Below are 71,884 nucleotides of genomic sequence, written 5' to 3'. Positions count from 1 at the left end.
ATTATAAATTGCTTTTTCATTTATATTAACGTCTGTCTCCCCTTCCAGACAGTAAGCTCGTTCTGGGCAGGGAACGTGTCTGCTAATTCTATTGTACTCTCCCAAGCACTTAGTACGGTGCTCTGCACATAGTAAGTACTCAATAAATACCATTCATTGATTGTTTGATTGTATATCTGCCTTGTTATTTGAGAGATGTATAATTGAGCGACACAACTAGGACCAACCAGGAGAATAATGAATTAATATCGGATTCAGTCTCTGGTAGCTGTTTCACTTCTCTCTTTTCTACTCACGACCTCCTTGGTTGCTCAGAATGATCCTTTTCCTTTTGAACTTTTCTCTTTCATTGGATACCATAGCTTAATGAGTCTTGAATAAGATGACAAGGCTCAAACAATTACACAATTTTATTTTTTAAATCTGCAATTAGTTCATCTTTGGTCTTGTTGATGGGTCACCATTGATTTATTTCTCCTGATTTCTAATGGAACTTGAAATCCACACTCTTCTTTTTCTGTATTTCTTTGGTTGTACACTAATAATTGCAGTGATCTCAGCACACTTCTGAGAAACTCTTTGGTAGTGACTGCAGCTAAAAGTGCAGGTTGCCAAATCCTTTTTAGTTTCAACTTGTCCAGCAAGGTTTGGACTTATTATGCAGACCAGGACCCTCACAGAGCTAAAGCAAAATATGAATACAAGAAAATGAATCTCTGTAATAGAGGGGAGTGAATAATAAATGATGAAAATAAAACAAAATCTAATATAAAAGGTGTTTGTTCAGTTAACATTTGAGCCACCAGTACCTGTACATGGCACAGTTCCTTGGAACAGCTGATTCAAATCCTTTTTGGTCTTTTATAATTAATAAATAATAACAATTGCCGTGTTTGTTAAGTACTTACTATGCACCAAGCACTGTACTAAGTAGATACAAGATAAGCAGCTCCCATATGGGGCTCACAGTCTAAGTAGGAGGGATATCAGGCATTGAATCCCCATTTCTACAGATGAGGGAACTGAGGAACAGAGAAGTTGAGTGATTTGCCCAGAGTAGGCATGTGGCATAGTCAGGATTACAATACAGGTCCTCTGACTCCCAGTCATGTGCTGTTCCTCGTAGTCAAGAATTATTATGCTTCTGTTGTACTTTCCCAAGCAGTAAGTGCAGTGCACTGTATTCAGTAGGTGCTCAGTAGATGCCATAATTACATTATCCTGTTCCCTTTGCTGAGTAACCCATGGTGATAGCCAATCCCTGAGGTTTATGGCAGTATGCTCTGCCTGTGAGCCTGCAGTGTGTGTGTGTGTGTGTGTGTGTGTGTGTGTGTGTGTGTGTGTGTGTGTGTATGTATGTGTGCGTGGACTGCCTCTCATATCTCTCTGGAATGCCTCCCAGCCACTTTCCACGAATACTAACAATAATGGTATTTCTTAAGCACTTACTATGTTCCAGCCACTGGGATACATATGAGACAATGAAGTCAGATACAGTCCCTATCCCACATGAGACTCAAAATCTACATATGAGAGAGAACGGATATTGAATGCCCATTTTACAGCTGCAGACCCTGAGGTAACGAGAAGCGAAGTGATTTGTCCAAGGTCACATAACAGACAAGTGGCACAGCCGGGATTAGAACCCAGGTCCTCTGATTCCTATGTCCGTGCTCTATCCAGTAGGCCAAAATGGCAGTAGACAAGGATTGTCGAAGAGGAGGATTTAGCCCCAATACCCATCTTCTCTCTGTAGCCACAGCCTCCATGCACTTCTCCCCCAAGTCTTGTCTAGGTCCGTTTGGCCTCACTGTGACATCCGGTCCCTAAATTGCTCCCTAAGTGCTGAGACCCATTTGGAAGGGTGGGAACACAAGCCCTAAGATATCATCAGGATTCTGGAAGTAGATCTGGAGCAAAGTTACCACTGAGCAAGTTGGAAACTAGGAGATGCGTCACTCGAACACCACAGACAGGTCTGCCGGAACCCTTTCTCATCATCCTTCACTGACGCAAACAGTATCGGTTCTTCCTTTTGGTGCTAATATGCAGGAAACCTATGAGAGATTCTTGGTTTTGATGATGTTCTGCGCACACCCATGAGAGACAGAGAAGCTCCTGAGATGATCCAGGTGTCTGTCTGTCCCGAACTGACGCAGGCTCCATGAGCTCTCTTGCCTCTCTTCCTTATCTGGCCAATGGCCCACTAGTAGAACCAAGCCATCCTCTTTCAAGTGTTTGGAGCTGGCTCAAAAGTGGAGGGCAATACTTGGGAGTCTTTCCCTGCCCTAAAGACCATGAAGTCACTGGACTCAGTCACTTCACTGGAAGTCACTGAGTTTGTGCCTCCACCATCTTGTGTTCATCTCTTTTTTGCCATTCAGCTTCTGCCACTGGGAGTCCCTTCTGCTTCTCTTCCCCTGCTGGCAGCAAAGGACGGGCCCTCTGGATCTGAAGCTCCGGCCCCCACGGTATGGGCTCTTCATCGTGTGGCTCTCTGGGACTAATAATAATAATTGTGGTGTTTGCTTATTCTGTGCCCGCACTCTACTAAACACTGGGGTGGGTACAAGATAATCAGGTCAGACACAGTCCTTTGTCCCACATGGGCCTCACAATCTAAAGTGGAGGGCAAACAGGTATTCAATTCCCATTTTTCATTCCCAGAGAATTAAGTGACTCAATCCCAAATCACAGGATTGATGGAACAGAATTGGAGTCCAGGTCTCCTAACTCTCCTCTCCTTCTACAACTCAGCCCACACACTTCGCTTCTCTGGTACTAACCTTCTCACTGTGCCTCCATCTCGCCTCTCTCGCCACCGACCCCCGGCCCACATCCTACCTCTGGCCTGGAATGCCCTCCCTCCTCAAATCCACCGGACAATTATTCTCCCCTGCTTCAAAGCCTTACCGAAGACACATCTCTTCCAAGAGGCTTTCCCAGACTAAGCTGCAGTCTTCCTCATCTCCCAAGGCTTTCCCAGACTAAGCCGCAGTCTTCTTCATCTCCCGCTTCCTTCTGTGTTACTCTGACTTGCTCCCTTTGCTCTTCCCCTCTTTCCCCTCCCTCCAGCACTTATGTATAAATCTGTAATTTTATTTATTTATATTGATGTCTGTCTCCCCCCACCCCCCAGACTGTGAGCTCACTATGGGCAGGGATTGTCTCTCTTTATGGCTGTATTATACTTTCCCAAGCGCACCACTCAGTAAACACTCAGTAAAGTGGAAAGAGCTCGGGCTTTGGAGTCAGAGGTTATGGGTTCAAATCCCAGCTCCACCAATTGTCAGCTGTGTGACTTTGGGCAAGTCACTTAACTTCTCTGTGCCTCAGTTACCTCATCTGTAAAATGGGGATGAAGACTGTGAGCCCCAGTGGGACAACCTGATCACCTTGAAACCTCCCCAGAACTTAGAACAGTGCTTTGCACATAGTAAGTGCTTAATAAATGCCGTTATTATTATTATTATTATTATCATAAATACAACTGAATGAATGAACTCCCAGTCCTGTGCTCCTTCTATTAGGCCATCCTCTTGAACAAGGTGACTGGTTTGCCCTTAGTATGATCAGAAGCCATCAATCAGGCTTCAGTCCCCTGTGGGACAACTTGCCCAACTCATTCTCCTTTGTAGTTTCCAGAGGGGCTAGTGGCTTACCCATCCTGTGTTAGTGTGAACTTTCCCTATTCCATACCCCAAAACAAAACTCTGAAACCATCTCTTTGGCCTAGTCGTTGTGCTGGGAATAGAATGATTTAGATGCTACTGGAGAAAGAAAAAAAGGAAAAGAGAAAACCCCTTCGTTTCCCTGCCAAATACGCCTCGAGGACAGAGTCCCATTCAAAAATCCTTATTACGGTGCAAACTTTGCTTTGCTTTGTCCAGCTTTGCTTTCTGCTGCCATCTTGTGACCATTTTTGTGAACTACATCAATCAATCAATCAATCAATCAATCGTATTTATTGAGCGCTTACTGTGTGCAGAGCACTGTACTAAGCGCTTGGGAAGTACAAGTTGGCAACATATAGAGACGGTCCCTACCCAACAGTGGGCTCACTGTCCCCCCTCTCCATTAGACTGCTAGCTCATTATGGGGCAAGGACTGTGTCCAGCCTGATTAATTTGTACCTACCCCAGAGCTTAGAACAGTACCCGACATATTAAGCACTTAACAAATACCACAGTTATCACTGTTTCCCTCCCAGCACTTATGTACATGTTTTAAAATCGTTTGCATCCCTTACTTGTAATATTTTTAATAACATTTGCCAGCACTATACTAAGTGCTGGAGTAGGCAAGCTAATCAGTTTGGACAAAGCCCATGTCATTCATTCAATCGTATTTATTGCGCGCTTACTATGTGCAGAGCACTGTACTAAGTGCTTGGGAAGTACAAGTTGGCAACATATAGAGACAGTCCCTACCCAACAATGGGCTCACAGTCTAGAATGGGGAGACAGACAACAAAACAAAACATATTAACAAAATAAAATAAATAGAATAGTAAATATGTACAAGTAAAATAGAGTAATAAATCTGTACAAACATATTCATTCATTCATTCAATCGTATTTATTGAGCACTTACTGTGTGCAGAGCACTTTACTAAGTGCTTGGGAAGTATAGAGACGGTCCCTACCCAACAGTGGGCTCACAGTCTAGAAGGGGGACAGACAACAAAACAAAACATATTAACAAAATAAAATAAATAGAATAGTAAATATGCACAAGTAAAACAAATAGGGCAATAAATCTGCACAAACATATATACAGGTGCTGTGGGGAGGGGAAGAAGGCAGGGCTGTGGGGATGGGGAGGGGGAGAGGAAGGAAGGGGCTCAGTCTGGGAAGGCCTCCTGGAGGAGGTGAGCTCCCAGTAGGGCTTTGAAGGGAGGAAGAGAGCTAGCCTGGTGGATGTGCGGAGAGAGGGCACTCCAGGCCAGGGGGAGGACGTGGGCTGGGGGTCGATGGCGAGACAGGCGAGAATGAGGCACAGTGAGGAGGTTAGCGGCAGAGGAGCGGAGGGTGCGTGCTGGGCTGGAGAAGGAAAGAAGGGAGGTGAGGTAGGAGGGGGCGACGTGATGGACAGCCTTGAAGCTGAGAGTGAGAAGTTTTTGCCTGATGTGTAGGTTGACTGGTAGCCACTGGAGATTTTTGAGGAGGGGAGTAACATGCCCAGAATGTTTCTGCACAAAGATGATCCGGGCAGCAGTGTGAAGTATAGACTGAAGTGGGAGAGACAGGAGGATGGGAGATCACAGAGGAGGCTGATGCGGTAATCCAGTCACCAGATCCCAGACCAGTCCGTATGTCCCATATGGGACTCACAGTCTTCATCTCCATTTTACAGATGAGGTAACTGAGGCACAGAAAAGTGAAGTGACTTGCCCAAGGTCACGCAGCAGATGTGTGGCTGAGCCAGGATTAGAACCCAAGTACTCTGACTCTCAGGCACTTGCTCTCTCTACTATACCATGCTTCTTCACTAATTTCTTTTCATGTCTGAGGATGAGAAAGGAAGAGAATGATGCAAGTAAACTTGACACTGGATTTATTCCTGCTACTGAAATGGATTTGTTCACCTAGGTTCTAAGCCCTTAAGCTTCTAAAGGACCTAGGCTCCTCTCTGGCTTTGTTTTGGACTGGAGACTGTATTCACCAACCCTTTCCCAAATACTAGAAGAAGCGGGCACCCGCAGAATTCACCCTCACCCATTCCTGCTACGCTGCCTCCATTTCAGCATCACCCACTTCCTCCTGCACCATTGTCGCTGCCCTTCACCACCTTTCTTCCTCCTGTTGCATCCCATGGGGCTTACAGTCTAAGGTAAGGAGAACAGGTATCTAATCCTCATTTTACAGATGAAGAAACAGAAGCACAGGGGGGTTAATTGACTTACCCAAGGCTCACATAACAGGGAAGTGGCAGAGCTGGGATTAGAAACCAGGCCTGTAGATTCCACCAGCCCAGAAAGAGAGGGAAAAAAAGAGTGAGAGAGTGAGAATCTGTGAGTTTCAGACCCAGGTCTGCCTCACTCTTTTTTTCACTCTGTTTCACTGGGGAGTGTATTTGTGAGTGTGCATTGTGATGAATATGGAATCAATTTATTCCGAGTTGTGTTTTTGTTTAGGCAGGGAGGCAGGAGGGTGCTAGGACACAGACAGAGTTGATAGAGGCCATACTTGCAAAGCACAAAGCATCTTGTTTCCAAGTTACGGGCAGACACATCACCACTTGAATGAATCTTCTTCGGCCTGCGATCCCCATCCAGATTTTGCTGCTCGAGGTGCTAAAGCACTCAGCTGGAGGGGAAGTTTCAAGGGAGTGGAAAACCCTGGATATCTAAAACACGTCCAAACTTTGAGGGCAAGAGAGGGGTTTTTAAACACAATAGACAAATGTATTTGGTTGACAGTGAGCGATGATAGGAAAGGGGGTGAGGAACAGGAGTGCTCTGAACTGGGTATGACTGGATTATCTTGTGTCAAACCCAATACTTAGCCTAATTCCTGATGCACAGTAAAACCTCCCTCTTTCTTTCCCTCTCTCCCTCCCACTTCTGATCCCCTTTTTCCTCCCTCACTTCGTCCTCCTCATCCCCTTCTCATTGTATTTTTTGGATTAATTTTTTTCTGAAGTCATTGAACCATTAGAAAATGTCGGGTTTTGTTATTAGATTTTCATTTTTTAATATATGATGATTTGTTAGACAACCATTAGAAGAGGCTTTTCACTACCTTCGTTCAATCGTATTTCTTCCTCCACCTCTCTCTTGCTCTCATGGGGAGGCCACAGGTGACCAAAATTCCTCTTTTTCATAAGTCTCAGTTGGCAATGATAACTGTGGTATCTGTTACTGCTTACTATGTTCCAAGCACTGTACGAAGTGCTGGGATAAAGACTAGAAAATTAAGTAGTACAAAGCCCCTGTCCAACATTGGCCTCACAGTCTGAGAGGGTGAACAAATATTGAATCCCCATTTGACAAGTGAGGAAACTAAGGCCCAGGCAAGTTAAGTGACTTGACCAAGGTCACACAGCAGACATGGAGGAGCTGAATCCAGCTCCTTTGACTCCCAAAGCCTGTACTCTTTCCACTAGGCCATGCTGCTTCTCTACAAAGTCTTCCCTGATTAATTCCCAACACCCCAGTTGCATCCCTTAGTATCTGTATTTAAACCCATCTTTAGAACTGGTACATATTTAATTGTACAGTCAATTATTTACTCAGCAGTTCTATCCTGCTGCAGGTTATTCATACTACTGACTCTTACATCCTTATTCTTTCTCCGGGTCCCACTATTTGCATATATTGTACATCAGCCTGCCTTACTCCATTGGAATGTAAAACCCTCAAGGGCAGGGAATATCTGTGCTTCACTTCTAGTGAACTTGCTGAAACCCAGTACAGTGCTCAATGAATATGATAGGTTGAGAAATGGAATAAATCAATTAATGGTATTTACAGAGCGTTTACTGTCTGTAGAGCACTATACTAAGCACATGGGAGGGATAGTGTTAGTAGAGAAGTTCCCTGCAATCAGGACAAAAAAAAACATAGAAAACACATTCCTTTCAATTGTTCTTCAAACCTCCCTTACAGAAAGAGTACATTAAAAAACACTCCTACAATCCAATTAAGCCTCCTTGCCATCAAATGATCCAGTTGGGATAAGGGGCTACCAGTCAATAAATCGATCATTTAGTGAGCCTCACTAAATGCAGAGGACTGTACTAAGTACAGTATAACAGAGTGGGTAGACATGTTCCCTGCCCCCAGGAGCTTACAGTCCAAAGGAGCGTGATCAAGCAGTGGTATTTCTTGAGCTCCAACTCAGTGCAGAGCACTGTGCTAAGTACTGGAGAGAATGAGGAGACTGGATCCTTACCCTCTTTCCTAGGACAGTATCTGTCCGCCCTCCAGTCATTATGGGGAAGCAGCATGGTGTAGTGGATAGAACACGGTTCTGGGAGCCGAAGGTCATGAGTTCTAATCCTAGCTCCTCCACTTGTCTGCTGTGTGGCCTTGGGCAAGTCACTTCATTTCTCTGTGCCTCAGTTACCTCATCCATGAAATGGGGACTGAGAATGTGAGCTCCGCATGGGTCAGGGACTGTGTTCAACCCAATTTGCTGGTAACCAACGCAGCGCCTTGAACAGTGCCTGGCATGTATTAAGTACTTAACAAATACCACGATTATTACTATAGGGACCCCAGAATCTGCCCATCATGGGCAGAAGTCAGGAAATGTGAGAACCACCCAAGTCAGAGTCACAGCACCAACACATACTCCCAGCCAGGCTGAAGACTTCTTTAGCCTCAGCTTCCTCCTTCTTCCCACTAATCACTGTGGGAGTCCTCAGGGGTCAGAGGTCAGACACTGAGGAGACCTGTCAAGTTGGAGGCAGCCCTTCAAAATGTTTTAACCCTGTGGAGAGGCTGTGGCAATTTGGTTCTGAGAAGTGTGCCTGGCGTAGGAAAGTATATAAGAACCATCCCCAATCAATCAATTAATCAATCAACAGCATTTATTGAGCATTTACTGTATTCAAAACATTGTACTAAGCACTTGGGAAAGTGCCATACAACAGAGTTGGTAGATGTGATCCCTGACACAAGGAATTTATAGTCTAGAGGGGAAGACAGACATTCAAATAGATGACAAGGGGAATAAGGAGTACAAGGGTTCCGGTGATCATCAAAGTGCAATGACTGTTTAGTCATCCTCACACCTTTCTAATTCCTTTGTTATTGATTCCTGAACCTAAAGTATCCCTCACTGTCCAGGCTTAAAATTAATATTAAAAATAACAATTATCATATTTAAGCAATTACTATTTGCTAAGCACTGTACTAAGTACTGGGGCAGATACAAGATAATCAGAGCCCACATGGAGGTCACAGTCAAACTAGGAGAGAGAACAGGTACATTTTGCAGATGAAGGAACTGAGGAACAGAAAAGTTAAGCGATTTACCCAAAGCCACCCAACAGACAAGTGGGGGAGCCAGGATTAGAAACCAGGGCTTCCGCCTCCCAAGTTTGAGCTCTTTCCCCTAGGCCAAGCTGCTTCCCATAATGTAGTTCTCTTTTCCAAGTGCTGACTCCCCATCCCTAAGATTGTGAGCTCCTGGAGAACAGGGTCAGGGACTGTCTCTGAATTCACTTGCTTTGTTTTCACCCCAGGACTTAGTATCATGCAGCTCTGTAAATAAAATTACCACTACTACCTTGAATGTCCCTGTTACCCTCTCTATGAATACCCAAACTTCAAGAAAGACTCCCTGAGGGCCCTTCAGTCCTTCTATAAGGGAAACAGCATGCCCTACTAGAAAGGGAGTGGGCCTGGGAACCTGAGGACCTGGGTTCTAATTCAGACTGTCACTTGCCTTCTGTGTGACCTTGAGCAAGTCACTTCACTTCTCGGTGCCTTAGTTTCCTCTTCTGTAAAATGGGGATTCAATACCAGTTCTCCCTCCTACTTCGATTGTGAGCCCCATGTAGAATGGGGACTTTGACACAATTATCTTATATCTACCCCGGTGCTTAGTACAGTGCTTAGCACAGAGTGTTTAACAATAGTAATAATATGATAGTCTAGAACAGGAATGTAGGGAAAATAGATTCTCCTCTTGGACTCAGGACACTGTAGAGCCACTAAAAAGCAATTCTGAGTAACATTTTAGGGGAAAAGCTGTGGGATGGGGCTCTGGAAAGAAATATGAAGTAAGACTGTAAACTTCCTTGTGGGCAGGGAATGTGTCTAGCAACTCTGTTGTACTATACTGTAGTCTCCCAAGTTTTCAGTACAGTACTCTGCAAACAATAAGTGCTCAGTAAATATCATTGATTGATTGAAAGAAGACAGAGATTAGGCTCTGAACCCCAAGTGGGACAGGGACCATGCCCAACCTGATTATCTTGTACAGTGGTTGGTACAGTGCTTTGTTCACAATAACGGTTTAGCAATCGTAAAACAAATGAGAACAGAAAGTGGAAAGAGAAGCGTCAGAGTAAGGTCTAGCCCCAGAGGTAATGTGGACTTGGGAAAAGAGCATGGGAGTGGGAGTCAGAAGCCAGATCAAGCTCCACTCTGCAACTGGCTGACATGTGACCTTAGGCAAGTCATTTAACATAGCAGTAAAATGGGGATGATAGATAAGATAGATAAGAACTCTCCAAAGCACTAAGTACAGTGCTCTGCACACAGCAAATGCTCAATGATTACAATTAATAGTAAGCAATTAGTAAAGACCCTAATTAAAAGCGTGACGGTCAAATTCCCTGAAGAAATTTTGTCACTGGGTTGTTTGAAAAAGCACTGTACACTGGAACCTTGCCTCACCTGTTCTCCAAGTGAGCGTCACTTATATATGCTGACAAACTACCCTAAAATGTCAATGAACAAGTCACTTGGATTCTTAGATTTTGAGTCTTCCTCTGACTGGGCAAGAGAGGTTTTCCCTCAGAGCAGCAGGAAGGCCTCCCTCAATCCTGAATTTCAAGAAACCATCAAGCCTGTGACTCCACCAGTTTGCCAACCCTGGTAAAAGTACAATGTGGGAGGAAAAGCAACCTGCTTTCGATCAATCTCTGGGTCCTAGTCCTATGTCTAAATTTCAGCAGGACCAACTTTTTCTCTGCATTATCACTTTAGGCTCTGTGTATCAGTTGGTCTAATAGTAATAATAATAATGATAATTGTTAAGCACTTACTTTGTGCCAAGAAATGCTCTGAGCATTGCATAGATATAAGCTGATTTCATTGAACAGTCCCTGTCCCACGTGGGGCTCCCAGTTTAAGTAGAATCACTTATCACTTATCCTATCTCCCTCCTTGCTGACCTTCCAGCCTCCTGTCTCTCCCCACTCCAGTCCATAGTTCACTCTGCTGCCCAGATAATTTTTCTACAAAAACGTTCAGGACGTGTTTACCACTCTTCAAGAAACTCCAGTGGTTGCCCATCCAACTCCACATCAAACAGAAACTCCTCATCATTGACTTTGAAGCACTCAATCATCTTTCCCACTCCTCCCTCTCTTCGCTACTCTGTTATTACAACCCAGCCCACACACTTTGCTCCTCTAATGTTGACCTTCTCACCGTACCTCAACCTCTTCTATGTCACCACCGCCCGCTCACCCACATCCTGCCTCCGGCCTGGAACACCCTCCCTCCTCATATCCAACAGAAAATGACTCTCACCATCCTTCAAAGTCTTATTGAAGGCACAACTCCTCCAAGAGGCCTTCCCTGATTAAGCCCTCCTTTCCTATTCTACTCCCTTCTACCATCACCCTGACTTGCTGTCTTCATTTATTCCCCCCTCTGGCCCCACAGCGCTTATGTACATATCTGTAATGTATTTATTTACATTAATGTTCGTCTCCCCCTCTAGACTCTAAGCTTGTTGTGGGCAGGGAATATATCTTTTTTTGAGGTATCGCATTTTCCCAAGAACTTAGTACAGTGTTCTGCACACAGTAAGCACTCAATAAATACAATTGACTGACTGACTAGGAGGGAGGACAGGTATTGAATCCCCATTTTACAGATGAGGAAACTGAAGCAGAGAAATTAAGTGACTTGTCCAAGATCACACAGCTGGCAATTGGCAGAGCTGGGATTAGAACCCAGGTCTTCTGACTCCGAGGCCCTATGTTGTTTCCACTAGGCAACACTGCTCCTTGCAAGGGATGTCTTATTTGCAGATTTTTTAATGGTATTTGTTAAGCACTTGCTATGTGCCAGGCACTGTACTAAGCGCTGGGGTAGATATGAGATAATCAGTTTGGAAATAGTCCATGGTCTACAGGGGGACTCACAGTCTTAATCCCCATTTTACAGATGAAGTAACTGAGGCACAAAGATGTTCAGTGATTTGTCCAAAGTCACACAGACAAGTGACAGATACTCCATTTATTTCATTGTTATAGGCTAATTAGGGCCATTTTTCTGTTCTATTCCTAGGCTCTTGTACCTAAATTTAGTGCTGTTCAAATGTGATTCCAGGGAATGACATTTTACCCAAATTATGATTGTGTTCTGCAAATAGTCTGTATGCTTGTTGTGGGCAGGAATTGTGTCTTCCAACTCTGTTACACTGTACTCTCCCAAATGCTTAGTTCAGTGTTTTGCGTGGCTTAGTGAAAAGAGCACGGGCTTTGGAGTTAGAGGTCATGGGTTCAAATCCTGGCTCTGTCACTTGTCAGCTGTGTGACTTTGGGCAAGTCACTTCACTTCTCTAGGCCTCAGTTCCCTCATCTGTAAAATGGGGCTTAAGACTGTGAGCCCCACGTAGGACAACCTGATCACCTTGTAACCTCCCCAGCGCTTAGAACAGTGCTTTGCACATAGCAAGCGCTTAATAAATGCCATCATTAGTAAGTGCTCAGTAAATATGACTGATTGATTCCCAGGTTGACTAGCATTGCACACTGCCTATAGTCCATGCTAATAATAATAACTTTGGTACTTGTTAAGAACTTACTATGTGCTAAGCCCCAGGGTAGACACAAGGTACAAAAATTGGACAAAGTTCCTGAATTGCATGGGGCTCACCCATTTTATAGTTGAGAAAACTGGGAAATTACAAGGCTTGTTCAAGATCACACAGCAGGCAAAGGTGTCTGATTCCCAGGCCCCAGCTCTTTCCACTAAACCACCCCCATGTCACATCCTCCCTTTACCTTCCTCAATAATTGAAATAAACTTCCCTATTACCTTTAACCCTCTGCTGGAGGAAACCTCCAAGGCTTCTCTACTTCACTAATTTAGCTCTCCACAAGGCCAGCTGCCCCTTATCTTATCTTATCTCAGTTGTCTTGGTTACCTAGTCCTGGTCTATGGTTACCTCCTGTTTTTTTACAATCTTCTGTTTCCTACAAGCTGGACTTCTTTCTTTTTTTTCTAGCTCTTTCAGTTTCTTTCTTCTGTTTCTCCCTCTGTCATTTTTCTAGCTCTCTGGCCCCTTCCTCCTTCTTTGTCCCCGCCATCCCTCCACGATTCGGATCCCTATTGCAGTCAGAGTCAAATCTTTCATCTTCTCGGGCTTTCATTTCATTGGCTGGTAGGTTGCCCTACACTTTGTTACAAAGATGGGCTGGGGTAGCTTGCCTGATAGTCCATACAGTGGCCTTGTGAGGAAATAGATTTCCATCTCTGAAGCTTTTTTTAAAATGGTGTTTATTAAGCACTTACTATGTGCCAGGCACTGTTCTAAGCACTGGAACAGGTACAAGGTAATCAGGTTGGACCCGGTCCCTGGTCCACATGGGTCTCACAGTGTTAATCCACATTTTACAGATGTGGGAACTGAGGCACAGAGACGTGAAGTGATTTATCCAAGGTCACGCAGCAGACAAGTGGCAGAGCAGAAGCAGGGATTAGAACCCCGATCCTTCTGACTCTAAGACCCATGCTCTATCCACTAGGCTATGAGGCTTGTTTTTGCATAAACAAAAACAAGCTTAATGCTTGTTAATGCTTAATGATGGTATTCTAATCAGTGCTTTGTGTCAGACACTGCGCTATGCGCTGGGGTAGACACAATAAAATCACAGTCGTTGCCCAACATGAGGCTCACGGTCTAAAACGAAGGAGGACTTGTACCTAATTCCCGTTTACAGATGAGGAAACGGAAGCCCAGGGAAAATAAATGACTTGCCCAGTGTCACCTAGTAGTCACCTGGTAAAACTGGGATTAGAACCCAGGTCTCCTGGGTCTCCAGTCCATTGCTCTTTCCAGTAGGTTGGTGGTGTGACTCCATGTTCTTTGGTGAAAAGAGAGCCCAGTAGGTGGTTTGTCTGTTTACATTTATAGATGTATCCCTCCTCCCTTTCTCCCTTCTACCCCCCATTCCCAAATTTGTGTGGACTTTTATGACTTAGACTGCGAGGCTCATGTGAGCAAGGACTTATGTCCTAAATGATTAACTTCTCCCTAACCCAGGGCTTAGAACAGTATTTGACACATATTAAGTGCTTAATATATATTATTATTATCATTATTATTACTATTATTGTTGTTTAATATACCCCGTTGTTTAGCACACTGCTTAATTCACAGTCAGCACTTAACAAAAGTCAGTTATTATTCTTGTAGGTCATTATATGTGCCCCCACCTCTACAGTTTAGAAGAGAAAAAAAAACCAAAAAACTCCTGATCAGCAGTCTAAGGTTTTGAGAAGTGAACTCTCGACAAGCCGAACTACTTTATTATCTGGGATTGTCCTGAAAATCTTTTAGAAACCTCCAGGCTACCTCACCATATAGTCTAACTCAAGAGGAGACCCTGCTCTAATTCTGAGTTCCCAAATTCACACTTTGTTTAGAGAAATGGCAGAGAAGACTTTGTTCTCACCTTCCAGAAAGGATTGTAGGAGACTAGAGGTAGGATTAGATCTCTGATAATCATGTGCTCTGCTCTTAACATAGCAGGAAACCTAAGAAATTCACACCTGGTTAAGAAGGCTGTTCACGGATTCTATACAAACACCACAGCTACATTTTCAGAGAAAGAATTATGATTCTCTCAGAAATGATTCTCTACTTATCGCCCCAAGTACACCTTTGTTCCAGCTTTCTTACTCTGGCTTCTTAACAACTTCTCCAAGGAATTTAAATAATAATAATAATGGTTATTTGCTAAGTGTTTACTATGTACAAGTACTTTGATAATCAGGTTGGAAACAGTCCCTGTCCCACATGGACCTCACAGTCTAGGTAGAAGGGAGTAGAATTTAATCCACATTTTACAGATGAGGGAACTGAGGCACAGAGAAGTCAAATTACTTATCCAAGGTCAAACAGCCAAAACAAGACAGAGTGGAGATAAGATCCTCAGATACCCAGGCCTGTGCTCTTTCTACTACATCACCCTGCTTCTCATAGATTGAGCGTTCTAGTTTGTCTAACCTTTTAATCTTCTCATTTTCACTCCCCTCATTTTTATTTTATATTTGATTAAATACAAATCCTAAGTAATCAGGAGATGGGAAAGAGCCCGGGAGCCAGGAGGCCTGGATCCTAGAGCTGACTCTGTTACTGGTTTGCTGTGTGACCTCATCTCCTGGCCTCATGACTTAGCTACAGTGCTCTGCAAACAGTAAGTGCTCAATAAATTCGATGGATTTATTGACTGAGTCTCTGAGTCTCAGGTACATGAGCAAGCTACTCCTTTATGGAGTTTACTTTTCCGGGTATCCACTGGGAGGTCAAGGGAATGTGGAAAGTGCAATCCCTGCATTCAGAACTCAGAGTTATCCGCTAGTGTTGTGAAGGTGTCCTGAATAATAATACTTGTGGTATTTGCTAAGTGTTTACTCGGTAATAAGCATTGTTCTAAGCACCAGGATAGATACAAGATAACCCGGCCAGACTTAGTCTCTGTGCCACGTGGGTTTGCTAAATAGGAGGTAAAATAGGCATTTAATACCCACTTTACAAAGGAGGAAACTGAGAAACCTCCCCGTCTAGAGAGTAAGATCCTTGAAATCAGGGGACATCGACCAACTCCACTATACCGTATTCTCCCAAGCACTTAGTACAGTGCTCTGCACACAGTAATAATAATAATGATGGTATTTGTTAAGTGCTTACTATGTGCCAAGCACTGTTCTAAGCACTGGAGGGGATACAAGGTAATCAGGTTATCCCATGTGGGGCTCACAGTCTTAATCCCCATTTTACAGATGAGGTAACTGAGGCACAAAAAAGTTAAGTGACTTGCCCAAAGTCACACAGTTGACAAGTGGCAGAGTCGGGATTAGAACCCACAACCTCTGACTCCCAAGTCCACGCTCTTTGATGCTTCTCACAGTAAGCATTCAATAGATAATAATAATAATGATAATAATAATAATTATGGTATTTGTTAAGCACTTACAATGTGCCAAGCACTGTACTAATCACTGGGGTGGATATAATCAAGTCGGGTTGGACATAGTCCCTGTCCCACATGGGGCTTACAGGCTCAATCGCCATTCTACAGATGAGGTGTCTGAGGCCCAGAGAAGTAAAGTGACTTACCCAGGGTCGCAAAGCAAACAAGTGGTGGAGTTGTTTAGATTAGAACCCATGACCTTCTGAACTTCTGGCTCCCAGATCCTAGCTCTGATTGGTTGAGGCACAGAGACTTAAGTGATTTGCCCAGAGTCACCCAATCAATCAATCAATCAATCAATCAATCAATCATATTTATTGAGCACTTACTGTGTGCAGAGCACTGTAATAAGCGCTTGGGAAGTACAAGTTGGCAACATATAGAGACAGTCCCTACCCAACAGTGGGCACCCAGCAGGAAAGTGGTGGAGCAGGGTTTAGAACCCAGGTCCCATGGTCTTTCCACTAAGCCATGTAAGAAGTCTGTAAAGTGCTCTTTCAACCTCAGTTCTACAGCTTATTTTCTAGTAAGTCAGAGGTCACGGGTTCAAATCCCGGCTCCACCAATTGTCAGCTGTGTGACTTTGGGCAAGTCACTTCACTTTTCTGTGCCTCAGTTACCTTATCTGTAAAATGGGGATTAAGACTGTGAGCCCGACATGGGACAACCTGATCACCTTGTAACCTCCCCAGTGCTTAGAACAGTGCTTTGCACAGAGTAAGCGCTTAATAAATGCCATTATCATTATTACTATATTATTGTATTAGTAGTAATATTTATTGAGCAGACACACAGTGCAATGCACTGTACTAGGCATATGTGAAGGGCAAAAATAAGAAGTCACATATTCCTGCCTACAAGGAACTTCCATTCTAATGGGGGAAGCAGGCACCATGAGCTAGTGGAAAGGACATGGGTCTGGGAATTGGAAGACCTGGGTTTTCATCCCAGTTTTGCCACTTGCCTGCTGTGTGACCTTGGACAAGTCATGTGACTCCTCTGGGCCTCAGTTTTCTCATTTTTAAAACAGGGAAGAAATATCTGTTCTCCCTCTCCCTTAGACTGTGAGCCCTGTTTGGGACAAGGACCGAGTCTGATCTCCACACCTGTCTATATCTGCGTCAGTGGTTTGGCACACAGTAAGTGCTAAACAAATGCTACTCTTATCATTAACAGATAGAAAATATTTTCAACTAGAGTGGTCAAAATAAATAATTCAATAAAGATATAACCAGAGTTTCTGAGAACGGTTTATAAATCCATAAATGCTAGATGGGGTGATATGCTTTGGCGTACTGGGAAATTATTCAGGGAAGGAGATAAGAAAGTTAAGGTGAATTGGTGGATAGTTCTGAAGTCTAACCATGAGGAGTTTTTGTTTGATTCAGAAAGACACAAGGAGGCAGTGGGGTGTTTCGAAAAGAGGAGAGATGTCAGCCACAGCATGTTTCTGCAAACTGATCCCTGAAGCAGAGTGGAGTACAGATTGAAGCAGGGAAAGGCTGGACGCAGGGAGATGGAGGAGAAGGCTGTTATGATTCATTCATTCATTTATTCAATCATATTGAGAACTTACTGTGTGCTTGGAAAGTGACTTGGAAAGTACAATTTGGCAACAGAGACAATCCCTACCCAACAACGGACTCACAGCCTAGGAGAGGAGAGACAGACAATAAAACAAAACAAACAAGTAGACAGGCATCAACAGCATCAAAATAAATAGAATTATAGATATATACACATCGTTAACTGAATAAATAGAATAGTAAATATGTACATATATACACAAGTGCTGTGGGGTGGGGAGGGGGGTAGAACAGAAGGAGGGAGTTGGGGCAATGGGGAGGGAAGGAGGAGTAGAGGAAAAGGGGGGCTCAGGCTGTTACCATGGTCTACTCATGGTAAAACCGGAGTTTGGACGAGGCTGGTAGCATTTTTGATGGTGAGGACGGGGTGAATATGGGAGGAAGGGGTGAATAAGGGCCATGTTGTGCAAATGTGAGTGTTTATCATTGCTTTTGGGTTTTTGTGTTGTTTATCTCTGGGTGTTAAATCCTTCTTCATATGCCCGTTTCCAAACTCACTTATTGATTTTGAGGCCCCTGATGGCCAGAGGCTGAGGATTTTTTCTCTTTTACTACACTCTTCTCAAGTGTTTAGTACATTGCTAATTTATACAGTAAGGACTCAATAAATATTATTGAATGATGAATGAATGAATGACTACGTGGATGGTTGGATGGGTGATAGATGAATGTGGCAAATACCAGTAACCAGAGCCAATGAGATGACCCTATTGATGAAGGGCTATAAATAACCCGATCTAATTACACCTGAATGTGCTACGAGAACCAGACCTGATTATTTGATAAAAGGCCGAAAACTCTTCAGATTGGGACCTTGATTCGATTACACCTTAAATCCCAATCAGAATAGAACCTGATTACTCCATTTAGTAGAGCCAGATGCTGGAGGATATAAAAGGAAGAGAGTTAGCAGTTGAGTAATTTCCCTAGTAGATACAAGCAGTGAATCCATCACAGAGCAAAGCTAGCATCACTATTGTTCAAACTTTCTTCTTAGGTGAGTACTTTGAAAATTCGGGTGTGGGTTGGGATTGCCTGGTTGAGTTTGGGAAGCAACGTGGCCTAGTGCCTGGGAGTCACAGAATGTGGGTTCTAATCCCAGCTTCCCCATTCACCTGGGCTCTTAATTTCTTTGTGCCTCAGTTTCCTCATCTGTAAAATGGGAATTAAGTACTTATTTCTCTTTTCTTTAGACGTTAAACCCTTGTTGGGACAGGGACTGGGTCTGATTAACTTATTGTTATAATAATAATGATGGTATTTGTTAAGCGCTTACTATGTGCAAAGCACTGTTCTAAGTGCTGGGGAGGATGCAAGGTGATCAGGTTGTCCCGGGGGGCTCACAGTTTTAATCCCCATTTTACAGATGAGGTAACTGAGGCACAGAGAAGTTAAGTGACTTGCCCAAAGTCACACAGCTGACAGTTGACGGAGCCTGGATTTGAACCCATGACCTCTGACTCCAAAGCCCATGTTGTTTCCATTAAGCCACGCTGCTTCTCCGATTATGTTTGCCCCAGTGCTTGGAACAGTGCTTGGCACATAGAAAGTGATGAACAAATAGTGTTGTTAATAAAGTGGCCCAATGGTCTGTATAAATTTCAAATCAAAAAGTTGTTTTCCACAGTGATTTCACATCAATTACAGACTCTCAGTAGTGAACACAGGGAGGGGGAGTCAGTCAATTGTATTTATTGAGTGCTTACTGTATACAGAGCGCTGTACTAAGCACTTGGGAGAGTACATTATAGAAATGTAACAGACACATTCCCTGCCCAAAATGAGCTGACAAGTCTAGAGTGGCAGACAGACATTGATATAAATAAATTACAGATATGTACATAACTGATGTGGGGCTGGGAGGGGGGATGAATAAAGGGAGCAAGTCAGGGTGACACAGAAGGGAGTGGGAGAAGAGGAAAGAAGGCTTAGATAGGGATGGCCTCTTGAAGGAGAGGTGCCTTCAATAAGGCTTTGAAGCGGGGGAGAGTAATCATCTGTCACATATGAGGAGGGAGAGCAGGGAGTCTCTCCATTTTACTGGTGGGGCAACTGAGGCACAAAAGTTAGCATGATCTTCTCCAAGATCACATGGCTCATCTGTCCCTACCCTAGTCTCTGGGGGGTAAGGGAGAGCAATGTTAGCAGTGGTACTCTTAACACAGGCAGAGTGCCAGCCTGGTCTGTGCGTGCCAAGTACTTAGAGTGTTTGATCTAGTGGATAATCCAGAAGGCCATGGACTTTGAGGGCTTGTCTTCACAGCCATGCCTTAATGCTACCTGCCCTGCTTCTGTCTGAAGGAGGGTTAGCTCAAAAACATATATTTCTCCCACAAAAAACTTTATTCTGCCAACCCTCATTGCTGTGCATCCTGGATTCTCAGCCCCAACATTTGCTTGGCAGAGTAAATCGGCCCTCTAGACTGTAAGCTACTTGATGGCAGTTCTATTGGACTGTTTTCTTCCAAGCACTTAGTACAGTGCTCTGTGTGCAGTAAGTGCTCAATCAGTTAATGGTATTTATTGAGTGCTTACGGTGTGCAGAGCACCGTACTAACCACTTGGGAGAATACAACAGAATTAAGAGATGTATTCCCTACCCACAAGGAGCTTCTAGACTGTGGGCCCCCTTCTAGACTGTGGGCCCACCTTCTAGACTGTGAGCCTGCTGTTGGGTAGGGACTGTCTCTATGTGTTGCCGACTTGTACTTCCCAAGCGCTTAGTACAGTGCTCTGCACACAGTAAGCGCTCAATAAATGTGATTGATTGATTGATTGATTGATTGTAGTCTAGAGAGGGAAGACAGACATAAATAAATTAAGGATATGTACAGAAGGACTATGGGGCTGAAGATAGGGCAAATATCAATTAATTGCACTGTTTGGTCGGGAAGGACTAAGAGAAAACACACAGGACCTTTATGTCAATTGCTATTGCTGCCTTGATAGCTTGGTATTGGCCTGAAGGGAGCCGAGGAAAATCTCCTGTCTACTGTAAGCAAATACAGAGGAGAAGATGGCATCTGATCTGGAGTATCTGGAGGAACTTCTGAAGGAGTTAAATCGAGCCCAGAACATTCCCAGTGAGCACTCTCTTCCTTCATTCCAGGGCAGAGAATACTGCAGTCATTTTGTTGTGTTAATTTTTCCATACCGCACATGCACATAATACAATGCACCACACTCAGAAAGTACTTAATAAATATTGTTACTACCCACTCCTCACCACCGTCTTTGATGATTAGGAAATTCCCCTTATAGAATGTGCTGGAGAATCACAGTGTGTAAAGAGGCCACAAGCTCCAGGTTATGAGGTCAAGAAAGCAAGGGCATCCAGGGTAGATCTCGGAGGGGACAAGGTTAATAACTTCACCCCGGAAGGTTTTTCAGGGTTTTTTTGTGGGTTTTTTTTTTTTTGGTTTGTTTGTTTTGCTGGGGGGCAGGGGCACGACAGGTAGCCATAACTGACCCGTTCTGCTCTTGAAGCCAAAGTGGGACCAGAGATGGAGCTGAGAAGGAGTTAGGACTCTTGGCTACCACTGTTTCTTCCTCGTCTTCATGGAGCCCAGGTGACTGCCCATTTAACAACAGCTCAGTTTACTTGGGCAACCTGTGGGTTCTCTGGGGCCAGACTGGGTCGAAGCTCCAGGGAGGCCTCTGGCCCAAAAGCCTGCTAGGTCCCTGGCCCAGGCCCGTGACGGCAGCGGGATCCTGTCCTGGCTCTAACAGCTCAGGTGGAGGCCGGGAGCAACCCTGGGCTGGGAATCTATGTGGTCCTGCAGGCTTCGGGCTGGGCCACTGCTCTGAAGCTCGGACTACTGTCTTGTTCGCGGTATGCCCCACTGGCCTACACAGGGGGCAACCAGAGGTCTTTCAGCTCTGGGGCCTGGCCGGGGCAAGGAAAGGACAGGACAGTGAATATCTCTGTTCCTCCTCCCCTGGTCCCTTCTCTCTTTCCCTCCCTTGGCCACTCAAAGCCTCAATCCAAGTTGACACCTCTGGGCTACTTTTAAGCCCTGTCACCAGGAACATAAAAAGCCCAGACTTTAAGTCATGTGAAAAGACTGAAACACTCTTGGGAGGTAAGAGTCCCTTAAAGCAGCTTCTTTGGTTTTTCTTACCTGTGTGGAGCTCTTTCGACTGTTTGGCCAGTTGAGAGAAATTTTTCCCCCTTTCCCGGGATCGGGAAAATGAGGACTTGAGTGGCCTAGTGCATGAGACAAAGGGGATCTTTTTAAAGGATTTTTTGCAATAGACAAGCCCCAAATCTTCCTTAGGCAAGCCCACCCTCTCCACTCGAGAACCCTATCAGGATGTCTGGTTGGATCAGGCTGCTTCTGGGGAGCTTCTAGCTCCCTGCCCCACCTGCACCATCCAGGTCCAGGTAGCTTTTAGCCAGGGGAAGAGACTCTGCAGAGGACCTAGCCCACTAGCCACAGCTATCAGTCAATCACCTCTGACCCAATCAGAAGCCATCCCCCAAGGCAGTGTGACTGCCTCACCGCTCTAAACCCAGGCCTGTACAACCAAGCATCTCTGAGACTAAAATGTAATGTTTCCACAACTGCCCCTTCCTCTATATGGAAAGGAAGTATGAAGCAGTATGACCTTGGCCAAGTCACTTAACGCCTCTTTGCCTGTTTTCTGATTGCTAAAATGGGAATTAAAGACCGTGAGCCCCACATGGAACACAGATGGTTTCCAACCGATTTGCTTGCTTCTATCCCAGCATTTAGTATAGCGCCTAACAAATGTCATTAAAAAAGAAACTAGACATATTTGTGCTATTAATTTCTGCTGCCAGAGATTGTAAAACTGTATCTGTGCAGAAGTCAGCAATGTCACTAGCACCAAAGACCCCATGGTTCAGGATTAATGAACAGGTCTCCTGTGCTCTCCTTCAGCAGCGCAAACCCGGGATGAAAATGAATCTCACCAGCCTGCCCCTCTCCCGGTCTCTACTCCGCTGATCGCGGACCAGAGCAAGGAGCCCGTCCAGCCCGATCTCGGTCCCTCTTTTCACAAGCAGAACAGTTGTGAGAGAGAAGAGTCCAGGGTTGAATTGAACTCGGGGTGCCTGTTGGGGGACAGGGGTTTGTCCACAGGAAATCCCAAAAGAAAGAAGCTGTGGGTCCGTTTCAGCACAGAGCAACTCCTTGTCCTGCAGTCCTGCTTTGAGAAGGACTTGTATCCGGGTGTGGAAAGGATGGAGAAACTTGCAGACCAACTGCATATGACCTGTAAACAGGTGATGACCTTGTCCTCATTTGTTGCTTGGAATTACTTAAACTCTCTTGGGTCTCCGCAGCAGAGAGCAAAAACAGACTCCTTCTCTGTGGCTGATGGTTTAAGCTCCCTTTGGGCAGGGATCACGTCTAGCAGTGCGGCTTAGCGGAAAGAGCATGGGCCTGGGATTCAGAGGACCTGGGTTCTAATCCTGACTCTGCTACCTGTCTGCTGTGTGACCTTAGGCAAGTCACTTAACTTCTCTGGACCTCATTTACCTCATCTGTAAAATGGGGATTAAATCCTACGCCCGCCTACTTAGCCTGTGAACCCTGTGCGGGTCAGAGACTGTATCCAACCTGATTATGTTTTATCTACCCCAGTGCATAGTACAGTATGTGGCACATAGTAAGCACTTAACAAATACCATAAAGTGCTCTGCACACAGTAAGCACTCAATAAATACGATTGAATGAATGAATGAATGAAACCATTGTACTCTCCCAAGTACTTAGCACAATGTTCTGTACTCAGTAAGTGCTTAATAAATACCACTGATTGCCTAGACTTAGGCTAGCCACATATCCCTACTTAGCTGGAACAGACCCAAAACAATCTTGCAGACATCTAGAATACTTTTATACTGTCCCAGCCACCCAGTCAACATACCTGGCTCCAGCCCACTGTTGCTCTTTCTACTTAAATATTTCGACTGACTCATCAGGGCTGGACCAGACTTAGTTTACAGGTCTCAGAATGCTGTGGGGCCGGATCTGGTTCTCCTAGGATCAGAGGGAGGGGGTGGAGTGGCTAATTAACTTGCACACTGCTTTCTAATTTCCTGGATCTTCTGAGTCCCCAAGAAGAGGAAAGGCACACGACCGTGGGATGGGGCACCGATATTCTGACCCTCAGAAAAAAGATGGCCCACCTGCTTGTAGCGAGTGTTTTGAATGAATGCTATAGCTTGAACCCCTGAGGAGATATTTCATGCAAGTTCAAGTCTATAAATTGATGATGAACAGCTCTTCCAGAAGTCACCGAAGGTCTGGAAGAGGGAAGACCCCAGAAGCGGCTCACCTAACAGTTCCCTTGACAAGAAGCTGTCCCCGAGACCAGGTCCCAGTCTGAATCTCTGCCTGGTCCCAGAAGGCCATGGTGGTGACGGCCTTTAGCATATTCTTTTAGTACCCGCCGCCTGCCTCCCCTTGAAATTTGAGGTCAATGCCGATTGAGAACCAGTGCTCCCGGCCCCAGTCAAGGGTCAGAACTGACTCTGGGGTGAAAGGGCAAAGCCCCTCCTTGGTGACCCTTTCATTGGCCTGAGTCTGTCATCTCATCTAGTCTCTGTTTCTGTTCTCCAGGTGAAGACGTGGTTTAGCAATCATAGAAAGATACACAGGAAACGCTGTACTGGGTTCACTGTCAACGGAGGCTACTGTTTTTGCCAAACAAGTAAATAATCCCTGTGTCAGAGAGGCCTGTCTATTGTAATTCCATGATGGCTGGGGGTGGAGGCTCAGATCATGGTTCTGTGTCTGGAGATTTCTGTGAGTGTTGCTACTTGCAGCCATGGAATAATAATAATTGAGGTTACCCTAAACTTCAGAACTCGAAACTTAACTTGAGCTCCCCACTTTTGTGTTAGTTGACATCTGATTGCCCTGAAGCCATTATCGTGGCTTCTGTCTACTTGTTTGTAGACTGGATGGCAACGCCTACTTGGTTTGGGGATCTAGGGTACCTTGCTAGAACAGAAAATGTAGGAGGGAAGTGGAAATTAGTGCTTAGTACAGTGATCCGCGTACCAGAAGTGTGCATTAAATAGCATTGATTGATTGATTGATTGAATGACTGATTGATTGATCCTAACTGCCTCTCCTTCAGATAGAGGGATGGGATGGGACTCATCCCTGCCTCTCCCAGAAAGTACCATGGGAACCCTGCCAAAAGACAACCAGTCACTGAAAGGATCGGCTAGCCACCCAGGATACTGCAGTGACACTTTCTCACTACCTTGGAAGTAGCATCTCTTGTGCCTTTTTGAACCTTACTATTATTTAAATAAAGGATATTTAACACTGCATATCTCTCTGAATGGCAAGAAAAGTCTTTGAAAATGGAATGGGGTGGGACCAGGCGAGACTCCCTGCCCATCCCCGTGAAGGATGGGAGGCTATCTGGCTAGCTCTTCAAGGGGATCTAGCTGACAGGAGCCCTTGCAGAACTGGAGGGACAGGTGGGCTTTCCTGGCAGAGCAACCTGCCCTGTGGCAGAGAGGGAGAGACTCCAAAGTGGTTCTCAAGGCTTCCAGGTTTGGGATGCCCATGGCCCCAGGGTGGTTCTGGAGTCCACGTCCCCAGCATATCCTGGAACTAACCAGGGCTTCCATCAGTGCCTCCACAGACCACCACTCGCCCCACCTTCAAAGCCTTATTCAATCAAGCATCATGGCCTAGTGAATAGAGCTCAGCCTGATAGTCAAAGGCCCTGGGTTCTAATCCCAGCTCTGCCACATATCTTCTGTGTGACCTTGGGAAAATCGCTTCACTTCTCTGTGGCTCAGTCACCGCAGCGTGGCTTAATGGAAAGAGCATGGGCTTGGGAGTCAGGGGAGGTGGGTTCTAATCCCGTCTCTGTCACCTGTCTCCTGTGTGACCTTGGGCAAGCCACTTAACTTCTCTGTGCCACAATTACCTCATCTGTAAAATGGAGATTAAGACCGTGAGCACTACGTGGGACAACGTGACTACCTTGCATCTATTCCAGCACTTAGAACAGTGCTTGGCATATAGTAAGTGCTTAACAAATACCAAAATTATTATTATTATCTACCCCAGTGCTTAGAACAGTACTTGACACAAAGTAAGCGCTTAACAAATACTATTTTTATTATTATTATTATTAATAGCCAGTCAATGTTTTTACCGAGTGCTTAACTGTGTGCAGGCACTGTCCTAAACAATTGGAGGAAAGCAATACAACAGAGATGGTAGACATTTTCCCTGCCCACCCATCTCCAAGACACTCTCCCCATCTAAGCCCTCATTTCCCCTACTCCGTCTCCTTCTGTGTTGCCTACACATTTGGATTTGTGCCCATTATTTGCCCCACTGCACTTATGTATGTATCTTTAATATTTATATTAATGTCCCTCTTCCCCTCTATATGATAAGCTCCTTGTGGGCAGGGAATAAGTTCTACCAACTGTTATATTGAACTTCCCCGAACACTTAGTACAGTGTTCTGCATGGAGTAAGTGCTCAATATACACAATTAATTGATTGATTCCTTCTCTCTGGGCTTGAGAGAGACCTGCTAGTGGGGCCCCAACCCTTGGCCAGGATTCCACATCCCTGCAGCTCTGAGCTCCACCCTACCTATTTTTCTCAGCTCCAGTCTGGGAAGAGAAACTTGTAGCCAACTCGACTTGGCTTGGCAAGAGCTCTCCTGCTCCCACTGGTCTCCTTGCTCTTGGCATAGTCCTCTTGGCACTGTACCAGGATGCTTAGTTCTGCTTTCCCTCTCCACAAGATAATGACATCCTATGAAGCCACTCTCTCCTCTGATTTCCACTGGACTATTTCCCCTCCATTCCTTACTTTTCTGGGTGTTTTCCTGCCAATTATGGAGTTAGCACAACTTTATCTCTTTATTTCTGATCTCTTCCCCTGATTTCTCCTCTTCTGACAGCACCTCTCACCCACTTTCTGATATTGAACAACTGCTCATCAATTTGTTGTAGGGTTACCAAGTAACACACTGACCCTTCCACTACAACCCATGGACACAAAATTAACAGAGGGAATGCTAGCACTCACAGTTGGGCTGGTCGGGCTCCCATCCTTGGTCATTCCAGGGCTTCAGCAGAATCCGAGGACCTGAGAATGGATCTCAGGATCCAATTTTCCTGATCTGTAAAATCTTCTCCCCACAGGTATGACTTCTTGCTCTATCTGCCTTGGACCAATCTGGCAACATTTGCAAGGTCCTGGGAGTCAGAAGGTCTGGGTTGAGCTCTGCACGGTGTTCCCTGGGAGGGAGATTCAAGCTGTCTTGTTGACTCGACGGCCTAATAATTAATAATAATAATAATAATAGTTTTTGTTAAGCGCTACGTGCCAAGCACTGTTCTAAGCACTGGAGTAGATACAAGGTAATCAGTTTGTCCCATGTAGGGCTCATAGTCTTAGTCCCCATTTTACAGATGAGGTAACTGAGGCACAGAGAAGTTAAGTCACTTGCCCAAAGTCACACAGCTGAGCCAGGATTAGAACCCACGACCTGTGACTCCCAAGCCTGAGCTCTTTCTACCAAACTATGCTGCTTCTCTGCAGCGCAGAGGGGGCTCCAAGATGCTGACGCCACCCCAATCTCTCTTCTCCTCCCCACGCCCTCTAACCTTTAGCTCTCACCACCCACACACCCCAACACCAAATAATAATAATCATAATTGTATTTGTTAAAGGCTTATTATGCTCCAGTACTAAGTGCTGGGGTGGATACAAGCAAGTCAGGTGAGACACAGTCCCTGTCCCACGTGGGGCTCGCAGTCTCAGTCCCCATTTTACAGATGAGGTAACTGAGGCACAGAGAGGTGAAGTGACTGGCCCAAGGTCACAGAGCGGACAAGTGGTGGAGCTGGGATTAGAACCCAGGACCTGACACCCAGGCCTGTGTTCTGCCCACTACGCCTTGCTGCTTCCCAGGTGTCACAGCATGTGAGCCACAGGACAGCTGGGACCCCCCACCCTATCCCATCTTGGAATTGACACTAGCTCCCTGTGGTTCCCAACGCCCTTGTATTTTGGGGGTGTCCCCAGCCCCCCATAAGGCCATATGGATCTAAGGTGGCAGATGGAGCCACGAGGTGGAGATTAAAGGACCACTGGAGGCGGGACTAAGAGTGATGAACGGAGACCATTGGAGGACAAGGGATGCTAATTTTGTGCTCAACCACCAATGAGGGGCTCCAGAACGTGACGGACAGCACGGGGATTAATGAGAGTTCGCTCCTATGGGTGCATCTTTGGGAGGGCCAATGGGAGCTGAGTGTGTCAGCCAGGGGCGGGTTTATGCAAATGAAAAAATGTGTTAAAAACCTTGCCCGTGGACACGGCCTGTGCTTACGTGGACGATTCAGCGTTTGGAGAGGGGTTAATGGTTTGATCCCCCAATCAATCAGTGGTATTTATATCATCATCAATCATCATCAATCGCATTTATTGAGCGCTTACTGTGTCCAGAGCACTGTACTAAGCGCTTGGGAAGTACAAGTTGGCAACATATAGAGACAGTCCCTACTTAACAGTGGGCTCACAGTCTAGAAGCGGGAAGCATTCAAAGAATGCTTACTATGTGCAGAGCACTGTACTGAGTGCTTGGGAAGTCCAATCCAACAGAATTCACTGTAAGCCAGCTGTTGGGTAGGGACCGGCTCTATATGTTGCCAACTTGTACTTCCCAAGCGCTTAGTACAGTGCTCTGCACACAGTAATTGCTCAATGAATATGATTGAATGAATGAATAATGAGCTTATAGCACTTGGGAGAGTACAATACAACAACAGACACATTCCTGCCCGCAACAAGCTCACAGACATTAATATAATTAAGTGGATAAATAAATAGAAAAATGGATGGATTTTTGGAAAACAAAGGTCTTTTTGGGCGGGGGGGGGGGGCGGTGTTGGCATCCCTTTGGCTTCCTCAGTGACAGGAAGATGGGTCACCCTCCTTGCCACATCCAGAAAGCATGTAATCAAGGGTGGAAAAGGGAGAACAGAGGCCCAGCGAAGGACCAGAACCCAGGTCTCCAAGGCAGTGTTTCAATCTTTCAGCCTGTGGGCTCTGTTTTTGCCAAACCAACTGGAGAGGCCAGCAGGGTGAAGGAAGTACCCGGAAAGGTACAAGGGACTCCAAGCTGCCGGCCATATTTGAGAAGCAGCATGCCTTAGTGGAAAGAGCACCGGCTTGTGAGTCAGAGGTCATGGGTTCTAACCCCGGCTCCCCCACATGTCTGCCGTGTGTCCTTGGGTAAGTCACTTAACTTCTCTGAGCCTCAGTTACCTCATCTGTAAAATGGGGATTAAGACTATGAGCCCCACGTGGGACAACATGATCATCTTGTATCCCCCCAGTGCTTAAACAGTGCTTTACACATATTAAGTGCTTAACAAATGCCATCATTGTTATTATTATTATCAAAGGTGACTGACCTGAAGCGAGCTGTGGTGTCTCTCTTCTCTACGTGGGAGCAATGTACATATCCATAAAATATTTTAATGTCTACCTCCCCCTCCAGACCGTAAGCTCTTTCATTCATTCATTCATTCCATCGTATTTATTGAGTGCTTACTGTGTGCAGAGCACTGTACTAAGCGCTTGGAAAGTACAATAGAGCAATAAAGAAAGACAGTCCCTGCCCACAAGGGGCTCACAGGGAACATGCCTAACAACTCCGTTATACTACACTCTCCCAAGTCCTTAGTACAGTGCTGTGCACACAGTTAGCACTCAAATATGGTCGATTGAGGTGGGATTGTGGTGGAAGAGGAGTGAGAATAGTGGGGAGCCTGCTAGGTTGCCGTCGGGAGCAACGGCGATTTACCTCTCTTATAGATATGGTAGGCTATACTTTCTGGATTTTGGGAAAACCAAGTTTTTGGAGGTTTTTTCCGCCGATGTATGGAACCAAACCTCCAAGCGGCCAAGTGGGTGGTTGGAGAAACTTCTCAGGTTCACTGGATCGCAGAGGATTCCTACGGCGGGTAGTTCACACAAATGGCCACAGGGTGGCAGCAGAAACAGTGTAAACCTGTAAGGGTTTTGAATGGGAATCTGCCCTGGAGGAGGAGTATTTTGGAGGGAAACGAAGGGGTTTTCCCTTTTCCCTTTTTCTTTTGCTGGTCACAACGAGCTTACAGTCTAGAGGGAGAGACAGACACTTATATAAATAAATAAATTACAGATACGTACATAAGTGCTCTAGGACTGGGAAGGGGAAAGAAGAGAGCAAGTCGGGGCGATGCAGAAGGGAATGGGAGAAGTGGAAAAGTGGGGCTTAGGCTGGGAAGGCCTCTTGGAAGCAATGCACCCTCAATAAGGCTTTGAAGAGGGGGAAAGTAATTGTCGGATTTCAGGAAGGTGGAAGTTCCAGGCCAGAGGCAGGACGTGGGCTAGGGGTCAGTTGTGAGATAGGCGAGATGGAGGGACAGTGAGAAAGTTGGCATTAGAGGAGAAAAGTGTGCAGGAGAGTAGCAAGATGAGGTAGGAGGGGACAAGGTGATGGAGTGCTTTAAAGTGAATGGTGAGGAGTTTTTGTTTGATGTGGAGGTGGTTGTACAACCACTGGAGTTTTTTTTAAGGAGCATGGTGACAGTCCTGAACATTTTTGTAGAAAAATGACCTCAGCAGCAGAGTGAAGTATGGACTGGAGTGAGGAGAGACAGGAGACTGGGAGGCCAGCAAAGAGGCTGCTGCAGTAATACAGCCGGGATAGGATGAGTGATTGTATTTATGTGGTAACGATTTGGATGGAGAGGAAAAGTCTGATTTTAGCAATGTTGTGAAGGTGGGACTGACAGGATTTAGTGATGGATAGAACATGTGGGATGAATGAGAGGGAGAGGTCAAGGATGATGCCAAGTTTATAGCGATGGGAAAGTAAGGGGGAAGACAGAGTTTGTGTGGGAAGATCAGGAATTCTGTTTTGGACATGTTAAACTTGAGGTGACAGGAGGATATCCAAGTAGAGATGTCTTGAAGGCAGGAGGAGATGTGAGCCTGGAGAGAGATCAGGTCTGTATTTGGGTACCATCCACATAGAGGTGGTAGTTGAAGCCATGGGAGTGAATGAGTTCTCCGAGGGAGTGGGTGGAGATGGAGAATAGAAGGAGACCCAGACCTGAACCTTGAGGGACCCCCACAGTTAGTTGATGGGAGGCAGAGGAGGAGCTGGTGAAGGAGACTGAGAATAAGAGAGATAAGAGGAGAACCAGGAGAGGTCAGAGTCAATGAAACCAAGGTCGGGTGACATTTCCAGGAGAAGGGGGCTGTTGGCAGTGTCAAAGGCAGATGAGAGGTCAAGGAGAATTAGGATGGAGTAGAGGCCATTGGATTTGACAAGAAGGAGATCATCGGTGACCTTTGAGAGGGCGGTTTCTGTGGAGTGAAAGGGGTGGAAGCCAGATTGAAGGGGGTCAAGGAGGGAACTGGAGGAGAGGAAGTGGAGATACTGGGTGTAGACAACTCACTCAAGGAGTCTGGAGAGGAATGGTAGGAGAGAGATGGGGCGATAACTGGTGGGAGCCGTGGGGTCAAGGGAGGGTTTTTAAATTATTAATAATAATTATTAATTATGATGGTATTTGTTAAGCACTTACTATGTGCCAAGCACTGTTCTAATCACTGAGGTAGGTACCAGGTTGCCCCACGTGGGACTCACAGTCTTAATCCCCATTTTCCAGATGAGGTAACTGAGGCATAAAAAGTTAAATGGCTTGCCCAAGGTCACACAGCAGACAAGGGGCAGAGGCGGGATTAGAACCCACATCCTCTGACTCCCAAGCCTGTGCTCTTTCCACTAAGCCATGCTGCTTCTTGGGCATGTTTGGAAGCTGGGGAAGAAGCCACTGGAGAGCGAACAGTTGACGATGGCAGTTAAGGAGGGAAGGGGTGAAAATTTTGATAAGATGTCAAGGAATGGGGTCATAGGCCAGTTAAGTGACGCATCCAAAGTCACCCTGCAAGTATCCAAAGATACCTGTTGTATCCCTGGGCTAGGTGTCCTGTGGGATAGCTGTAACCTAGGGCCTCCCAATATAGGCCTGAGGCAGCGAGTATTAACGTCAGTCACAGTTAGGAGCTGAGTCTTCAGGCTGAGGAAACATCCCTGCCCAGAAGCTCTAAGGGCACCTTTGCAGCAAGGCCCTCAGACTGCACCTCCTACCAAGAGGTTATCAGGCAGTGGGGCGGCTGCCCGCTCAGTGCGGAGGCTGAGGGGAGAGCTTCTAGCCTGCTCTAGCTCTGACACCTGTTTCCCAGCAAAATAATAATAATAATAATAATGGCATTTATTAAGCACTTACTATGTTCAAAGCACTGTTCTAAGCACTGGGGAGGTTACAAGGTGATCAGGTTGTCCCACAGTGGGGCTCACAGTCTTAAGCCCCATTTTACAGATGAGGTAACTGAGGCACAGGGAAGTTAAGTGACTTGCCCAAAGTCACACAGTGCTGGGGAGGTTACAAGGTGATCAGGATGTTCCACAAGAGGCTCACAGTCTTAATCCCCATTTTACAAATGAGGTAACTGAGGCACAGGGAAGTGAAGTGACTTGCCCAAAGTCACATAGCTGACAATTGGTGGAGCCAGGATTAGAACCCATGACCTTTAACTCCAAAGCTTGGGAGTCACGCTGCTTCTCCAAGTGTTCACTCTGTCTCCCTGCCTTACCACTTGCCTCATAAGATTTCCTAAGCACAGGCCTAGGCCTCTGGCTAGAGTAAATGCTTAACAAAAACACATCCATTATGATCAGTGTTATTATTAGCAGCAGTAGGAGTAATAGTTACAGTGGTAATAGTAGTAGCATTATCATTGACCCGCCAAACCCTTAGACCCCCACATGGCTATCTGTGGGCAGGGAATGTGTCTGTTTATTATTATATTATACTCTCCCACACCCTTATTACAGTGCATTGCACACAGTCAGCACTCAATAAATGAATGAGGCCAACTTCTGGAGAAGCAGGGAGACCGTCGAGTGTTCTGTTCTCCCTCAGCCTCAAGCAAAGACTCCTTAGCCTTGGCTTCAAGACTCTACCGGCCCTCTCTTACCCTCTGCCGACCCCCCAACCTCACCACCCCTGCTGGCCCCCCTCTCCCCTCCCCACCACTGACCTTCCCTATATTTGGCCCCTCTCGCCTCTGCTGGCCCTCCCCCTCCTCCACAAACCCTCCCCTTCCTCCCCTGGCCCTTGTTTGTTTGTTTGCTTATGGGATTTGTTGAGCGATGACTATGTGCCAGGCACTGTACTAAGCGCTGGGAGTGATACGAGCTAATCAGGTTGGACACACTCTCCCAGTCTTCACACCCCTTTTACAGATGAGGTAGCTGAGGCCCAGAGAAGTGAAGCGACTTGCCCAAGGTCACACAATGGCTTTATCCACTAGGCCACGCTGCTTCTCCTAGCCCCTTCCCCCTTCCGCTGGCCCTCCCCACCCCTGGTCCTCTCCCACTGACCGACCCTTTCTCCCCCCTCCTCCAGCCCTCCACACTGCTGGCCCTCCCCTCTGGGCTGACCCTCCCCCACTTCACGACCCTCCCTGCCACTGGCCCACCCCCACTTCTGCTGACCCTCCCCGACTCCGTGGGCTCTCTCCACCGTACCTCTCAGCTCTCCTCACTTACTACTCCCAGGTTCACACTCTTCACTCCTCCAGAGTCAATCCCCAGAAAACAGTGCTTTGCACATAGTAAGTGCTTAACAAATACCACCATTATTATTATTATCTTGCTCACATCTCATCCACCTCTGACCCTGTGCCCCCATATCTGCCAGATATGTCCTCCTCATCTATAAGGCCCTCCTAAAATGTGTTTTTATTTATTTATTCATTTATTTCTTTTTTATTTAGCACCCACTTGGGGCAGTGCGAAGTCCAGAATAATGAAATGATCCATTTCCTGCCCACAAGGAGCTTACATTCAAACAGGGGTGACAAAGATATTTACAAGTAGAGAGGTCAAAAATAAATATAGCAGTCATAACAATGGTATTTATTAAGTACTTACTAGATGCTAAATGGTGTAGATACAATGTAAGCCAATCAGACATAATACCTGACTCACATGGGGCTCACAGTCTAAAGGGGAGGGAGAACAGATATGTAATCTACATTTTGCAGATGAGGACACTGAGGTCCAGAGAAGTTAAGTGACTTGCCCAAGGTCACACGGCAGGCAAGTGACAGAGCCAGGATTAGAATGCAGGTTTCCTGGTTCTTTTCCACTAGGTCACGCTACTTGTCCACAAAACTCCACCTCCTTTACAGCCTTTCCTTGACCAATTACGCACACCCAGAATGTTTGAGGAAGTATTCAGATTTCAGGCACTGCTAGAGTGTTTTCCTGGTTTGGGGGCTCAGCGCTGGAGGAGGAGTAGGAAAACCCCTGAGCACCCCACTTACACCAGAGCTTTTCTGCTTCCCTTCCTCGTCAGCGTGGAGTGTAGCACAATGTCTGAGCTATGGAAATTGGCAGCAAGGACCACAGCAGAGCAAGACAAGTTGCCAAATATTTTATAATGGGCAGAAAAGCATAGGTTGTAACCTCCTTAAGGGCAGGGACTGTGTCTACTTACCCTTTGTACTCTTCTAAGCACTTAGTACAGTAGAACACAGTAAGAGCTGAGGGATCCCAAACCATAGCTGTAATGTATTTTAATATCCTTCTCCCCTACTAGACTATAAACTCCTTGAGAGCAGGGATTGTGTCTACCAATTCTATTGTATTGTCCTTGGTCTAGGTTTTAGAACAGTGCTCTGCACATAGTAAGCTCCCAATATATACCATTGATTGATTGATACTTCCAGAAAAGATAATGCCACCACTGTATTCACTCAGAGAAGAGCACTGCCATTCCTCCTTGTCTTGGCCAGTGATAAGCACAGCCCCAGCCCTCCCCTGCCCACTGGGAGAGCAGAAGGAAACTCAGTCCCTCTGGCCCTGCAGCATGTCTGTTGCTCTTTGCCAGTCCCAGTGATTTCCACATTGATTTCCTCCTTCCATCCGGTGAAGGGGCTGTCTTCTTTTTATTTTTTTACATGGGACATCTGGGGCGCAGAGAGGGTTAGGGGATGTGATGGAGAGAGGGAGGGAGAGATGGTGGGACAACTTCACCCAGCATCCATGACTGACGAAATCTCCCCCTCCTAGAACACTATCGCTGGTCCACCCAGCCCAGGGCTCCATCTCCAACAGTGGCCCCAGGAACTGCAGGACTCTAAGCTCCTGGAAGGCAAGAGTTATGTCTACCAATGCTACTGTAGTCTCTCAAGTGCTTAGAACAGTACTCTGCACACAGTAAGTGCTCAATAAATACCACTGATTGCTTGATTGAATGAATCATGTGATGGGTGTCCTATTGGACTATCTTTACTCAACGGGGTCTCCATTTGAGCATCCCACCTCTGTGAGATTAGGGGGCTATGGCAAAATAGGGTGCCCCCAATCCAAAGCAGGATGAAGGACAGGGATCCTGCCCTGCTCCCCTGCTCCCAATACAGAGCAGCAGCACAGCAAGCCTGAGCTGCTCCTGGAATCAGAAATGAAAGGACCATTTTCCTCCTCTGTCCCATCTTTTGGCTCAGGTCAGCTTGTGGTGCCTCTCCCAGGCTGTCCCATAGTGGCCAGCACCCAGAGCTTGCCTGGAGTTCCCCTTCACACACACACCCCACCCCCGCCCCACCCAGACACACACACCCCCGATCCCTCCCACCTCTTCCTGAGTCGTGCCTTCTGGGACTCATAGTTGTCTGAGGGAAAAGTGCTTCTGCAGGAACCTGCTCCAACCTCTACATTTGGGGAACTCGTGATTTGGGGGAGGAGTCGAAGCTGTGAGCTCCCTTCCGCCTTCCCCGGCCCCAAATGATAAGTAGGAATGAAAATCCTGGTGGGGCCTCAAGGCTTCTGTTGGAGTTAAACAATCCTTCTCTTCAGTGGGGTCCTGGAAGGTCTTGTCAGGCTCTGCTTCCTCCTGGGTCAGTGTCTGGCTCCCCCCAGGTCAGGCTTCAGGCCCCATAGATTCTGTGGGGTGAGACTCTGGCTCCCACGCAGTCAGGTTCCAGCTCCCCTCAGGTTAGGCTCTGGCTCCCTTACAGTCAGATTCCAGCTCTACCGGAGTCCAGCTCCAGCTCCCAACAGGTCGGACTCCGGCTTCCAAGCAGTCAGGCTCCGGTTCCCCTCGGGTCAGGCTCTGACTCCCCCTGGGCCAGGCACTGGCTCACCCCTGGTGAGGGTCCAGCTCCCCCAGGTCCGGTTCTGGTTCTGACCCCTGGGCAGGCCTGCAGTGGCTTGGGGTAGTCAGTGCCCAGAGCTTTTCACAGGGTGCAGTTGAGGCGAGTCATGGTGGATGCCTGCTTCGTCCACTGCCCTGGGGGTGGACATAGGCCCAGGATCTCTTCAGGGGGGAAGGGGTTCCAGAGCCCCCGGGGCTGAGCACATGGTCATAGCCCACCTGAAGCCCTCAGAGGGCCGTGTAGTTGCAGGATAAGGTCTCCACAGCAACGCCGGCCACATCCGCATACAGGGAGGGAACCACCAACTCCGGCACCTGCAGGACGGCCTTGTCATCGGCATCACTAGCAGCGGCTTCCAGGCGCCGGCGGAGGTCTGCGGGCGCAGGTCGGCCCTCCTCTCTCCAACGCCAGCACGACTTCATGAGGCTGTACCTGAGGCAGGGAAGGGGGCGGGGGGACAGGGAGGGGTGGTCGCTCAGTGGCTTCGCAGAAATCTCATCCCCGCAGCTCTCCGCCCCTCTTCAGACCCCTCTTCTTTCCCTCGGAGCGGGTGGGCTCCCTAGTCCCTTGGGATTGTTTCCTCTCCCCACTTAACAACAATAAAAATAATAATAATAATTGTGGTTGTTAAGTGTTTCCCATGTGCCACTGTACCTCGTTCTTGCTTGTCCCGCCATCGACCCCCGGCCCACGTCAACCCCCGGGCCTGGAATGCCCTCCCTCTGCACATCCGCCAAGCTAGCTCTCTTCCTCCCTTCAAGGCCCTACTGAGAACTCACCTCCTCCAGGAGGCCTTCCCAGACTGAGCCCCTTCCTTCCTCTCCCCCTCTTCCCCCTCTCCATCCCCCCCATCTTACCTCCTTCCCTTCCCCACAGCACCTGTATATATGTTTGTACATATTTATTACTCTATTTATTTATTTATTTATTTATTTTACTTGTACATATCTATTCTATTTATTTTATTTTGTTAGTATGTTTGGTTTTGTCTCCCCCTTTTAGACTGTGAGCCCACTGTTGGGTAGGGACTGTCTCTATATGTTGCCAATTTGTACTTCCCAAGCGCTTAGTACAGTGCTCTGCACACAGTATGCGCTCAATAAATATGATTGATGATGATGATGATGCGCCAACACTGTACTAAGTGCTGGGATAGATACAAGATAATCAGGTTGGACATGGTTCCTGTCCCACACAGGGCTCATAGTTTTAATCCCCATTTTACAGAGGCACAGGGAAGTAAAGAGACTTGCCCACAGTCACACAACAGACAAGTGGCGGAGCCAGGATTAGAACACAGGTCCTTCTGACTCAAAGGCCCATGCTCTTTCCACTAGGCCACACTGCTTCTCCACTCCACCCGCCACTGCACACCCAGGGCTCCCTTCCAGGCAGGGGCTCTGTCCATCCATGTCCACTGCTCCACCACCTCTGCTTCTTCAAAACCCTCCTCAAGCCTATGTGTCTAGCGGGCTTTCCCTCCCATCCGGTCTCACGAGGTCTGGGGCCTTGGCCCAACCCCACCCCAGACAAGCCCGATTTTCAGTGGGGAAGGAATGCAGGCAGAGGGGAGTGGGACTGAGCCTCAGGGTGCAGCTCAGAAGCGGGGCACTCACATAGTGGGGGTACAGCTGGCAGGCCTCTGCATGATCTGCTTCCTCTGGAGGTGCTGCAGGATGTTGGCAGGAGGGACCTCAGGGTACGGTGGGGCGCCTGAAGGGGAAGGGAAGACTGAGGGCCTCTGGGGGTGGAAATATACCCAGGAAAACCCTACTCCCCCCCCCCCCCCCCCCAACACAGCCGCATCCCCAATCCTGGACCTGGCTCTCGGCAAAGGGAAATGATAAAGAAAAGCTGGAGTACCACCTGCTGACCCGCTCCATAAATCGCATGGAAAAATAGAAAAGAGCAGAAATTCTGATGGGAAAACTTGGCGATAAATAATGCCAATTGCCATGGGCGTCGAGAACGATCAAGGGCGGAGGCCTCCATCCTGATGGAGGCCAAATCAGAACCCCGAGGCCTGGGCGGGCCCCCTTGGGAATTATTTCTAGAGTTTCTTCTCACTCTGGGTTCATTCTCTGAAGACGTCCACTCCTGTCCCCATCCCCACCCAGGTTGAGTTCCTTGAGGGCAGGGGCTCTATCTGTTACTTCAGGTCACGTTTTCCCCTGAACCTATCAATCAATCAATGAATCGATGTCATTTAATAATTATGCTATTTGTTTAGCACTTACTGTGCAAGTCTATCAGGTCGGACACAGTCCCCATCCCACATGGGGCTCACCGTCTAGATAGATGGGGGTAGGATTTAATCCCCATTTTGGAGATTAGGAAACTGAGACACAGAGTAGTTAAGTGACTTGTCCAGGGTCATACAGAAGAAATAACAAACAAAAGCAGCTCAATAGCCCAACAGCATCGACAGCCCAGCCTCCCATTACCCTCTGCCTAGAAGCAGCATGGCTTAGTGGATAGAGCACAGGCCTTGGAGTCAGGAAGATCTGGGTGAAAATGCCTGCTCCCCAGCTTGTCTGCTGTGTGACCTTGGGCGAGCCATTTCATTTCTCTGTGCCTCAGTTCCCTCAGCTGAAAAATGGGGAGCAAGATTATGAGTCCTATGTAGGATAGGCACTGTGCCCAACCCAATTTGTTTGTATCTGCCCCAGCACTTAGAACAGTGCCTGACACATAGTAAGTGCTTCACAAATGCCACAGTTATTATTACTATTATTATTACTCCCACCTCCCTACTATCCAACTTAGTCAGTGTCAACCCAACCCCTGCTTCTCAAGGAGTTTTGGGGAAGTGGGGTCATGACTTTTTACAGTGTTACACGAGCCTATAAGCTCCCACACTTGACTCTAAACTGCTGGTGGGCAATCATGTCTAACAACTCTGTTACACTGTACCCAACTAGCACTTAACACAGTGCTGTGCATACAGTAAACAATAAATACCATTCAGGAAAAGGCAACTAGGGGAGTGGGAGGGGTGATTTTTAAGGGGACTAAAAATCCAGGATGTTCTCGCTCTGGGCATGGATTGTCAGGAAGCAATTTAGGTTTTTATGCCTCACAAATATTTCCACCTGTGTCTTGGGCAGGGTGGGGCTGCCAATCCTGAACAGAACTTCTGGACTTGAGGACTAAGAGGTTTTATGTTGCTCTACCACACAAACCCAAACTCCCATGTTTGATTATGTTTCTCATCCCTACTCAGTGGCCCTCTTCTTCTCCTTCCCTGAAGAAGACATCCATACAGACTACAGAGACACAAAACGTGTGTGCCTGAGTGCTTATAAGGGCCGATGTGTTGAGGAAACTGTGTTGTAAAGTGTTCAGTGAGTGTATTTCTTTGGAGACATGGTCCGCTTCCTTCTTCTTTTTTATTGTTATAGTTATGGTATTTGTTAAGTACTTACCACAAGTTAATCAGGTTGGACACAGTCCCTGTCCCACATGGGGCTCACAATCTAAGTAGGAGGGAGTAGAATTTAATCCTCACTTAACTGTTGAGGAAACTGAGGCACAGAGAAGTTAAGTGACTTGCCCAAGGTCCCACGGCAGGCAGAGTCAGGATTAGAATCCAGGTCCTCTGACTCCCAGTCCCATTCTTTTTCCACTAGGCCATGCTGCTTCTCATGCTGCTGTTTTCTGAACTGCTGTTTTTTTATTGCTGTTTCTGAATTGCTGTTTCTGAATTCTGAATCGCTGTTTCTGCAGCATGCTTCTCATTGCTGCTGTTTTCTACACTCACTCCCTTGGTGAACTCATTCACTCCCACAGCTTCAACTATCATGTCTACGCTGATGACACCAAAATCTACATCTCTGCCCCTGCTCTCTCTCCCTCCCTCCAGGCTCATATCTCCTCCTGCCTTCAGGACATCTCCATCTGGATATCTGCCCGCCATCTAAAACTCAACATGTCCGAGACTGAACTCCTTATCTTCCCTGCCAAACCCTGCCCTCTCCCTGACTTTTCCATCACTGTTGACGGCACTACCATCCTTCCCATCTCACAAGCCTGCAACCTTGGTGTCATCCTCGACTCCGCTCTCTCGTTCACCCCTCACATCCAATCCGTCACCAAATCCTGCTGGTCTCACCTCCACAACATTGCCAAGATCCGCCCTTTCCTCTCCATCCAAACCGCTACCCTTCTCGTTCAATCTCTCATCCTATCCTGACTGGATTACTGCATCAGTCTCCTCTCTGATCTCCCATCCTTCTGTCTCTCCCCACTTCAATCTATACTTCACGCTGCTGCCCGGATCATCTTTGTGCAGAAACGCTCTGGGCATGTTACTCCCCTCCTTAAAAATCTCCAGTGGCTACAAATCAACCTACACATTAGGCAGAAACTCCTCACTCTCGGCTTCAAGGCTTCCCATCACCTTGCCCCCTCCTACCTCACCTCCCTTCTTTCCTTCTACAGCCCAGCCCGCACCCTCCGCTCCTTTGCCGCTAACCTCCTTACTGTGCCTCGTTCTCGCCTGTCCAGCCGTCGACCCCAGGCCCACAGCCTCCCCTTGGCCTGCAATGCCCTCCCTCTGCACATCCGCCAAGCTAGCTCTCTTCCTCCCTTCAAAGCCCTACTGAGAGCTCACCTCCTCCAGGAGGCCTTCCCAGACTGAGCCCCCTCCTTCTTCTCCTCCTCCTCCCCCTCCCCCTCCCCCCGCCTTACCTTCTTCCCCTCCCCACAGCACCTATATATATAAATGTATATATGTTTGTACATATTTATTACTCTATTTATTTATTTTACTTATACATATTTATTCTATTTATTTTATTTGGTTTATATGTTTTGTTTTGTTTTGTTGTCTGTCTCCCCCTTCTAGACTGTGAGCCTGCTGTTGGGTAGGGACCATCTCTATATGTTGCCAACTTGTACTTCCCAAGTGCTTAGTACAGTGCTCTGCACACAGTAAGCGCTCAATAAATACAACTGAATGAATGAATGAATGAACTGGATTCCCTGCACCTCTACTGAGAAACTATCAGCTCTTGTCAAAGACCCCAAATGATGGCTTTTAAGTCACAGATTATTAGTTCCCTTTCCCTCTTCTTCTCCAGATTCCATAACCCAAATGCCTCAAACTCCCCAAGGAGGTATAGGCGGGGAAAGGATGTTGGAGAGGGCGAAAGCAATGGCCAGTAAGGCCATGCTGATGGACAACTGAGCTGCTTTTTTTGTTATTTTGGTCTCTTTGAAACCTGTCCCCCTTTGGGTCACTGCCCCCACCTATAATCCCGGCCCCCAAGATGGAAACTCAACCCTTATGACTATTGCCAACCTACACCAGGGTCCCAGGTACACCAGGCCCCATGGAGGGTGGGAGGACGTGAGCCTCTGACATAAATTCCCTGAACCCTCCCCCAGCCATAGCCCGCCTAGTCTGGTCCAGCACTTAGAATGGTGCTTGACCCATAGCAAATACTTAAGAAGCAGTGTGGCTCAGTGGAAAGAGCACAGGCTTGGGAGTCAGAGATCGTGGGTTCTAATCCCAGCTCTGCCACTTAGCTGGGTGACAACTTCTCTGTGCCTCAGTTCCTCATCTGTAAAACGGGGATTAAGACCATGAGCCCCACGTAGGACAACCGGATTTCCTTATATCTACCCCAGAGCTTAGAACGTGCTTGACACATAGTAAGCGCTTAACAAATACCACCACCATCATCAGCAAATACGATAAAAAGGAGGGGTGGAGGGTGTCATAAAAACTTAGTCAAAATGTGAACTAACATCTACTGCTGTTGCCCAACATTACCTGTCAAAATCAACTCTACCTCCTCCCGCCCACCCACCTCTTCTGATTGAGCAGCAAGGCCTGGGGAGGGGGAAAATAATTCAGCCACGAAAAAGAGGGGCAATACCAAGCCCCTGAGCATTCCCCTTCCCTTTCCCTCTCCAGACCAGTGTGCCCTTGATAAGTCCTGTTAGCCAACCCAGTCCCACAGCCAACCGTAGCGACGGGCCCAAGCCAATCAACCACCACGCATGTGATTAAAGGGGATCAAATCCTGACAGAGGTCATCGGAAAAGCACAGTTCCAAAACACAACCATTGACAAGAGATGCAGGCCTCTCTTTCTCCTCTGGAAACAAAAAAACACCTTTCCCGATCCCATTCCTCGGCCCTTCCTGAGACCAGGCCAGAGGGACTGTATCCCCGAGGGCAGGGACTGTGTCAAAAAACATGCCTCTCCTCCTCATACTCAAGCACCAAGCACACATTCCCCCAGAGCGATGCCCCCAAAAGCTAGCTGCCCTAGGCCAGGACCGTGGCCAGAAGTTGAGTAAGCGACTCACTCATTTATTGAGCACTTACTCTGAGCTAAGCACTTGGGAGAGCGCACTACAGTAAGCAGACACAATCCCTGCCCTCAAGGGTCTTGCAATCTAGATCCCAAAATAAGTAATAATAATAATAATTGTGGTATTTGTTACGTTCTTACTATGTACTAAGCACCGGCATAGATCAGGTCCCATGTGGGGCTCCCAGTCTAAGTAGAAGGGAGAAAAAGGTATTGAATCCCCATTTTGCAGATGAGGGAACTGGGGCACAGAAAAGTGATTCACCCAAGGTCATACAGAAGGTCAGTAGCGGAGCCGGGGTTAGAACCCAGGTCCTCTGACTCCCAAGCCTGTGCTCTTTCAACTAGATTGTGCTGTTTCTTTTTGACTGTAAGCTTCTTATGGGAAGGGATCATGCCTACCAAAAGCATTGCACTCTCTCAAGTCTCAGTACAGTGCTCTGCACCATGGATTGACTGATTGCTAAAAGCAACTACATGGGACAGAGAGTATGACTCAATTAGGTGCTCGATTCAGTGCTCAATCCATCCGGTGGCCTGGAAGATATCCCCGTGCCCACGAGCTCGGTCCAGACCTGGACCAGGCCTCCCCCGGCCCTGACTCCCCCCAGAGGACCCCACTTACCGAGGGTGACCATCTCGTACAGCAGGATGCCGAAAGACCAGCTGCAAAGCAAAGCAGACCCTGCTCAGCCTCCTCCTTCCACTCCCACCCTGAACCCTCAGAGGCCAATGGGGGAGAAGCAAGGAGAGCAGGAGGACGAGGAGCCAGAGGGGAAGGGGGCCAAGAAGGGCCTGGCCACGGACATCTCCAACAGGGCCTGAGCTGGGCATTCTAAAAGGACATGATGCCAAGAGAGTATTACCCTCAATACAACAGGGCATTAAAGGCATCCAGAAGGCATCTGCCGCCCCTGGGGCATCCCACGCAGGTGGTCCTCCTCACCACAGCATGCTCTAAATTGGGAAACCCGTGGGACTGCAGTCCTGAGATGCCCCATTCAGGCCCGGGACTGCCCTGGGCCCAGCAGGGCTCTGAGCCCTCGTTGCGGAGAGGGTGTGGGAAGAGGGAAGGGGTCCTGGGGAGCAAGCAGAGCCTACACGTCAGCCCGGATGCCTGCTGGCTTCCCAAGGAGCCGCTCGGGAGCCAGCCACTTGAGGGGCACGGCGCGGCTGGAGGCCACAGCCCCGCGGGCGTGCACCTCATAGGCCAGCCCCAGCCCGCACAGCTTGGCGCTCAGGTCACTCTGGAGCAGGACGTTTCTGGCCGCCAGGTCCCCGTGGAAGAGCCGCTTGCTCTGCAGGTACTCCTGCCAGACACAGAGCACAGGGGGCACATGCAGTTCAGGGGTTCAGGCCGCCGCGGTGTCTCGGGGAACTGGGGGAGAGACCCTCCCCCATCCCTGGCTCCTGCCCCACTCTCCAGTAAACACCATCAGAAGCAGAGGCCTAGTGGATAGAGCACGGGCCCGGGAGTCAGAAGGACCTGGGTTCTAATCCCGGCTCCACCAGTTGTCATTTCTCTGGGCCTCAGTTACCTCGTCTGAAAAAAGGGGATTAAAACTCTGAGTCTCATGTCTGACAGGAACTGTGTCCAACCCAATTATCTAGTATCTACCCTAGTGCTTAGAACAGTGAGAAGCAGCATGGCTCAGTGGAAGAAGCACAAGCTTGGGAGTCAGAGGTCATGGGTTCAAATTCCGGGTCCGCCAATTGTCAGCTGTGTGACTTGGGCAAGTCACTTAACTTCTCTGGGCCTCAGTTACCTCATCTGTAAAATGGGGACTAAGACTGTGAGCTCCACGTGGGACAACCTGATCACCTTGTATCGTCCCCAGTGCTTAGAACAGTGCTTTGCACGTAGTAAGTGCTTAATAAATGCCATCGTTATTATTAACAGTGCCTGGCACATAGTAAGCACTTAGATACCACAATTACTGTCACCATTGGAGTATTTGCTGAGAGTTTACTAGGTTCCAAGGACTGAGATAGATACACGAGAATGAGGACGGACACCGTACCTCTCCCACATGGGGCTCACAGTCTGATGAGGAGTGAGAACAGATACTGAATCCCCATTTTACAGATGAGGAAATGGAAACCAGAGAATTGAGGTGACTTGGCCAAGCGGAGGAGCTGGGATTAGAATCTGGGTCTCCAACTCCCAGGCCTGTGCCTTTGCAACTGGGCCATGCTGCTTCCACGTGGGGCCCCAAGCAGCGCTACATCAGTGACTAAAGCATAGAAGGGTTGGGGAGACTGGGCTGGAAAACTCAGACTGGAGAAGGTTGAAGGACTTGAAAAATCTAGTGGGGGTACTCTGAGAGGGACTAAGATCCAACTACAACGGGAGGGATTCAAGTGAGGTGAGAAGCTCCGTGGCTTAGTGTAAAGAGCACACCATGCCAACAAGTCTAAACACCATGCCAACCTCGTTCACTTCAAGTTTCTCCTTTCCTGCCTTAACTCAGCCCTCTCTTCTGCCAGACAAAACTATTTCTCCTCCCTTATTGACACCCATGCCCATCACCCCCTCCAACTCTTCCGTACATTCAACTCCCTTCTCAGGCGCCCGGTTCCTCCCCCTCCTCCTTCCCTCACCCCCAATGATCTGGCCTCCTACTTCATTAACAAAATTAAATCCATCAGGTCCTACCTCCCCAAAGTCACTTCCTCCCCCTTCTCCAACCCCCCGGCTCTCAACACCCTCTGCTACTCTCCCATCCTTCCCTGCAGTATCCTCAGAGGAGCTCTCTTCCCTGCTCTCAAGTGCTACTTCGGCCACCTGTGCTTCTGACCCCATTCCCTCTCATCTCATGAAATCTCTTGCTCCATCCCTTCTCCCCTCCTTAACTTCCATCTTCAACCACTCATTCTCCACTGGTTCCTTCCCCTCTGCCTTCAAACATGCCCATGTCTCTCCCACCCTAAAAAAAACCCTCTCTTGACCCCACCTCACCTTCTAGTTATCGCCCCATATCCCTCCTACCATTCCTTTCCAAACTCCTTGAACGAGTTGTCTACACTCGCTGCCTAGAATTCCTCAACAACAACTCTCTCCTCGACCCCCTCCAGTCTGGCTTCCGTCCCCTACATTCCACGGAAACTGCCCTCTCAAAGGTCACCAATGACCTCCTACTTGCCAAATCCAACGGCTCATACTCTGTCCTAATCCTCCTCGACCTCTCAGCTGCCTTCGACACTGTGGACCACCCCCTTCTCCTCAACACGCTATCTGACCTTGGCTTCACAGACCTTGGCTTCACAGGTCCTCCTCGACCTCTCAGCTGGCTTCGACACTGTGGACCACCCCCTTCTCCTCAACACGCTATCTGACCTTGGCTTCACAGACTCCGTCCTCTCCTGGTTCTCCTCTTACCTCTCCGGTCGTTCTTTCTCAGTCTCTTTTGCAGGCTCCTCCTCCCCCTCCCATCCTCTTACTGTGGGGGTTCCCCAAGGTTCAGTGCTTGGTCCCCTTCTGTTCTTGATCTACATGCACTCCCTTGGTGACCTCATTTGCTCCCACAGCTTCAACTATCATCTCTACACTGATGACACCCAGATCTACATCTCTGCCCCTGCTCTCTCTCCCTCTCTCCAGGCTCGCATCTCCTCCTGCCTTCAGGACATCTCCATCTGGATGTCCGCCCGCCACCTAAAGCTCAACATGTCCAAGACTGAACTCCTTGTCTTCCCTCCCAAACCTTGCCCTCTCCCTGACTTTCCCATCTCTGTTGACGGCACTACCATCCTTCCCGTCTCACAACCCCGCAACCTTGGTGTCATCCTTGACTCCGCTCTCTCAATCACCCCTCACATCCAAGCCATCACCAAAAACTTGCCAGTCTCAGCTCCACAACATCGCCAAGATCCACCCTTTCCTCTCCAGCCATACCACTACCCTGCTCATTCAAGCTCTCATCCTATCCCGTTTGGACTACTGCATCAGCCTTCTCTCTGATCTCCCATCCTCGTGTCTCTCCCCACTTCAATCCATACTTCATGCTGCTGCCTGGATTATCTTTGTCCAGAAACGCTCGGGGCATATTACTCCCCTCCTCAAAAATCTCCAGTGGCTATTGATCAATCTGCGCATCAGGCAGAAACTCCTCACCCTGGGCTTCAAGGCTCTCCATCACCTTGCCCCCTCCTACTTCACCTCCCTTCTCTCCTTCTATAGCCCAGCCCACACCCTCTGCTCCTCTGCCGCTAATCTCCTCACTGTACCTCGTTCTCGCCTGTCCCGCCATCGACCCCCGGCCCATGTCATCCCCTGGGCCTGGAATGCCCTCCCTCTGCCCATCCGCCAAGCTAGCTCTCTTCCTCCCTTCAAGGCCCTACTGAGAGCTCACCTCCTCCAGGAGGCCTTCCCAGACTTAGCCCCTTCCCTCCTCTCCCCCTTGTCCCCCTCTCCATCCCCACCATCTTACCTCCTTCCCTTCCCCACAGCACCTGTATATATGTATATATGTTTGTACATATTTATTACTCTATTTATTTATTTATTTTACTTGTACATATCTATTCTATTTATTTTATTTTGTTAGTATGTTTGGTTTTGTTCTCTGTCTCCCCCTTTTAGACTGTGAGCCCACTGTTGGGCAGGGACTGTCTCTATATGTTGCCAATTTGTACTTCCCAAGCGCTTAGTACAGTACTCTGCACACAGTAAGCGCTCAATAAATACGATTGATGATGATGATGATAAAGAGCACAGGACTCGGCCACTTTCTTGCTGTGTGACGTGGGAAAGTCACTTAAATTCCCTCTGCCTCAGTTACCTCATCTGTAAAATAGGGATTCAATGCCTGTTCTCCCACCTACTTAGATAGCCAGCCCCATGTGGGACAGGGACTGTGTCCAACCTGACTAACCTGTATCCACCCGAGTGCATAGAACAGTGTTTGAATACATAGTAAGCGCTTAACAAATACCATAAAAAAAACCTTCCTGGTGGGGTGGGTTGTTGGAAGTGGAGGGAGGAAGCCTCCCTTCACCCTCCCGATACTGATAAGAACATCAAAGAGCCCCCTTTTGAAGTTGATGGGGTGGGTACCGATTGTCCTTCACAGGCATCCCTGTGCCCCCTCTTCCCTCTTAGCCAACCCTGGTCCAGCTAGCCAGCTGACAGGTGGCCATGGGACCAAGCCCTCCAACACTGAGGCCCTGGGCATTCAAGGAGGTGGATTTAGAAATCATTGTTAGGATTTAGAAATGGCCCCCGTGGGACCCGATGACAGGTTCAACCTTTCAACCTGGATAATCAATAAAACAATAAATCAATCAGTGGTATTTATTGAGCACTTACTTCACACAGAGCACTGTATTGGGCAGTTGGGAAGGTACGCTACAGTTGGTGGACATTATCCCTGCCCTCAAGGAGTTACAAATGAGACAGAAGCAACCATCTTTGTATGGCAGATAGAGGTGGGGTTTTCTTTTGGACTGAATTAAGGCAAAGAGATATTAAGGTAACATCTCTGTGGAGAGCTGAAGCAGTGAATCCTTCCCTGCTTTTGACTCCTCTTCTCCAGCTCTTCTCTCCTCCCAGAAGGGGCTAGCTCATCCAGAGCTGGAGGGCAGAGAAGCTGCTGGAGGGGGTCCCAGGGGCCACACACTCAGCTCCAACCTGCTTTTCGGGTTTCTCCAGCTGAGGATTTTGGGTTTCCTCCAACAAGCAGCACCTCAAACCTATATTCCTGCCACTACCCTGCCCCAGGAACCCCTCTTCCTCCTCCTCCTCCTCCTCCTCCTCCTCCTAGGACTGGTGTGACCCCAAGTCCGTTCTCCAGTAACTCTGCAGCCCCCAGTCAGTCTTACCTGTAATGGCCTCTTATTTGGTGGTCATTACTAAGCACTATGTGCCAATACTCTGCTAAGTACTTGGGTGGACACAATCAATCTGCTGTACCAGACAATCAGATCAGACACTGTCCCTGTCCCATACGGAGCTCACAGTCCAAAGGGAAGGGAGGACATGTATTTAATCTTCATTTCTGGCATGCTTTGGGTAAAGAAGCAGCATTGTCTAGTGGAAAGAGCACAGGTCTTTGAGTCAGGAAACTTGGGCTCAAATACCAGCTCTACCACTTGCCTGCTGGGGGTCTTGGACAAGTCATTTTCTCTGCCTCAGTTTCCTCATCTAATTGAGATGCAATACCGGTTTGTCCTCTAAGACTGTAAATCTCACATGGGCTAGGACTACGTCCATTCTGCTTATCTTGTATCTACCCACAGTGTACATAGAAGGCACTCAACAAATACCACAATTTTTAAAAGGCCCTTCCCAATTCTTTCTTTTATCCCACCTAGATGAAAGCATTTTCCAATAGTTTCTTAGGATTGGGACTGTAAAGTGTTACTCCATCTGTGCCTGCCTCTGTCTTCTCCTCCCTCCCTCCCTTCCTTCTCCCCCTTCCTCCCATGAGCTCTGCTGTTTTCTCTCCCTTCCGGGGGTTCTGGCTACCCTGAGACCTGAGAGCCACTGTGCTTCTCCAGTGCCCTGACTCAGGACAGGGTAAGGGATTCAACCATGGCCACCCTTCCTGACCCTCATTCTTCCCGGCCACAGCCCCTTCCAGCTGCTGTTCAGACTCACCAAGGCTGTCAAGACTTGCCACCCAATGTGATAGATCTGCTTCTCTGTCAGATCATAGAGGAGGCCATCCATGGTCATCACGTCCTGCAGCGGGTAGGACAGAGAGAGAGAAAATTTGAAACCACACATACACACATACAGTGTCAACACCCCTGAGTTTCAGCTAGCTTCCTCCCACCCAACTGCTCTCTTCTTATTCCCCACCGCAACTGACACTCTATTCCTTCCACATCACCTTCTAACTATCCCTCACTCTCTCAATTCTCCCATCTCCAACCAACTCCTCATATCTTTCCCCGTGGTATGGAAGTCTTTCTCCTACATCATATCCAGCCAGCCATATCCTGCTCTAAAATCCCACCTCCTCCATGAGGGGTTCTCCAACAGATCTCCCACCCCTAATCCCTGCCAGCTTTCTCCCTCAGCTCTTTGTCCATTTATTTGTTTGCTTCTTTTATGGATTTTTTTTGGAATTTGCAACGTCTCTTGCTTTTATACCATTGTATATTTAAGTTTAGTTGTCTCACTCATTAAACTATAAGCTCCTTGAGAGCAGAGCCGTGCCTTTTACCTCGATCGTGTGTTCCCAAATATTCAGTATAACTCTTCCAGGCCATTAATCAATGGTATTTATTGAGCTCTTACTGTGTGCAGAGCACTATACTAAGTGCTTGGGAAAGCACAATACTACAGAGTTGGTAAACACCTTCCCTGTTCACAAGGAGATTGCAGTCTAAATTCTGTGGATCAATTAAACAACACAATTTATTGAGCACTTATGTGCAGAGTACTGTACTCTGCACTTGGGAGAGTATCATAGGAGGGGTAGACATGATCTCTGCTCTTAAGGAGCTCACATTCCAGCAGGCAGAAGTAGAAATAGACCCAGTAGCTCCTCAGACAAGCTCAGAATAGTGCCCTGGATGCAACTCTGCACACATTAGCTGCTCAAAATGCTGTGGATGATGACACTGATATGGGAAGTGGGACCGAGGTTCGGGAGAGACCCAAAGAGAGGCACGGAGGGCCTCCTGGACGGAGAGAACAATGGCGGCCTAGGGAGGCAGAGATGCAGAGATCCACCAATGAGAGAAACAAAGACCCAGAGATGGAATGAGACACAGGGATCAGACAGCAGTGAAGAGGGAAAGCAAACAGGCTGGTGGACTGAAGGAAGGATGGACAGGCCTGGCAGCCAACCAGAGTCTCTCCCTGAACACCCCTCCTCGCCCCAGCCCCTCTGGCCCCCTTCCTCTATGCCCGGGGGCCCGGCCCGTGTTGTGTGACTTACCCGCCGGCAGGTCCAGAGGAAGGTGAGGAGGTCACCCTGGTCCACATCCTCCAGCACCATGTACAGGGGCAGCTGTTCGGTGCAGCAGCCTAGGAGCTGGACCAGATGTTTGTGCTTCCCCAGAAACTGGTGGAACTGGATCCGGCCCATGAAATCCTGCACCTCGTACAGCCCCACTGAGCCTGCCCAGGCCAAGAGAGAGAGAGAGAGAGAGAGAGAGAGAGAGAGAGAGAGAGAGAGACCAGGTCACTGGATGGAGGACCAGGACAGACGGGAGGCCCTCCAGGGTGGCTAGATGACAGCCTTCCTTGATTGGTGTAGGAGGAGAAATGTGGAGGCCAAGGCATGGTCAATGGGAGAGGGGCGGCCAGTGGGAGAAAACATGGAAATCCACTGGGAGCTGGATGGAATCATTCAATCATTGCTATTTATCGAGAGCTTACTGTGTGCACAGTTCTATACTAAACAGTTGGGAAAGAAGAGAGTAACAGAGTTAACAGATGCAATACCAGCTCTCAAGGAGATTGCAAACTACAAAAAGCAGAGCGGACTAGTGGAAAGAGCATGAACCCAGGAATCAGAGGACCTGGGATCTAATCCCGACACTAGTCTGCTGGGTGACCTAGGGAAAGTCACTTAACTTCCCTGTGACTCTGTTCCCTCATCTATAAAATGGGGATTAAATCTTACTCCCTCCTATCTAGAGTGTGAGCAGGACAGGGACTGTGTCCAACCTGGTAAACTTGCAACTACCTCAGGACTTAGAGCAGTGTAAGAACAAAGTAAGAGTTTGATAAATATCATAACTTTTATCATTACTCATACTGTTATTAATTCAGGGAGAGACAGACATGGAAATCACAGAGAGGGGAAATAGCAGATTACAAGGATATCTACATAAATTCTGTGGGGCTGGGCTGCGTATCAAATGCAGAATTGAAACAGAGGTTAACAGAAATAAGGGCTTTTAGGATGGTTTCGAAGGTGGGAAGAGTGGTGGTCAGGGGGAGCTGACACCCAAAGGTGCCATATCTGATCTGTTGCTATGCTGTCAAGCCATTTCTGACCCATAGTGACACCATGGACACATTTCTCCCAGAATGCCCCACCTCCACCTGCAATTGTCCTGAGAGTGGATCCATAGAGTTTGCTTGATAAAAAATATGGAAGTGTTTTACGATTGCCTCCTTCTGTGAAGCAAACTTGAGCCTCCACCCTTGACTCTCTCCCATGTCAAGCGGCGTGGCTCAGTGGGAAGAGCAAGGGCTTTGGAGTCAGAGGTCATGGGTTCGAATCCCTGCTCTGCCAATTGTCAGCCGTGTGACTTTGGGCAAGTCACTTCACTTCTCTGGGCCTCAGTTACCTCATCTGTAAAATGGGGATTAAGACTGTGAGCCCCACGTTGGACAACCTGATCCCCTTGTATCCCCCCAGCGCTTAGAACAGTGCTTTGCACATAGTAAGCGCTCAATAAATACGATTGAATGAATGAATGAATGTCACTGCTGCCCAGCACAGGTGGGTTTTGACTTGTAGCAGATTGCCTTCCATTCTCTAGCCACTGCCCAAGCTAGGAATGGAATGGGTGGGCCACTGCTTGACTCTCCCTCCCATAGTTGAGACTGGTAGAGTACTGGAAACTCTCCAGGTGCAACCCTGAGAGGGGGACGCATGGACAAATGCTGTATTTTCTTTTCCTGAAAAGCCAAGTAGCCTAGTGGAATGAGCCTGGGCCTGGTAATCGGGGACCTGACTTGTAATCCCAGTTCTGCTATTTGCGTGCTGTATGAACTCCAACAAGTCACTTAACTTCTCTGTGTCTCACTTTCCTCGTCTGCAAAATGGGGATTCATTACCCAGTCTCCCTCCTACTTACACTGTGAGTCCTGCATGGGGCAGGGACTGCGATCAACATGATAAATGTGTCTACCCTAGTTCTTAAGACAGTGTATGGCATATAGTGAGAGTTTACCAAAAGTAGAGAAGCAGAGAGGCCTAGTGGAAAGAGTACAGGCCAGGAAGTCAGAGGACCTGGGTTCTAATTCTGGCTATGCCACTTGTCTGCTGTGTGACCTCAGGCAAGTCACTCAACTTCTCTGGGCCTCAGTTAACCTCATCTGTAAAATGGGGATTACGACTGAGTCCTTTGAGGGATAGGGACTGTGTCCAAGCTATTTTGTATCTACCCTAACGCTTAGCCCAGTGACCGGCACATAGTAAGTGCTTAACAAATATCATTTAAAAATAAAATTATTATTATTATTCTTTTGGTGTTACTACTGCTGCCCACATTTTCCTTAACAATGCCACTTCTGAAAGCTTGATTTTTTTTCCATACCCGTGACTGTACTGCCCAAAAGAGATAGGCAAGCAAAGGAAGACAATCTGACTGGCTCTGCTTAGACAGCCCAAATGGATACCTCCATCTCAAACTATCCACTTTGTGGCAACAAGATTGTAACCCTCTGGAGGGCAGGAACTATGTATACGAAGTCTACTGTGCTCTCTCAAACGCTTAGTACAGACAGTACTCTGCACACAGTCAGTATTCAATAAATTCCGCTGCTGGCTTGATTGGGCTGATACCTCGAGACCAATCCTCCACTTCCCTTGGGCTGTGCCCTTGGGATCCAACCTCCCCTCTCCTCCCTGACATACCCACGCACTCAAGTTGCGCTCCTTCAGAAGCAGGGTTGCCTAGTCCATAGAGCACGGGCCTGAGACCTTGGTTCAAATTTCGGCTCCATCACTTGCTAGCTGTGTAACCTGGGGCAAGTCACTTAATGTCTCTGTTTCTCAGTTGCCTCATCTGTTCTCCCTCCCCTCATATTTTGAACCCTATGTGGGACTCCTACTTACTCTGTGAGCCACATTTGGAACAATCAAGCTATTAATCAATCAATGATAATAATTGAGTGCTTACTATGTGCGGAGCACTGTTCTAAGCACTTGGGAGAGTAGAATACATTGGCAGTTGAAAACTAACCACATCTTAGCTACGGAGAGGGGTGTCTGGGCCAACCGGGGGTGAGCCACCCGCCTTCAGGGAGACTCACTCCGCTGCCACCCTGGGGAGGGAGCTGGGAGTCGAGGGCTCTCGTCCCCAAACGTCTGCAGACCCTGTGGGATGGCAGCCAGCAGTTCAAATCCCCCAGCAGCTTCTCGTGCCTCTTGGGGGCCTGGCTCCCCCCACCCTCCCAAGGGGCTGTCTCAGTTCCAGTCTGTCCAAGTGTCGGAGGGTGAGGCCGAAGCAGCGTGGCTCAGTTGAAAGAGCCCGGGCTTGGGAGCCAGAGGTCATAGGTTCTAATCCCGGCTCCGCTACTTGTCAGCTGTGTGACTTTGGGCAAGTCACTTAGCTTCTCTGAGCCTCAGTTACCTCATCTGTAAAATGGGGATTACATGTGTGAGCCCCACGTGGGACAACCTGATCACCTTGCATCCTCCCCAGCGCTTAGAACAGTGCTTGCACATACTAAGCACTTAACAAATGCCATCATTATTATTATTATTACCCCAGCACGTGGTACACTGCTTGCCATAGATTAAGTGCTTAACAAATGCCATTATCATTATCGTCATCATCATATGATCATATGATCATTATCATCATCATAGAGAAGAAACGTGGCTCAGTGGAAAGAGCCCAGGGTTTGGAGTCAGAGGTCATGGGTTCAAAACCCATCTCTGCCAACTGTCAGCTGTGTGACACTGGGCAAGCCACTTAACTTCTCTGTGCCTTAGTTACCTCATCTGTAAAATGGGGATTAAAACTGTGAGCCCCCCTTGGGACGACCTGATCACCTTATAACCTCCCCAGTGCTTAGAACAGTGCTTTGCACATGGTATGTGCTTAACAAATACCATCATCATCATTATTATTATATAGCAAGCACTTAAATGCCATCATTATTATTATTATTATTATTATGTGGGAGAGGGATTGTGTTCAATCTGATTGCAGGGAGATGATGAGTTTCAGCTAGTGGCTTCTCTGCCCAGAGATGAATGCAGACAACGACCTCACTCTGGCCCCTCTCAGGGGCCCCCCGGGAGGAGACAGCGGGGTGTGGAAAGTTGGGAGGAGGAAGGAGCGGGAGGGGGGGCACTCACCCCGTAAGGCCTTGAGGATGACGGTCTTGGGCTGGGCCGGGGCCAGGCTGCTCATGGTGGTGCGGTAGATGGGCCCGAGGCTGCCGTGGCAGATCTGGTCCAGGGGCTGCACGATCTGGTCCCGCGACAGCTGCAGCTTGGCCAGGGCCGGGGCGGTGGCCCGCAGCAGACCATCCACTGACGTCTCCTTCCAGGGTACAAAGATGTTCTCTGCCAGGCCAGACGCCTCCCAGCTCAGCCCCCGGGCAGGGGGCATCGGGGCCAAGCCTAGCTCAGAAGAAAGGAAGGGAAAGGTTGGGCATGGCGGGGGGCGCTGGAGATCCTCTCTCTCCCCTGGGGGGAGTTGGGATGGAGAGGGGGGCCCACACCGGCCCATCTCCACCAACCCTTCTGGGCCTCACCACCCTCTCTACCCCTGCACAGGGGCCTGATCACGATAGATGCGGAGAGGGGAGGGCGGACTCAGGAGCTCTCTCTGGGAGGCCTTGGAGGATACCAGGAGCTGCAGTTTGTGGGGACCAGTGTCCCCCATTACCCAGCTCTGCCTCTTGCCTGCTGTGTGATGTTGGGCAAGTTATTTATCTTCCCCGGGCCTCTGTTTCCTCATCTGTAAAAAGGGGATAATGTACCTATTCTGTATTTAGATTGTGAGCCCCATGTGAGATACGGACTGTGTCTGATTTGACTATCTTGTACCTACCCCTGCACTTTCATTCACTCATTCAATTGTATTTGTTGAGCACTTACTGTGTGCAAAGCACTGTACTAAGTGCTCGGGAGAGTACAATACAACAACAGACACATTCCCTGTCCACAATGAGCTCACAATCTAGAGGGGGAGACGGACATTAACATACCAAAATAAATAAGTAAATAAATAAATAAGATATATATGTACGTACATAAGTGCTGTGGTCCTGGGAGGTGGCCAAGTGCTTGGCTCACTTAATAAATATTATTATTATTGTTATCTTTATTATTAGTCAGCTGAAGGAGCTCTGCTTCTCTGTCCCCTTTGTGTATTGAAGCCCTATGGACCAGGGTCACCTAGCTGGACCATTCTCACCAGCCCTAGGACCCCCAATTGTCTGTCTGTCATGGAGGGTTTTTGCACCCCTTCCTCACTTTGGAATTCAAGGTGCCACCCTCAGCTCTGACAGATGGGAAAGATATTTCACAAATTTCCTTCAGTCAGCTGACAGAGTGTCTCCCATCACTGAGGCCAAATAAGTTCTTGCTTAGGTCTAAGATTCTGCTGCAAATTAAAGTCGCTCCCTCTCTCTCTACTTTCTCAGTGCAGAATAGCTCATCCCCATTTCTGGCCTAGTAATGCTTCAGAGGCATATTGCCTCCCACCATTCCCTGAGAGGCAGAAAGGTGAGGGTTGGGGTAGGGGTTAGGGTTGATTTTATGGTTGGAGTTAGGGTTGAAGTTAGTGTTGAAATTGGGGTCAGGATTGAGGGTAGGGCTAGGGTTAGGGTCAGAGTCAGGGTTGGCGGTGGGCTTGAAAGTCGGGTTAAAGTTTAGGTAAATGTTAGAGTTTGCTCCAGATCTTATAGGCTGAGAACTAGTCTTGGAGCTCAATATCCTCTCAGTAGCCAGGGAAGGGTAGAGACCAGGCTGGGGGTCTGCCCCTGCTGGAGGCCTTGGGCAAGCCTCAGCCACTCCTTAAACCTGCTTTGGCCCCCAAGCTTAGACCGTCCCTTCTCTCCGGCCCGCACCCCGCTCCACCCTGTTCTCAGGAGCCTGAGAGCCTGGTGCGGCAGGGTGATGGGCCCCTCCTTCCCCAGCTCCCCCGGACTGGCCCGTCTGTTCTGTCCGCAATCCCCTCCCTCCCCGCCAGCCTCACCTTGGAGACCAGGCTGCTGTCGCTGGGCCCTTTGGCCTCGAAAATGGAGCCACAGGATGACCAGCAGGAGGATTATGAAGGTCCCGACCAGCAGCGTGGGGATGATGATGACTTCATACTGGTGCTCTAGGACCACTAGAGCCAGGACAGGAGAGGAGTTTCAGTTACCTGACTTCTGTGTGCTTCTTTGCCCTACCCTTCAAAAGTGAAGCTGGAGTCCTCCTCCCTCTGAGGTGTGTTGCAATGGTCCTCCCGGCCATCTAGCTGGAGCCACCTTGGGCTCCAACCGCTTGGCTCTGCCCTTCCCATTGGCTCAGTGGGATTCTCCTCTCCTTGAGGCTGCCTTGTCCACTCGCCGAGGCAAGGCTGAGAGGGAGCCCAAGCCTCAAGGAGGCAGCAAGGTCTGAACCTGCTTCCCACTGATGACGCCAACACCCTGCTCCACCCCACTGCCTGAGGGGCCTCACCAGGCCCAAGCCCACCTGGCCCTAGGCCCTGATCCGACCTGGATCCCGAACGTACCACACAGCCTGTCATCGATGTTACATTCCAGTGGCTTCTGCGTCTGCCCTTGGGCTTCTCCCATCGTGACCCCACTCCAGATCCAATCCTGCAAGTACCAGGAACGCAGCTGTGAAACCCCACCCCCCTGGCCCGGCCCTGGGCTCCCCCACCAAAAACCCCACTACAATTGGGTCTTCCAGCCCTGACTCCCTTCCCCATTTTATGGATAAGGAAGCCACGTTAAGTGATTTGCCCCAAGGAGGCCAGGCAAGTAGCAGGATCCAGGATTCAAATACAGGACTCCTGATTGCCAGTCTTGTGTTCTTTCCACTAAGCCATGCTGCTCCTCAAAGATGCTATGCCTGCCCTCAGGGAGGCTTCAGTGGAATGGAGAAAAGGGTGAATAGCTAAGAGGGAGCTGATAGGAAGTAAACAAGACATAGTAAATGAATAGATCAGTAACAATTGAATCTACAACCCTTCAGGAGGGTTGAGGAAGTGGTTGAGGAGTTGACTTGCTCCTGAGGATGGTTGAAATCAATCCCAAAAGTCTCCTGGAGGAGGGGGCTTTATAGGGGGTGGTTAGGTGGGTTTGAGGGCAAAGGAGTTGCCAGAAGTTGGGGAAGGAACGAGCAAAGAGTCAGAGGAGGGAGAGGCAAAGAGCAGAGGATGATTGTGGGGAGGTGGGGTGACTTGGGGGAAAGAGAGCTGGAGTTGAAGGGCACCAGGAAAAGGGAGTGGCTGGGTGGGAGGGTGGGAAGGAGGCAGAGCGCAGAGACACTGTAGCGATGGCCCCAGATTTCTGCTTGACCCCGGCCAAGCGCACTAGAGCACCCTGTTGTGAGCCAACCAGACAGCTCTGCCAGGCTGCCACCGCTGGGAACACCAGGGAGGGTCCAGAGCATCAGGGATGTGACAGCATACCAACCAATGATATTTATTAAGCACTGACTGTGTGCAGAGCACTGGACTAAGAGCTTGGGAAAGTACAATACAATCAAGTGAGTAGACACATTCCCTCAAGGAAGAACATCTTGGCCTTGTGAAAAGAGCAAGGGCCTGGTAATCAGAGAAACTGGGTTCTGATCTCTGTCCTCTAGGCTGTAAGCCCTATGTGGGCAGTGAACGTATCAGCTAATTTGGTTGCATTGGGTTCCCCCAAGCACTTAGTTCAGTGCTCTGCATACAGTAAGTGCTCAATAAATACAATCGATTGATTGATTGCTTCAACACTTGCCAGCCGTGTGTCCGTGGACAAATTACTTAACTGCTCTGTGCCTCAGTTTCATCATCAGTAAAATGGGAATTCAATTTCTGAGCTCTCTCCCTTCAGACTGGGAGCCCCATGTGGGACAGAGGTTGGCCCTGGTCCGACTATCTTGTATCGACTCCAGTGCTTGGCACATAGTAACCGCTTAACAAATATCACAATTCTTATTATTATCCCATCTTGCCTCTAACCCAGAACGCCCTCCCTCTTCATTTCCAAGAGACAATTACTCTCCACTCCTTCATAGCCTTATTGAAGGCACATCTCCTCCAAGAAGCCTTCCCTAACTAAGCCCTCTTTTCCTTTTCTTCTTCTCCCTCTGTGCCACCCTGACTTGCTCTCTTTATTCATCCCCCCTCCCAGCCCCACAGCACTTATGTCCATATCTTCAGTCTATACTTCACGCCGCTGCCCGGATCATCTTTGTGGAGAAACGATCTGGGCATGTTACTCCCCTCCTCAAATATCTCCAGTGGCTATCAGTCAACCTATGCATCAGGCAAAAACTCCCCACTCTCGGGGCTTCAAGGCTGTTCATCCCCTCTCCCCCTCCTACCTCACCTCCCTTCTTTCCTTCTACAGCCCAGCCGGCACCCTCCGCTCCTCTGCCGCTAACTTCCTCACTGTGCCTTGTTCTCGCCTGTCCCGTCATCGACCCCTGGCCCACGTCCTCCCCCTGGCCCGGAATGCCCTCCCTTCGCACATCCACCACTTCGCACTTCCTCCTTTCAAAGCCCTACTGAGAGCTCACCTCTTCCAGGAGTCCTTCCCAGACTGAGTGCCCTCCTTCCTCTCCCCCTCCCTATTCCCCTCCACCTCCTTCCCCTCCCCATAGCACCTGTATATGTTTGTACAGATTTATTACTCTATTTTACCTGTACATATTTACTATTCTGTTTATTTTACTTTATTAATATGTTTTGTTTTGTTGTCTGTCTCCCCCTTCTAGAATGTGAGCCCGTTGTTGGGTAGGGACCATCTCTATATGTTGCCATCTTGTACTTCCCAAGCGCTTAGTACAGTGCTCTGCACACAGTAAGCGCTCAATAAATACAATTGAATGAATGAATGAATATCTGCCCAGACTGAGCCCCCTCCTTCCTCTCCCCCTACTCCCTCTCCTCATCCCACCGCCTTGCCTCCTTACCCTCCCCACGGCACCTGTATATATGTATATATGTTTGTACAGATTTATTACTCTATTTATTTATTTATTTTACTTGTACATGTTTATTCTATTTATTTTATTTGGTTTATATGTTTTGTTTTGTTGTCTGTCTCCCCCTTCTAGACTGTGAGCCCGCTTTTGGGTAGGGACCGTCTCTATATGTTGCAAACTTGTACTTCCCAAGCACTTAGTACAGTGCTCTGCACACAGTAAGTGCTCAATAAATACAATTGAATGAATGAATGAATGAATGAATGAATCTGTAATTTTATTTATTTATATAAATATCCGCTTCCCCCTCTAGACTGTAGCTTACTGTGGGCAGGGAATGTGTCTGTTATATTGTTGTGTTGTACTCTCCCAAGAGCTTAGTACAGTGCTCTGCACCCAGTAAGCGCTCAATAAATACGAATGATGGGCTGAGTGATTAGCAAGGAGCTTACAAGCGAGGGTCAGGTCCCGTGCCATCCAGCTGGGCTGTGGGGGCAGTCCCACTCACCTCTCCGGCCCCATCCTCTCTACCTGAAGGAGTCCCCCGGGGTCTGTCTCGAGTGCCACCACCCACTGTGGCAGTCCTAGAGAGGGCCCCGGCCCACGTCACGTCAGCCCTAATTCTCTCTAATGGGCATCAGGGGGAGAGTGTGTCACTTGGAATCATCCAGCCCTGCCTGCCGGGGAGGGCGTGGTGTGGCGCTGGCTTCCCCAGACAAGCTGCAACTGCCCATCCTTGGGTCGGAATTTCCACGTGCCCGGCATTTTCTCCATACCTGCCCGGACTCTCCCCTGCTTCCGGGACCTCAGCGCAAGCACGTCCTCGGCTGATTCCAGCTGTTAGAATTAAGGGATTTCCCACCGGCTCCGCCGTCCTTAACCTTTGGCTGCTTTGACGAGCCCCGGCGAGCCCCATGCGAGACGGGGACTGTGTCTGAAGGGATTACTGAGGCGGCGGGGCCTAGAAGAGACAGCACAGGCCTGGGAGTCAGAGGACCTGGCTTCTACCACTTGCCACTGTTGTGACTTTGGGCAAGCCACTTCATTCCTCTGGGCCTCAGTTTGCTCAATAGTAAAATGGGGATAAAATACATGGTCTCCCTCCTACTTAGAAGCAGCATGGCTCAGTGGAAAGAGCCCAGGCTTGGGAATCAGAGGTCATGGGTTCTAATCCCAGCTCCACCACATGTCTGCTGTGTGACCTTGGGCAAGTCACTTAACTTCTCTGAGCCTCAGTTACCTCATCTGTAAAATGGGGATTAAGACTGTGAGCCCCACATGGGACAACCTGATCACCTTGTATTCCCCCCCAGTGCTTAGAACAGTGCTTTGCACATAGTAAGCTCTTAACAAATGCCATCATTATTATTATTATTATTACTTAGATTTCGAGCCCCATTTTGGGCAGGGACTGTTGTCCAACCTGATTAACTTGCAACTACCCCAGAACTTAGAACAGTACCTGATACATAATAAGAATTTAACAAGTACCATAATTAATATTATTATTATTACCTACCCCAGAATGTGGTGGCACAGGGCTCATCCCAGTGTTCAGCACACAGGAAGAACTGCTTAATAAGGACCGCACTGAACTCCAGTGCTGTCTTGCCGAAAGTTTTGAGGTGTCAGTTCACGTACTGGCTCACCCCAGACAGTCCCATGGTTTGTGGTTAGAGCCATTATTATATGGAATTCCTAGGGCAGAGCCGGCCAACGGGGCTAGGCTGACCAGCACGGGCCATGTCAGCTGTGGCTAGCTCTGAGCAGCTCTTGGCTTGTACCAAGTTCTGAACGGGCAAAGAGCTGCTCGGATCCTGTTCCAGTCACACCCTGGGTGGGAGTTGAGGTATTTCTGCTCCTCAAATATCCTCTCCTCAGCCCTGCCTGCCTGCTTCTGCCTCCCTATCCCTGTCGCACTCTCAATCAGTGGTATTTATTGAGTGCTTACTGTGAGTAGACCACTGTATTAAGTGCTTGGGAGAGTACAATATAACAGAGTTGGTAGACATGTTCCCTATCTGCAGTCTAAAGGGAATTCTTTTTCACAGTCAGAATCTTGAAGCCAGTCCAGACCAGTTTTCAATCAATCAATCAATCAGTATTTACTGATTTACTGAGTACTTACTGAGCATTTACTGAGTATTTGCTGAGTACTTGCTCTGTGCAGAGCACTGTACTAAGTATTTTGGACAGTGCAATAGAGTAGACACGATCCCTGCCCGCAAGGACCTTACTTGATGGAGTGTTTATAATCTCTTGGTTTTATGTAGCATTAATACTCAGCTCAACAGTGATGCTCATCCCCCTTCTAGACTGTGAGCCCACTGTTGGGTAGGGACTGTCTCTATATGTTGCCATCTTGTACTTCCTAAGCGCTTAGTACAGTGCTCTGCACACAGTAAGCACTCAATAAATACGATTGATTGATCGATTAATTAATTGTAATAATTGTGGTATTTGTTAAGGGCCTACTATGCTCTAAGTTCTGGAGTAGATACAAGTTAATCAGGTTGGAAAGAGACACTGTTGCACATGAGGTTCCCAGTCTAAGTAGGAGGGTGAACAGGTGATGAATCCCCATTTTGCAGATGAGGAAACTGAGCCACGGAGAAGTTAGCGACCTGTTCAAGGTCACACAGCAGACAAGTGGAGGACCCAACATTAGAACCCAGATCCTTCTGACTCCCAGGCCCTTGCTCTACCCACAAGGCCACACTGCTTCTCACTTGCTAGCCGTGTGACCTTGGGCAAGTCACTTACCTTCTCTGTGACTCAGTTTCCTCATTCCTAAATGAGGATCAAATTCCTGTTTTCCCACTTGGACAGTGAGCCACATGTTGGGCAGGCACTACGCAGCACTTGGCACAGAATAGGCGCATAACAAACACCACTCATCATTTTATTACCATTATTTGATTACTATTGAATAGTCTCTCCAGCCCCGGGAGACAGGTGAGGTTGCTGGGACCTGACTCTGCCCCTTGTCTCAACCCTGCTTAAGTCTCTTCTGGAGAGCAGGGGACTTTAACCAGAAACTGTTCCCCTGGATCTGCAGGTGGTGATGATGGTGACTTATAATAATGGCATTTATTAAGCGCTTACTATGTGCAAAGCATTGTTCTAAGCGCTGGGGGTGCAGCAGAGAGGTAGCGAGGGTGCAGTGGGAGAGGTCAAGGAGACAGACTGAGGAGTGGAGAAGCCGCATATCCACTGGTGTCAGGGGTGAACCCACCAGGGGAAGTTAGGGAGCGGGAGGAGTGACCAAGGGTGGTCGAGGACAGGGGCTAAATTTGGCATCTGGCCCTCAAGGGATTTGGAGGGCTGGATGGTGGGGTGGGCAGGGGTGTTTCAGGGAGTCAGAGGTGAAGCCGAGAGCAGAGTCTGGGGACAGCCAGAGGCGATTCAGGGCAGTTTGAAAAATCCCTTTCCACAGGTCAGCTTCTCTTTGTTTTCGTGGCTCCTCTAGCTTCCTTTCCACCTTGTTTGTCAGTGGTACCTGGGCTCAGGAAGGAATCTTTTGAGCCTCGTTATCCGCCCAGGGGAAGGGCCCTCCGGGCCAAGCCTTCCCAGAGCCTCCCTCAGGTACAAGGGCAGAACAGAACTAGTCATTTAACAGCTGAGGCAGATGAGTTCTCCCCGGAACAGCGTCTATCCTGAAGTCTTTCTCCTTTTTCTTTCTTGGGGACACTCGAGGGCTGTTGTTGGAAAAGCTGGGAAGCTGGTGGTGGCAGCGGCAGGAGAAGCAGCATGGCTCAGTGGAAGGAGCACGGGCTTTGGAGTCAGAGGTCATGGGTTCGAATCCCGACTCTGCCGATTGTCAGCTGTGACTTTGGGCAAGTCACTTCACTTCTCTGTGCCTCAGTTCCTTCATCTGTACAATGGGGATGAAGACTGTGAGCCCCCTGTGGGACAACCTGATTGCCTTGTAACCTCCCCAGTGCTTAGAACAGTGCTTTGCACATAGTAAGTGCTCAATAAATGCCATTATTATTATTATTATAAGGGGAGGGGGAGGGGTGCGTTCTGGGGAGGGTCTTCTCAGGAGATTCCTCTTCTAAACAGGGCTAGTAGAGCACTAAGATAGGCCCCAGAAAGCTCCAGAGACAGTGGGGTGCAAGAGCTCTGGAGGAGTGGAAGCTCCTTTACTTCTACTAGCTGAGCTGCTCTCTGACCTGCTTCTCAGTGGCTGCTGGATTGTTCACAACAGCCTGTGACAGACCACAAAAACTCCGGCCGGTCTACACTGGCCCATGCTGGTAAATATCACCTCACACAGGCCCACACTGGGTCACGATCATCTACACTGGCCCACCCTGGCTCACCTTAGTTCATGCTGGCTTACAGAAGCCCACACTGGCTAATTATAATAATTAAAATAATAATAATAATGGCATATGATAAGCATTTACTATGTACCAAACCCCAGACTAAGCAGAAGGGTATATACAAGACAATCAGGTCAGAAACAGGGGCTCGCAATCTATGGGAAAAGGAAAACAGGCATTTAATCCTTTTTTTACTAATAAGAACACTGAGGTACAGAAGAGTGACGGGCCCAAGGTCACTCAGCAGACAAGTGGTAGAATTGGGATTACAACCCAGGTCCCCTCATTTACCAACCCCCCTAACCAGCCCCAAAGGAGGGTCTATGCTGTTTCTCTTCAGTGGTTTACACTGGTCCACAGCAGCCCATACTGGCTCACCATCATCTACACTGGCCCACAGCAGCCCATATTGGCTCACAATGGCCTGCACTGGCCCAGAGCAGCCCATACTGGCTCACTATCATCAAAACTGGCCCACAGCAGTCTATACTGGCCCACATTTGTTTCCTCTGGCCCACACTAGGCCACTCTGACCTACTCTGGCCTAAACCAGCTTTCATTGGCCCCAACAGGCATTACATTTTCCCTGTCTCCTGGTGGGTCATTCCACCCTGCTGTTGACCAAAGTTTTCCCCAGACAAAGACAGGCCTGGATACGATCTCTGTACTTGTGAAGAGAGAACTCCAGCATCAGGGACAATGTTACCGGGGCCATGTCCAAATAGTGTGAACTGGGACAAAAGGAAACCTGGCATCAGCCCTTCTGCTTGGTTGCCAGATGATAACTTGGGTCTTTTCAGCCTCAAGCCCCTCTACCTCCCTCCCGTGCTGCTCGCTTCCAGGAAGTGGCAAGGGTGGAGGCGGGGGTGGAGTGGGATGGAGAGGCCACACAGCCATCTCTGATTCCCGGACAGTTGGTGGCAGGATGAAGGAGACATGACAGAGGCTCCAGCACTCTGGACCACAACTGTCAGCCAGGCAGACTCCCGGCCGATCAGGAGTCAACCAGGTAAATCCAGTCACATGCCCAGTCACAGATTCCAGGGGAGGCCAGAGACCTTTCCCAACCAGGAGACCCCAAGGCTAGAGCAGTTCATGGTCGATCCAATGCACTCTGAGACCCCGCCCTGTGTAGTTTGCTGTTTCCAAATGCGTCGTCCTGTCCAGAGAACGCTCACAAATGCACAGGTACACTCACCCATATACGTTCACTCATACATATACACTCACACAAGCAGATACACACACTCTAGGAACATTCACTTACACAACACACACACACACTCACAGCTCCTGGAGCAGAGTTAGCACCAACTCATAGTTCAGAAAATATCCCACCCCAAATTCTTGCTCATTTTTGCAACATCTCCTCTTCCTTTACCAGACAACATTTCTTCCATCCTTCAAAACCAAACTCAAATTTCCCCTTCTCCAGGAAGCCTTCCTGGCTTTACAAAAGGGAGGCTGATCTCCCTCAACAGCCCAGACCAATGTTGGAAATAGTGAATATCAAATAATCACTCCATCAATAGTATTTATTGAATGTCTGCTGTGCGCAGAGCACTGTACTAAATGCTTGGGAAAATACAATAGTTAGTAGACTTGATTCATCCATTCATTCATTCATTCATATTTATTGAGCACTTACTGTGTGCAGAGCATTGTACTAAGAGCTTAGGAAGTACAAGTTGGCAACATATAGTGATGGTCCCTATCCAACAATGCCTTCAAGGCGATTGCTGTGTGGTATGGAAGAAAGAAACTAAAATAAATTACAAATAGAAAAAAAGTAATGGAAAATAAAAATAAGTATATCAGTGGTTCAGGGACGGAGGTCGGGACAGGGAATACTCAAGTATTTAGGTGAAGCGAACATACTAGGGAGGCAGCAGAGAGTGGATATAGGGTGAGGAGATGAGAAATTAATCAGGGAAGGTCTTCTGGTGGAGATGTGATTTCAAAATGGCTTTGAAGATGAGGTGAGTTGTCTGCCAGATGGGACAGGGGTGGTGGAGATGTGATTTCAAAATGGCTTTGAAGATGAGGTGAGTTGTCTGCCAGATGGGACAGGGGAGGGAATTTTAGGCAGGGAGATGGTGTGAGCTAATGGTCAGCAGCTGTCTCCTGAGATAAGAACAAGGCACAGTGAGTAGACTGGCTTGAGAGGAACAAAGTATTTGAGCTGTGGTACAGTGAGAGAGGAGCAAGGACAAGTAGGAGGGAGAAAGCTGACAGTGTTTTAAAGCTGACGGTAAGGAGTTTGATGCAGAGAGGCATGGGCAATCACTGGAGATTTTTGAGGAGTGGGGAGACATAATAATAATAATAATGGCATTTATTAAGCACTTACTATGTGCAAAGCACTGTTCTAAGCACTGGGGAGGTTACAAGGTGATCAGGTTGTCCCATGGGGAGCTCCCAGTCTTAATCCCCCTTTTACAGATTAGGTTGCATGTACAAGGGTGATACAGTAGGGGGTGGAAGAAGAGAAAATGATATGAAGAGGGAGGGCATTCCAGGCCAGAGGCAAGTCATGGGTGAGAGGTCAGTGGCAAGATAGACCAGGTCAAGGTACAGGACATGTACAGGAAGATATTATAGAAAGATTACCTGGGCAGTAGAGTGATGTATAGTCTGGAGAGGGGATAATAACAATAACTGTGGTATTTGATAAGTGCTTACTATGTGCCAGACAATGTACTAAGTGCTGGGGTGGATACGAGAAAATCAGGTTGGACACAGTCCCTGTCCCATGTGGAGCTCACAGTCTCAATCCCCATTTTACGGATGAGGTAACTCAGGCCCAGAGAAGTGAAGTGACTTGTCCAAGGCTACACAGCAGATAAGCGGTGGAGCCAGGATTAGAACCCATGACTGTCAGGAGCTAGGGGCCCCCTTTCCTTGGCCAGCACCCCAACTCCATAGCACTAGCACCATAGAAAGGTGGGAGGGCCCACCGCAACAAGGATGGAAGGGACGAGAGGGAGAGGAGGAGTTCATAGACTAGGAATTCCTCTCTGAAACCTCCCCCTGGACAGATACTTCCTCTGCCCCAGCCATCCTGTGGGACTCCCGGCTTCATCCCAGGACCCCAGGGACCCCAGACAGCAAGCCGGGAGAGCAGTCTGGGAGGGAGGCCCAGGAGAGTCCCAAATCGGCTGCATCTGTGACTTCCTCGTCTAGGCTGTAAGCTAGCGGTGGACAGGAAACAAGTCTACCAACCCTGTTCTACTGTAATCCACCAAGCACTTATTCCAGTGCTTTGCACATAGTAAATGCTCATTAAATATGATTAATGCTCAATATATAAGATTAATTGATTGCTGTTTAATATTACAGCGAGAAGCAGTGTGGTGCACAAGACAGGGAGTCAGAAGACCTAGGTTCTCATTCCCGCTCGGAGAGCAGTCTGGGAGAGTGGCCTCAGGAGAGCAGCCCCAGAAGCAGGCCTAAAAACAGCCCCAGAAGGGAACAGCGAGAGGAGGGAAGCAGCTGGCTGGGGCCCACAGGGGACCCTATATCCCTCCCGGACTTCCATTGCTGGGCAGCTGCTCTCTGGAGTTCCATGGCCCAGAGTGACACATTGCCTGGTTTCTGCAGCCCACAATCAGTGGGTGTTGATTACCCTGGGATTTGCCTAGGGTTTGCATTTCCCTATAGAGATAAATCTGCCTAGTCTCTGGCTCTTTCCAGGAAGGTTCTGCTTTCAGCCAGGGAAAGCCAGGGTTCCTGGCTCCTGGCAGGAACCATTCACTCACTCATTCATTCATTCAATAGTATTTCAATCGTATTTACTGAGAGCTTACTGGGTGCAGAGCTCTGCACTATGTGCTGGAGGAGTATGATACAACAATAAACAGAAGCATTCCCTGACTGAAACGAGCTTACCTACAGTCTAGAGGGACTGCAGGGGAGCATGGAATGGACAGACTCTCTGCACATTTTCTACTCCATTTTCCTTCCTCCACCCAGTCCTGTGTGCCACACTGCTTCTTGCTGTAATGTTAAACATCAATCAGTCAATCGTATAAATTAAGGGCTTACCATGTGCAGGGAACTATACTGAGCACCTAGGAGAGTACAATAAAACGGAGTTGGTAGGCATGTTCCCTACCCATAAGGAACTTACACAGCCTAGAGGGGGAGACAGACATAAGCCCACTGTTGGGTAGAGACCGTCTCTATATGTTGCAGCTTGTACTTCCCAAGCGCTTAATACAGTGCTTTGCACACAGTAAGCGCTCAATAAATACGATTGACTGAATTAATAAAAATAAATGTTACGGTATGTACATAAGTGCTGTGGGACAGAGGGAGGGGTGAATAAGGGGTGCAAATAAGTACAAGGGTGATACAGAAGGGAGTGGAAGAAGAGAAAACAATATAAAAAGGGAGGGCATTCTAGGCCAGAGGCAAGTCGTGGGTGAGAGGTCAGTGGCAAGATAGACGAGGTCAAGGTACAGTAAGTAGCTTGGCATTAGAGGAGCAAAGTGTGCGGGCTGGGTTGCAATAGGAAAGCAGCTCCCTTGAGCCTCTCAAACACAGTCCTCCTGAGCTCCTCCAAACAGCCCCTCAGAGCCCCTCACACACAGCCCTCTGAGCCCATCATTCATTCATTCAATTGTATTTATTCAGTTGTATTTATTGAGCACTTACTGTATGCAAAGTACAGTACTAAGCACTTAGGAGAGTTCAATACAACCATAAACAGATACATTCCCTGCCCACAAGGAGCTTACACACAGCCGCTCTGAGCCCCTCACACAGCCCTCCTGAGCCTGTCACATATAGCCTCCCCATGCTCTCACACAGCCCCTCTGACCCCTCACACATAGCCCTTCTGATCTCTCACACACAGCCCCTCTGACCCTTCACACACAGCCCCTCTGAGCCCCTCACACAGCCCTCCTGAGCCTGTCACATATAGCCTCCCCATGCTCTCACACAGCCCCTCTGACCCCTCACACATAGCCCTTCTGATCTCTCACACCCAGCCCCTCTGACCCCTCACACACAGCCCCCCTGAGCCCCTTTCACACAGCCCCTCTGAGCCCCTCTCACACAGCCCTCATGAGCCTGTCACATATAGCCTCCCCATGCTCTCACACAGCCCCTCTGACCCCTCACACATAGCCCTTCTGATCTCTCACACACAGCCCCTCTGACCCCTCACACACAGCCTCTCTGAGCCCCTCACACAGCCCTCCTGAGCCCCTCACATATAGCCTCCCCATGCTCTCACACAGCCCCTCTGACCCCTCACACATAGCCCTTCTGATTTCTCACACACAGCCCCTCTGATCTCTCACGCAGCCCCCCTCCGCCCTCACATACAGCCCCTCTGACCCCTTACACACAGCCCCTCTGACCCCTCACACACAGCCCCTCTGAGTCTCTCACGCAGCCCCCCTCCACCCTCCCATACAGCTCCCCTGTGCCCTCACATAGCTCCTCTGAGCCCCTCACACACAGCCCCTGTGAGCCCCCCATTCAGCCCTCTGTACCCTCTCACACAGCCCTCCTGAGCCCCCCATGCCCTCTCCCACAGTTTCCCTATGCCCTCTCACACAGTCTTCCTGATCCCCTCACTTACAGCCTCCCATGCCCTCACACACAGCCCCTCTGAGCCCCTCTCACAAGCCCTCCTGAGCGTCTCAAGGATAGCCGCCCGAGCCCCTCACACACATCCCCCGTGCCCTCATACACAGCCCCCCTTAGCCCCTCATATATAGCCCCCATGCCTTCACATATAGTCTTTCTGAGCCCTCACAAATAGCCCTCCTAGACCCCTCACACGAATCCCAGTACCCTCACACACAGCCCTCCTGAGCCCCTCAGACACAGCCCTCCTGAACCTATTACATACAGCCCCCATGCCTTCACACAGCCCTTCTGAGCCCCTCATACATAGCCCTCCTGAGCCCCTCACACACAGCCCCCTAAGCCTGACACCTGAGGGGGCTAGCCACCCTGAGCCCCCTTACACAGTCCCTCTGAGCCCCTCACACAGCCCTCCCAAGCCTCTCTCTCACAGCCCTTCTGACTCCTTCATTCCACTGAGATTGCTCTTTCTAAAGTCACCGCTGACCTCATAGCTAAATCCGAAGGGCTACCCTCTGTCCTGATCCTCGTCAACCTCTTGGCTACCTTCTGAATCACTCCCCATTCCTGGAGACACTTCCTGACCTCAATTTTGCTGACACCTCTCTCTCTCTCTCTCTCTCTCTCTCTCTCTCTCTCTCTCTCTCTGTATATACATATATATATATATATATGTATAGAGACAGAATATATGTGTGTGCATGTATATATGTATATATATATCTATATATAGATATAGATATATATACATGTTTGTGTATATATACATGCATATACGCACCTAACAAGTGCCTCAGTTATTTGGGGTCTCCTACTTGCTCTGCACCCTCTCTTCAGGGAATTCATCTGCTCATATGGTTTTAGCTCTCACATCTAAGCAAATGACTCCCATGCCTACCCCTCTAGCTGACCACTAGATTAGGAGCTCCTCAACAGTAGGGATCATGTCCATCAACCCTGATCCCAGGCTCTGCCTAATGCTTGCTGTGTGATCTTGAACAACTCACTTAACTTCTCAGTGCCTCAGTTACCTCATCTGTACAATGGGGACTAAATCCTCCTCCTTCCAACTTAGACTGTGAGCCTTAAATGGGAGAGGGACTATGTCCAACCTGATAAACTGTATCTACCCCAGTGCTTAGAAAGGCGCTTGACAAATGGTAAATGCTTAACAAATCCCACAACCAAACCTTTTACACTGTATTCTCCCAAGTGCTTTAGTATAGTGCTCAGCACACAATAAGTGCTCAATAAATACCACTGTTTGATTGATTGACCCTGTGGTCTCACACCTCCATCTGCCTGCAGGACATCTCTACTGATATGTCTCATTAGAACCTCGACTCAGTGTTTCTAAAATGAAACGCCTCATCTTTCCCCTATAGTCCTCCTCCTATCTTTCCCACTTCAGTCAATAACACCATTATCCTCTCTGTCCCAGAAACTCATAACCTTGGTGCCATCCTCATCTTCTAGATGTCTTTCAAACTCTCATATTCCAGCTGCTGCCAAACCTGGCGGTTCTTCCTCCAACCCAACTCCCAGATCCGACCTTTCCTCTCCACCCCGACAGATACCATGCTGGTACCGGTTCTGATCACTGAGCAACTAGGCAATTGTATCAGCCTCCTTGCCGGCTTCCCTGCCTCCAGCCTTTTCCCTTTCCAATCCAATCCTCCGCGCTACTGCTTGACCAGTCATCTGAAGGGTCACTTGGTCCATCTCTCTACTCTCCTCAAACCCCTCCACTGGCTTTCCTGTTTCCCTCCAAATTAAACAAAAACGTCTCACAGTTGGCTCGAGACTCTCCAAACTTCACATAACGGTGCTCTCCAACTTGCTCTCTCCACTCCCCCAGCTCACCATCTAACTGTACCTCCCTTTCAGGTCTCCTGCCTCCCTCCCCTCTCTCTCATTGTTCCTCCAGCTTGGGAGGGTCTCTCTCCCCAAACCAGCAGACCACAGCTCCCCTGTAACATTCAAATCCCACTTTCTTCAGCAAGCTTTTTCCTAGTAGTTCACAGTGCTCTAGACATATCAGCCATCTTTAGCACTTGTGAATTGATTTCTACTCATCCTCAGCACTATTGTACATGCACTTATTCAATCAATCGTATTTATTGAGCGCTTACTGTGTGCAAAGCACTGTACTAAGCATTTGGGAAGTACAAGTTGGCAACATACAGAGACAGTCCCTACCCAACAGTGGGCTCACAGTCTAAAAGGGGGAGACAGAGAACAAAACCAAACATATTAACAAAATAAGATAAATAGAATAGATATGTACAAGTAAAATAAATAAATAGAGTAATCAATATGTACAAACATATATACATGTATACAGGTGCTGTGGGGAAGGGAAGGAGGTAAGATGAGGGGGATGGAGAGGGGGATGAGGGGGAGAGGAAGGAAGGGGCTCAGTCTGTAATATTCAATTACACATATTCAATTATACCTTTTAGTTACACTATTTGTAAATACGTTTTATGAAAAATGTAAAATTTATGTAAAATATAAAATTTTATGTAAAATGGGGATTAAGAGTGTGAGCCCCATGTGGGACAGGGGACTGGGTCAACCTGATTAACTTGTATCTACCCCAGCGCTTAGAATAGTACTTGGCACATAGTAAGTGTTTAACAAGTACAAAAATTATTAGTAGTATTATTCAGTGCATGAATTAATCGATGTACTGAGTGCTTACTTTGGGCAGAGCACTTTGGGAGAGGACAATTCAGTTGGGGTAGATTGCACCAAGAGGATGCTAATTGAATATGAGCCCATTGTTGGGTGGGGACCGTCTCTATACGTTGCCGATTTGAACTTCCCAAGCACTTAGTACAGTGCTCTGCACACAGTAAGCACTCGATAAATGTGAGTGAAGGAATGAATGAATACTACTACTCCAACTACTAGTTTGTCCTTCCCTCCTTCAGAATACATAGCTGCTCCTCCTCACTGCTCCTCTTCCCCACCCACCCCACTTACAGCCATAAAGGAAGCACTCATTCTAGAAGATGCTCTTCCCTTTCCTTCCCTCACTGTGGGCAGCCTGTCTTTCTCACTCTGCCCAGTCAGGCATACATGGGGGGAGAGCATGGCCCCACTGCCCTCTTGGAGACACATC

At 48.3% G+C, this 71,884-nt stretch overlaps 1 protein-coding gene and 1 non-coding gene across 2 annotated transcripts; both read right to left on the bottom strand.

The window, feature by feature from the left end:
* Positions 1–35,828: 35,828 nt before the first annotated feature.
* On the bottom strand, positions 35,829–63,871 carry STYK1 (serine/threonine/tyrosine kinase 1). The gene is made up of 13 exons (XM_038758816.1): positions 63,863–63,871; positions 63,004–63,039; positions 59,506–59,665; positions 59,360–59,412; positions 56,418–56,505; positions 55,896–56,030; positions 54,047–54,313; positions 49,937–50,118; positions 48,646–48,729; positions 43,149–43,357; positions 42,673–42,713; positions 37,342–37,438; positions 35,829–36,157 (listed from the first exon to the last, which is right to left on the bottom strand). The coding sequence occupies exons 1-13, from the start codon at positions 63,869–63,871 to the stop codon at positions 35,953–35,955; spliced, it is 1,566 nt and encodes a 521-aa protein (XP_038614744.1). The 3' UTR covers positions 35,829–35,952.
* Positions 51,465–51,602, bottom strand: LOC119939736. Its single transcript, XR_005454700.1, has one exon. It is a non-coding gene; the product is annotated as a small nucleolar RNA SNORA7 (small nucleolar RNA).
* Positions 63,872–71,884: the final 8,013 nt, after the last annotated feature.

This window comes from Tachyglossus aculeatus, chromosome 17 (genome assembly GCF_015852505.1).
Source record: "Tachyglossus aculeatus isolate mTacAcu1 chromosome 17, mTacAcu1.pri, whole genome shotgun sequence".
In the NCBI taxonomy this organism is placed as follows: Eukaryota; Metazoa; Chordata; class Mammalia; order Monotremata; family Tachyglossidae; genus Tachyglossus; species Tachyglossus aculeatus.
Note: the sequence above shows the minus strand (reverse complement) of the source record. Positions and strands in the feature narration are given on the sequence as shown.

What these genes read in the sequence shown, in the direction of transcription:
- STYK1 (XM_038758816.1), bottom strand. An exon ending in CACCACGCCCTCCCCGGCAG is followed by an intron (nt 59,413 to 59,505) that starts GCAGGGCTGGAT and finishes GGCCCTCTCTAG; the next exon opens with GACTGCCACAGTGGGTGGTG. An exon ending in TCCTCTGGACCTGCCGGCGG is followed by an intron (nt 48,730 to 49,936) that starts GTAAGTCACACA and finishes TACCCGCTGCAG; the next exon opens with GACGTGATGACCATGGATGG.